The sequence below is a fragment of the Cervus canadensis genome, chromosome 6 (genome assembly GCF_019320065.1).
Source record: "Cervus canadensis isolate Bull #8, Minnesota chromosome 6, ASM1932006v1, whole genome shotgun sequence".
Taxonomy (NCBI): domain Eukaryota; kingdom Metazoa; phylum Chordata; class Mammalia; order Artiodactyla; family Cervidae; genus Cervus; species Cervus canadensis.
This window is the reverse complement of record NC_057391.1, coordinates 42,549,788-42,621,560: the sequence shown is the minus strand read 5'-3', so window position 1 is coordinate 42,621,560 and position 71,773 is coordinate 42,549,788. Positions and strand designations below refer to the sequence as shown.

Here is a 71,773-nt window from a genome sequence, read left to right as displayed (position 1 = left end):
CTGGGGCATGTGGGATCTTAGGTCTCCGAGCAGGGATCATACCTGTGTCTCCTGCATTGGAAGGTGGATTCTTAACCACTGGACCACCAGGGATGTCCCTACCTGTGCTGTTTCTAACTGTCCTCGTTACTCCATTTTACAGATGAGAAAACTGAGGCTCAGAGAGTCCTAATCACTAGGTACCTCAAATCATCCTAGGATTAAAAGTCAGATCTGTTTGACGCCAAAGCTAGCGTCCTTCCTCCTGAACTACTCTATGTCTCGATGCAAATGAGCTCTGAGAAACTTGCTGGAGAAGAAGTGTGCTTGTCTCTTTTGGGGAGCTCATGGATAACGAAAGAAGGTCAAGTGTGGAGGGACCTTAGGTGGGTGGACAGGGCCACAGCTCTGGATAGAGAATCTTTAACAGGTGATGAGGCCTGCTGGTGGGAGCCCTGCCTGATGATCAAGCAGATGGGGTGAGCTGGGTGGGGCCTTGTATTCATGGCTCCTCCATCCTGCGGATTTGACATCCTCAGAAGCCAGGGGTTGCCTTGTCCCCCTCAGATACCCTCCCGGGAAAGTGCCACTAACACAGGTTTTGTGACCCCTGTTACACAAAGATGAGTGACATTTCCCAGGACTCCTGAAACCCCCAACCTGCTTCTCTGCCCCCCTTCCCTGCTGTATTAATTTCCTGGGGCTGCCATAATAAATCATCTCAAACTAGGTGATTAAATCAACAGACATAAATTCTGTCACAGATGTGGAGACCGAAAGTCTGAAATCAAGGTATTGATAGAGTTCATTCTTTCTGGAGGCTCTGAGAGAGGCTGGGTTTCATGCCTCTCACCTAGACTTTGATTCCAGTTTTCCTTGGCATTCCCAGGTTGTAGCTGCGTCACTCCAGGCTCTGCCTTGGCCTTCACACCCCCTTCTCCATGTGAGTCTCTAAGTGTCCTCCTCTTCGGTCGAATCTCCCTCTGCCTCTTCCTTTCTTTCTGCGCTGGGTCTTCACTGCTGCGTGCGGGCTTTCTCGAGTTGGCAGAGAGCAGGGGCCACTCTCTAGTTTTGGTGTGTGGGCTTCTCATTGTGGTGGGCTTCTCTTGTTGCGAAGTGTGGGCTCTAGAGAGTGGGGCCCACTAGTTGTGGTGTGCATGTGGGATCTTCCTGGACCAGGGATCAAACCTGTGTCCCCTGCATTGGCAGGCAGATTCTTAACCATCGGACCACCAGGGAAGTCCTGTTTTATTCTTATAAGGACAACTGTGACTGGATTTAGGGCCCTAACAGGTAATCCAGGGTGATCTCATCTCAAGATCCTTAAGTCCACGACATCCCCAGAGACCCCTTTTCCACATAGGTTACGTTCACAGGTTCTGGGGATTAGGACACAGACATATCTTTTTTTGAGGGGCCACTATTTTACCTACCACATCTGCCACCCCTTGTACCTCCTGGAGCTGCCTGAGACCTCTGAAGTCAGTGCGCTCACTGCAGGCTGGGCCCTGTGCCAATGCGGCCACCTCCCCTCCTCAAGGAGCCCCCTGAGCCTATGGTCAAGTGGGTCTTGGCCCCCCAGAGACCAGCAGTGGGATGGCTTGTAGAAGGAGCTCCCAGAGCCCTGGGGTAGCTACTTTGAACTTCAGAGCAGTAATTCCCACCTGGAACATGCTGTCCTTGTCCTGCATGGCACAGGCAGGAGAGAGGGTGTCCTTGGCCGGGCAGGGCCCGTGGGTCAGCCAGGCTGTCTGTCTCTGGCCAGACTGCAGCTGGCACGGGTCCCTGACCACACAGGGCCCTCTCCTGCCACCTCACCGCTCTGCAGAGACCTGCTCTGCTCTTCTGCCCACATCGCCCCCATCCTTCCCTGAGGATGCCTCCTTTCTCCATGCCCTTTTTCTTGTCTGCTGACTTATCTCTCCTCTCTCAAAGGTGGCACATCTTGTTTCTATTTAATGATATTGACTTTTCTGAGGGATCATATCTGTGTTTTCAGTTAGATGTCAGCTCCCCTGTGGTACCTCGCCCATAGTCTTTGGTAGACACCATTGGCTGCTCATCTGGCATAGGAGAGTGTTTGGGGCTCCTGGACTTGGCCAGGACCTGAGTCTCCTTCAGAGACCCCAGAGCTGTTGGGATGCTCACACATGTGGAACCTGAAAGGGACCTTCGAGAATATCTAGTAATCCAACACGGGTTTTCCAGAAGAACAAATGAAAACCCAGGAATGGGTGATATGTTCCTTTTATTAAAAAAAAAAAATACTATTTTTTACTGTGTTGAGTCTTACCTGGGACAGGATCTTCATTGTGGTGGATGGGCCTCTCCCTTGTTGAGGCCCCCAAGTCCCCAGCTCCTAGTTGTGGTGTGCAGGCTTAGTTACCCCTCAGCTTATGGGAATCTTAGTTCCCCGACCAGGGATTGAACCTGTGTCCCCTGCATTGGAAAGTGGAATCTTAACCACTGGACCACCAGGGAAGTCCTGGTTGATTTGTTCCTAAATTACTGGGTGGCTTTGGATAAATCAGTCACTTCCTGGGTTCTCATTTCTTTGGAAACCAGGGTGTTGGGCTGTTAGATACTCTCAGAGCTCCCTTTCAGGCTGAACGTTGGGTGATTGCAGGAAGGTTCTCCCTGTGCTTGAGGGAGGGTTGGAGAAACCCACGCCTCCCCCTCCACCCCCAGCACCTTCCTGCCATTATCAGACAGGACCTTTCAGAGACCTGTGGGCTGTTGGGACAGTCACCCTGGTGGTTGGATGCTCTGGGCTGGGAGAAGGCCATCTGGGAGCCCTTGGTTAGAGGAAAATAGAGTCAATGAACACTTAACCCGAGTCACTGCAGCCCTGGGGAGGATGAGGCCGCCAAGCCTCCGGCTCAGAATCCTGGCTGGAAGGTGTTTCTTCTTTCTGGCCAAACTGCCAGCCACACCCAGAGAAGGTTGGGATTTGCTAAATGCGATGACTAATTCGTCCTGAGGCAGGAGATCCCTATCCATTCACTGTGGCATCATGATTTATTCATGTGAGGCTAGAACACCTACGGGGACTGGACCTTTGTTTCCTGTGGCTTCCATGTCACATGCAGCCAACTGTATTTTTCCAGAATGGATCATTTCTCAACTCTAGCTTGCTTTCCCAGTCAGTGCCAGGAAGCTTATAACTCTGGTCACTTAAGAGCCCCCTCCTTCCTGGGTCTGCAGTTTTTTGGAAAGAACACTTGGTTTTTGACCGCACTGCGAGGCATGTGGGATCTTAATTCCTTTCTGAAAAGTCGCTCAGTTATGTCCGACTCTTTGCGACCCCATGGACTGTAGGTCCAGGCTCCTCCATCCCTGGAATTTTCTAGGCAAGAGTACTGGAGTGGGTTGCCATTTCCTTCTCCAGGGGATCTTCCCGACCCGGGGATCGAACCTGGGTCTCCCACATTGCGGGCAGACGCTTTACCGTCTGAGCCACCAGGGAATCCCATTAATTAATTCCTCTACCAGGATTCAAACCCGTGCCCCCCTGCAGTGGAAGTGCAGAGTCTTAACCACTGAACCGCCAGGAACGTCCCAGGAAGACATTCTTTTCTGGGCCTCAGTTCCTTTCCTGGCAGTGCAGGTGCTGGGCTAGCTGCTACCTTAAGACCTTCCAGCCCTTAGGTTCTTTACTTTTAAAACCTCACCCCTTCCCCAGCAAACCCTTCTATTTTCTTAAGGGATTTGCTTCTATAGAGCTGTTGCGAGGAAATCAGACACATCTTAGCTGCTGGGAAGACTTTTGCCTGGTTTCACCTTTCTGCCTGTTTACTAAGTCTTAAAGGCACCTAGGGTCCTTTAGGCTGCCAGTTTCTGCCTTTCAAGATCACACTAGATTCAGGGAATTCCCCGGCGGTCCAGTGAAGACTGCCTTCCAGTGCAAGAGCTGCGGGTTCCATCCCTGCTTGGGGAGATAAGGTCCCACATGCCTCCAGGCCAAAAAAGCCAAAACATAAACAAAAGCAATATTGTAACAAGTTCAATAAAGAAGAATAATAAAAAAAAAAAAAACCCACACAGATTCACTTGATGTCTAAAGTCTACAAGGTCTCAGCCCTGAAGCAGAGTGAAGGCAGACTCATCCCACTTCGTTTTCCCTCGGAATGAAGGGAAGGACCTGTCTCACTCCTCAAGACGTTTGCACTGTCACTGTGACTGCTTCCTGCTCTCGGGCTGTGGAACCGAGTCCCTGCTCAAGGACTTGGTTGCCACCTTGTGGATCGTCTAGGGGCGGGGGTGGCAGGGGCCTCAGGGCTGATGGGATCTAAAAATGGTTTTGCTTCCATGCTTTCTTTATGTATGTCATTAGGATGACACTGGAGTTATAGTTTATACCCTGTTTTCACCAATTACATTACACTGTAAACATTGCTCTCTGTCCTTTCCTCGGGGAGTGTATTTGTTGGCCGTGTGACATTACAGATAGAATTTCTAACCATGATCAGGTTAACTTTTATAGTTGCAAAAGCAAACTAGTCAATTAAAAAAAAAATCAAATAGTGCACTGAAACGTTTCCTCCCTCATCCTCCTGAATCTCTCTAGCCCCAGTCCTCAGAAAGGACCATTGTTAAGTTTCCATGTATCCTTCTGGACATTGTCTATGCGTATACAACCATACATATGCACATTCTGGTGTTTTTGTTTTTTTTTAATGTAGATTGGCTCAGACTGTACATGTAGATGGGATCAGAATGCTGTTTTGCAATTTGTTTTTATTCTTGTGCATTTTCACAGATCTGTGTGTGTGTATGTGTGTGTGATGTTCTATTTAACAGTTGCATAGACCATCTATTATGGATGGACCATAATGAATTTAACCAGTGCCATTAAGGTTGTGTGTCTTCCCTGATGGTTTAACAGGTAAAGAACCTGCCTGCAATACAAGAGATGCAGGTTCGATCTCTGGGTCAGGAAGATCCCCAGGAGGAGGGCATGGCAATCCACTCCAGTTATTCTTGCCAGGAAAATTGCATGGACAGAGGAGCCTGGCGGGCTGCGGTTCATGGGTTGCAAAGAGTTAGAGACGACTGAAGTGGCTGAGCACAGTACACCACACAGCTGTGAGGCTGTTGGGGCTTCCCTGCTGGCTCAGTGGTGAAGAATCCACGTGCAGTGCAGGAGATGCGTGTTTGAACCCTGGGCCAGAGAGATCCCCTAGAGAAGGAAATGGCAACCCACTCCAGCATTCTTGCCTAGGAAGTCCCATGGGGGCTCCAGTCTATGGGATCTCAAGAGTAGAACAGGACTTAGTGACTAAACCACCACCACCATCGAGGTTGTAACTTCAATGTTCATCCTTATATATATGTCTTCATACCTCATTTACTCACCTTCTATCTGCCAAGTATGATTCTAGACAGAGGATTTTGTAGTAAAAAAAGAAAAACTCTAGTGCCACACTCATACCAGTATGATCGTTAGGTAAATTCTAGAAAGTGGAATTGTTGGCAGATTGATTTATCACATATACTGAATGCATGTAATGCATGTAAACCATGTGAAATATTTTGTTGAATGTTTGTTAAGTCAGTGGCTGTCTGAAACTTCCTTCCCTCTCCTGTGGCACCTGGCCACATTATCAGTACCCTCTCCCTGGCCTCCCAGGGGTGAAAGGGCCATTTACTGAGACTTCAGGAGGGTCACGACAGCAGTGCTGGGTGGTGACAGTAACATGCGTTGCTGCCACTTTTCTTTCTTGTTTTTTGTAACTGAGGTATAGTCGATTTACAGTATTATATTAGTCTTAGGTTTATAATGTAGTGATTCAATGTTTTTTAGATTATACTCAATTTAAAGTTACTATGAAATATTGACTATATTCACTGTACTATACAATATGTTCTTATGGCTTATTTTTTTATACATAGTAATTTGTACCTCTTAATTCCCTTTTCCTATTTTATTTCTCCATCCTTCCCTCTCCTAAGTGGAAATCACTAGTTGGTTCTCTTGTCTATGTCTGTGAGTCTCTTTCTGTTTTGTTATATTCACCCATTTGTTTTATTTTTTAGATTCCACATGCAAGTGATAACATAAATATTTCTCTTTCTCTGTCTGACTTATTTCACTAAGCATAATACCCTCCAAGTCCATCCATGTTTTTGCAAATGGCAAATTCCTTTTTTTTTTTTGTATTATTGAGGTATAGTTGATTTACAAGGTTATGTTAGTTTCTGGTGTATAGCAAAATGATTCAGTTATATATATGTAAGTATATAATTTTTTTTCAATTTTTTCTCCATTATAGTTTGTTATAGGATATTGAATATATTTCCCTGTGCTATAAGGGTCTTCTTTTTTTTTTTAGGCTCTTCTTGTTCATCTGTTTTATATATAGTAACTTGTTAATCCAGAACTCTTAATTTATCCCTTCCTTCTTCCCCTCTGGTAACCATAATTTGTTCTCTATGTCTAAGTCTGTTCCTGTTTTGTTAATAAGTTCTTTTGTATTATTTTTAAAAATTTCATATATAAGTGATATCATATGATACTTGTATTTCTCTATCTGGCTTCAATCAATATAATTAATTAATATAATACAATTAATATAAATTATGTGATATAATTAATTTAATAAATTATAATTAGTTAAAAATAATCTCTAGGTCCACCTGTGTTGCTGCAAGTGGCATTATTTCATTCTTTTTTTATAGCTGAGTAATATTCCATTGTGTGTGTGTGTGTATATATGTATACATATATATATTCTTTATCTATTCATCTGTCTACAGACATACAGGTTGCTTCCACAAACTGGCTGTTACAAATAGTGTTGCTATGAACTTTGGGATACGTGCATCTTTTTGAATTAGTGTTTTTGTTTTCATTGTATATATACCTAGGAGTAGAATTGCTGGATTGGTACCTCTGCTTTTAGTTTTCTGAGGACCCTCCAGTGGCTGCACCAGTTTATGATCCCATCACTAGTATATGAGCATTATGTTTTCTCCACATCCTCATCAATGTTTGTTATTTATAGACTTTTTGATGCTAGCCATTCTGACAGGTGTGAGATGATAACTCACTGTCGCTTTGATTTTCATTTCTCTGATGATTAGCAATGTTGAGCATTTTTTCATGTGCCTGTTGGCATCTGTATATCTTCTTTTGAAAAATGTCTATTCAGGTCTTTTGCCCATTTTTAATAGGGTTTTTTTATATTGAGTTATATGAGCTGTTTATGTATTTTGGATATTAACTCCTTATCAGTCATCATTTGCAAGTATTTTCTCCCATTCCGTTGGTTGTCTTTTTCATTTTGTTGCTGGTTTCCTTGCTGTGAAAAAGGCTGACACCTTTAAGTTCCTTGTGGGACAGTTTTTGCCATGTGTCCTTCCAACTGTGTAAGGAAGTCAGAGTGGCTGGTTTGTACTTTATGGAAGGAACTGGGGCACAGACAGGTTATTGTTGTTTAGTCACTCAGTCATTTCTGACCTTTTGCGGCCCCATGGACTGCAGCACGCCAGGCTTCCTTGTCCTTCACCATCTCCCGGAACTTGCTCAAACTCATGTCCATTGAGTCGTTGGTGCCATCCAACCATCTCGTCCTCTGCCGACCCCTTATCCTCCTGCCTTCAATCTTTCCCAGCATCAGGGTCTTTTCCAGTTAGTTGGTTCCTCGCATCAGGTGACCAAAACATTGGAGCTTCAGCTTCAGCATCAGTCCTTCCAATGAATATTCAGGGTTGATTTCCTTAGGATTGACTGGTTTGATCTCACTGCTGTCCAAGGGACTTTCAAGAGTCTTGAGTTAAAAACTATGCCCAAAAAAAAAAAAAACTATGCCCATAGGCATTCCTTAAAGATTGAAGGAACTTTCTGGTATAACAAGATAATTCTCTTGTGTGTTTATGCTGTGTGTATCATCAATAGTGTCTGACTCTTTGTGACTCCATGGACTGTAGCCTGCCAGGCTCCTCTGTCCATGGAATTTTTCAGGCAAGAATACTGCATTAGTTTGCAGTTTCCTTCTCCAAGGGATCTTCCCAACCCAGGGATCGAATACGCATCTTCTGTGTCTCCCAAATTGGCAGGCAGATTCTTTACCACTGAGCCACCTGGGAAATCCACAAATTCTTGTACCCAGGCCTCAACTGTGTCATGCTTAGAACCAGCCTCTATACCACTCGGAAAACACATTTGTCATCACTAACCATGCTGTATTTCAGATTTTCAGACCTAAGCACCAGTATGTCTTGAGCTTCAGAGATGTGTCTGTCTCACCGTGGGAGTGGTGGGTCACCCTGATGAAGTGTAAGACATTGCCCTGCCCTAAGAAGATTAATCTAGTTTGAGGGTGGGGAAAACAAACACAGGAAAGAAAAGGGTACAAAGAGATAATTATCCCCTTGTGTACTCAACTTTGGAAGCTGACACATTCAGATCCCTGAGGGTTGGCATGATCAGGGAAGGCTTCTGGGAGGAGTTAGAACTTGAACTTAACCAGAGATAGGATTTGAGTAGGCAGAATGTATCTCCGAATAGGCAAACAGGAGAAGCCCTGAGGTGGGAATGAGTGTGTTGGGCTGATCCTGCTGGGAAGCCAGAGTATCCATACAAGGGCTTTGGGACCTGGCCAAGGTGCTCAGGCTCAATGGGAAGGGAAAACAGGTCTTGAGCAGAAGAGAATGTGATGACTTAAGTGTTTCAGGAAGAGGGGAATGTGTGGGGTGGACTGGGATTGTAGATAGAGGACTGTGAGCACGAATGCTGAGCAGGAGGTTGTGCTAAAAGTTGCTGCCGCTGTTTATGTCACTTCAGTGACGTCTGACTCTGTGTGACCCGATGGACTGCAGCCTACCAGGCTGCTCTGTCCATGGGATTCTTTAGGCAAGAGTACTACAGTGGGTTGCCATGCCCTCCTCCGGGGTATCTTCCCAACCCAGGGATCAAACCCGGCTGTCCTGCATTGCAGGCAGATTCTTTGCTGCTGAGCCACCAGGAAAGCCCAAGGGTAAGGTGCATTCATCTGTAAAAGTCTAGCTCTTACACCAAGGGTGCTAAGGGTATTCATCTGTAAAAGTCTAGCTCTGCAGGGTGGTGGGCCTGAGGAGTCTAGTCCGTTTCATTCAGAACACATACACTGCAGTTCTACTGTGTGTCCATCATGTGCCTGGGGAGACAAAGATGGGTGATTGTGGGCTCTGTTGGAGGATCTCATGGTCTAGTGAGGAAGAGAAATATACAAAGAGAGAATTTCGATAAGACTCGCTGAATGTCTTAGGACAGAGGGGTGCACCAGAGATGGGAACAGAGGAGGGCCTTGTGTCCAGGACACAAAGAACATTTCAAAGGAAAGACCAGTAGTGACTAAATAATTTCTGGCTGACTTGCCTGTGCTTTGACAGAGAGGAAGTCTCACATTTGCAGAGTGAGAAAAGGTTCCTGCCCTTTCTTCCGCATTGACTGTCAAGTTCTTGGTGATCCTGTAGCCCAGTGCATGTGCCATGGGAACTGCTGACCCCTGAGTTCACTCCTGGTTGGATAATCACAGTTCTCGATGAAAGCTTACAGTCTATCTAAGAAAGAAAAGGAGAATTTTATTCAAGTCAAATTGTGGGCTATAATCTAGGAAGAACACTCTAGAAAACTCCAAGAACTCTTCTGCCCATGAGGAATCAAAACACAGTTATGTAAGTTTTGTGAAACAGGGGGCATTACATTAAGTGCCATATTATTGACAGTTGACACAATCCAGATCTATGTGTCATGTGGCCCCTTCTAAGATCAAGAAGGAATGTTATCTTTTAAGGAGTTGTTGCTGGGAGAATGTTGCTTGTCATGGTTGAGTTGATATTTCTGCCTGTGAGGGAGGTTTGGTGATGTATAATGTGGATTCACAATGAGCAGCAGAGGGGGAGAGGGGGCAAAAGGGCAGAGAAAATTTTTTATGTTTAAATTTTCTTTGTCTTGCCATAACATATGAACTTTGTTTCACATGGTGTTCTGCTCTACTGGTTGAGGGTATCCATGTGAGTATTTATTTTCTCTCTCCTGCTTTTCTACTGTTAAATCAACACAGGAAGTTTTAAAAAGGAAATATTCACTTAACTATTCATCATCGCAGCACATTTTTGCATCTGTATTCTCTACTACTTTTTGGCCACACAAGTATGTTTAACCAAAACGAGAATAGTTATCAAACTGTTCATACCATCTGTGCATGTTCCTGTAACATTATTTTATAAACATGTCCCACCTGATGCTCCTATTTATCATCTTGATGTTTATGTCATCTTCCATTGCCTCCGGAACAGCTAATTACCACCCATTTCCTTCGTGGAAGATTTTTAGATTGTTTCCAGATTTTCCTTGTCTACGGAGCTGTACTCTTTCTTTTGAGGTCTCTCCACTGACTACATTCCCAAAGAACCCTGCCCTCCGGTTCAGATAATCTGATTTAAAATTCCAGATCTGTATCTCATTAGCTCTGTGGCTTTAGCTATCTGAGCCTCAACTTTCTGGTCTGTGATAATACTGATCATGCAGGGTGTTGAGATATGACCCAGGGCCAATAAAGGACCTTTCATGAAGGACCTGCACTTTCAGGCACAGCTGATATCACCCAGTAGAAGCGTGTATTTTATGGTTCTCTTTTTATCTCTCTCTATATAGAGAGAATTCTTAGACCGTACAATTCACTTATTTAGTATATGTGCTGCCAAAGTGAACCAACAATTCACTCATTTATAGTGTACAATTCAGTGGCTTTTACTATATTCCCAGAATTGTGCATCGTCACCACCATCAATTTAAGAACATTTCATTACCCTCAAAAACAAACTTCATGCCCATTAACAAATTAATAGTCATTCCCCATTTTTCCGAATCCCTCCGAACACTAGGCAACCACTAATCTACAGATTTTGTCTCTATGTATTTGCCTATTCTGGTCATTTTTTGTAAATGGAATTGTGCAATACGTGCTGTTTTATGACTGGCTTTTTTTTCTTTTCTTTGTTAGTGCAGCTTTTATTTCAGTAGACCAACAAGCTCTTACTAAGTATGTATTTTATATGTTCTTTTCACTGGTTCAGGCATCATATAGACATAATGAAATAGTTCCTATTTGAAACTATTTGAGGGTCTCTTAGTTATATGAGGAAGATAGTTATCCAAAAGCAGCAATAAAATACTATGTGATAAGAACTGCAGCAGAAGTATAACCAAATGGAAGAAGAGCAAAGAGAAAGGAAGAAAACTGAATTTACCAATTTACCTTAGAACTCTGACATTATAAGGAACAAGTTTTATATATATATATACACATATATAAACTCATTGGAAAAGACCCTGATGATGGGAAAAATTGAGTGCAAGAGGAGAAGGGGGCAACAGAGGATGAGATAGTTGGATGGCATCACTGACTCAGTGGACATGAGTTTGAGGAAACTTAGGGAGATAGTGATGGACAGAGAAGCCTGGCATGCTGCAGTTCATGGAGTCATAAAGAGTTGGACACGACTTAGTGACTCAACAACATCAACAGTATGCATTCTGCTGCTGCTGCTGCTAAGTCGCTTCAGTCTTGTCCGACTCTGTGTGACCCCATAGATGGCAGCCCACCAAGCTCCCCCATCCCTGGGATTCCCCAGGTAAGAACACTGGAGTGGGTTGCCATTTTCTTCTCCAGTTCATGAAAGGGAAAAAAATAAGTGAAGCCACTCAGTCGTGTCTGACTCTTAGCAACCCCATGGACTGCAGCCCACCAGGCTCCTCCGTCCATGGGATTTTCCAGGCAAGAGAACTGGAGTGGGTTGCCAGTGCCTTCTCTGAACAATATGCATACATGCATATGTGTGTGTGTGTGTGTGGTGTGTGTGTGTGTGTGTGTGTGTGTGTATAGGCTTCCCTGGTGGCTCAGTGGTAAAGAAGCTGCCTGCCAATGCAGGAATGGCTGGCTTCCTTCACTTAGCATATTTTCAAGGCTCCACATTGTAACATGTATCAACACTTCATTCCTTTGAGTTGCCAAATAATATTCCAATGTATGGATATGGGACCTTTTGTTTATTCATGCATCTGTTGATGGGTATTTAGGTTGTATGGTTCTTGATATGCAGTGCCAACTTTTTGTTGTTCAGTCACTAAGTCGTGTCCGACCCTGCTACCTTGTGGACTGTAGCATGCCAGGCTTCCCTGTCCTTCAGCATCTCCCAGAGTTGGCTCAAACTCATGTTCGTTGACTTGGTTATACCATCCAACCATCTCATCCTCTGTCGCCCCCTTCTTCTCCTGCCTTCCATCTTTTCCAGCATCAGCATCTTTTCCAATGGGTCAGCTCTTTGTTTCAGATGGCCAAAGTATTGGAGCTTCAGCCTCAGCATGCAGTGTTAATTGGCATCTATCAAATACTGTTGCATGCTGCAAACTGTTGATGTGCCAAAAAATTGGTACCTTTTTCATCATAGCAGTCAAACTGTAGAAATTAGGTAACTACTGGGACAGCCATTGGAGAGCTGTCCCCATGAGTTATGAGGAATTCCGGGCCAAGTGAGCACACACCCTCTAGGAAGGTACCTTTGCCGTCTTTCCTAGAGCTTTCTTCAGGGCTGGGAGGTCAGAGGAGGCAACCCCTTCAGAAGGCAGAGAAGGCTTCCTGGAGGAAGGACCCTTCAAGGATAGAATGTCTGACTGCAGCTAGGAGGAGGTGGACATTTTGGGCAGGTGTGAGCAGGTTACTGGTTGCCATGATAGGAGAGTGGAGGCAAGATTTAGGGGGCCTGGAAACTGCAGGGGCCAGATTATAGGCTGAGGGGATCTTATACCTTCCATCATTTGGGGGGGTATATGAGAGGGTTGTGTGCTGACAAGCATGGTGAAGTGAGGATGGCCTGCCGCTGACTCGAAGCTTGCCTCCTTCCCTGTAGCTGGCAGAGGGTTTTCTGAGTGAGGTTCAAGCTTCCCTGCCTGTTCAGTGGCTTCCTGGAGCGGGGCTACCCACAGGTAGCCTGTGGGCGGGAGGGAAGAGCAGTCTCCACTTCCTTCTTGGCTCCCTGTGAGATGGATGTAATCTGGACTTGGCTTTCTCCTCTCCCAGCTGCCATGTAGGCGCCAAGGCTGAGCTGTCTGAAACATGAGGCAGGGTGGAGGGGGGTGAGAACAGGCTGCCTGTCAGGAGTCTTGTCTGGCCCTGGCTCTGTTACTGCGCAGGGCAGCGGCCTCAGTGTGGGCCATTCCCTTTGCTGGCCCCTGCTTTCCCCGTCTGTGAAGGCAGGGTGACGGTGATACGTTCCCTTTACTTCCACCGTCCCATGAGTCCTGCAGAATTTTATTGTGTACTGGGGGGTCTCCAACAGCTTTCCTTGGTGGGCTCCGTCCTGCTTTGCAGGGGGTGGGTCGCGGCTTCTCTGGAGGGTCTTGACATAGCTGCGGGGACTGCACGTCTTTAGGTGCTGGGGGAGTGGGGAATGATGGTGCCAGGGACTGGCAGATACTGTATAGACCAGGATGTAACAGGAGGAGGGAATGTTCTGGTGTCTTTCTGCCACCTGACCAGCCAGCCTGGAGGGCTGTGGCCTCTGATGGCAAGGGCCGATTCTCTGACTCTGGTCTGTTTGGGGTAAATCGGCAAAAGCTACATATGTCAGATTCGGTGGCGGCCCCTCTATGGCAGCAGAGGGGTCAGGGCTGGCCCAGGGAAGCTGGGGCCAAGTGTGGTGGGCAGGGACCACTCAGTGTGGGTTGATCCTGAAGCTGTCATGGGCATGAGGGGGTGCCAGGAGATGGCACGAGCAGAGAGATGCTGGGCAGGCTGGTCCTGCCTGCATGACTGACGTTTACGTGGGATGGATCTGGTTCTACTCCTGCATCCAGTGCTTCACTTCCCTCTTTTGTGGGCAAGATAGTTTCTTTTTTTTTTTTTCTCTTCCTGCCCCCACCTTGGCCATCTGTCTCCCAGTGTTTTCTATTGGCTTTGAGCATGAGAGACTCTGGTCTAAGCCCATTCCCATTTTGGAAGGTTGTTCCCACCTTCTGGGTTGTTCCAGGCTTCCCTTTATCCATCTTCTCCAGCACCTGTGCATCTTTCCTGACCTACACGTGGTATTCCTGCACCAGCAGCTGGGATTTAAGGCAAGGGAAGATTATGTTTCTCTTCTTGTTTCCAATATCTGTGGTGACTGTATTTACTAACTCCCTGATCAAAACACATGGCCTCACACATAGAGCCTGAGTGTAGAACAAAATGTTCACTATTGCTGCTAGGCGGGATGATTTTCCATGAGCTGCCTGGATACCTGCCTTACTGATAGCCTCCTGGCTTCTGCAGCACCACAGGTAGGAAGATCCCTTAGGGGTAGGTATTGGACCTACTCAGAAGATGTGCTTGTCCCATTAAAGGCAAAAGCTTTCACCCTTGTTGTTGTTATTCAGTCACTAAGTCATGTCTGACTCTTTGTGACCCCATGGACTGTGGCATGCCAGGCTTCCCTGTTCTTCACTGTCTCGCAGAGTTTGCTCAAACTCATGTCCTTTGAGTGGGTGATGCCATCCAACCCTCTCCTCCTCTGTTGTCCCCTTCCCCTCTTGCCCTCAATGTTTCCTAACATTAGGGTCTTTTCCAGTGAGTCAGCTCTTCGCATCAGGTCGCCGAAGTATTGGAGCTTCAGTTTCATCATCAGTCCTTCCAGTGACTATTCAGGGTTGATTTCCTTTAGGGTTGACTGGTTGGATCTCCTTGCAGTCCAAGGGACTCTCAAGAGTCTTCTCCAGCACCACAGTTTGAAAGCATCAGTTCTTTGGTGCTCAGCCTTCCTTATGGTCCAACTCTCACATCCATACATGACTACTGGAAAAGCTATAGCTTTGACTCTATGGACCTTTGTCAACAAAGTGATGTCTCTGCTTCTTAATATGCTGTCTAGGTTTGTCATAGCTTTCCTTCCAAGGAGCAAGTGTCTTTGTTTCAAGGCTGCAGTCACCATCCACAGTGATTTTGGAGCCCAAGAAAGTAAAATCTGTCACTGTTTCAACTTTTCCCCCAACTATTTGCTATGAAATGATAGAACTGGATTCTATGATCTTAGATTTTTAAGTGTTGAGTTTTAAGCCGGCTTTTTCATTTGCACTAATCTTAAGTGCTGGCTTTGGGTCAGAGCAAGACAGCAGATAGACCAGCTGAGCAACTGCTTTGGGCTTAGTTTTCTGGCCTGGGGGCGGGGCTTTGCTAGTCACCTTCCTTACTTGTGTAAGTACTGGAGGATTAGGTAAGAGTGTTTTGAAGAGCTCATCTAAAAGGAGCTTTGGGAGGAGACCGACTTAATGTTTCAAATGAGGAAAGAAAGAAGCCGTCTCTAATTTGGGCCCTAAAGCTAGAAATCTGTGCCTGCTGGGAGGGAGGGTGCAAGTCCCAGAGTCATGGGATCCTTGGGTCCTATCTCTGGCTGACTCAGGAAGGGGTTGTGCATGTGCTCAGTGCATGTGTGTGTGTGTGTGTGTGTCCCAGGCCTGTGAGAAAGTCCATTGCCAAACCAGCCAGCAGATTCTAGTGAGGTCTGGCAGATGTGGCATGCATATGTGGCAATAGCAGCTTGTAAAGTCTGTTTCCTGCTGAGGAGATCAAAATCCTCAATACTCTCCTGGTCTAAACAAAGCTGTCCCATCCAGGCAAAGGTATCAGCATGAGGCAGGTCATGTTTGATGATGATGATTTTAAAAAAGAGAAGAACCCCCTATTGAATTAATGAATCTAGGCATTGATCATCAGAAGCTGTTAATATCACTGAGAGGAGGCAGCCAGATAGCCATATTATGTGCTTCCAACCTCCTGATGGAAGCACATAATATCACCTGGGGAGTTTTGCCAGAAACTCAAACTTGAATCTGATTTAGCATCTCCATCCAACTACAGATTTACAGGATATATAGGGGACAAGGAAATGGCAACCCACTCCAGTATTCTTGCCTGGAGAATCCTGTGGACAGAGGAGCCTGGTGGGCTGCTGTCCATGGGGTCACATAGAGTCGGACATGACTGAAGTGACTTAGCATGCATGCATAGGGGACAACAGAGCATGCTAAACAACACCATGGGGATGTAATCAGCAAACCCCAGACTATGGAAGGCTCTAAGTCAAAATATCTCTAGTATAGTCAACAAATGGATTGTGAGAAAGAGAAGTGGGGCAGGGAGGAGCCTATAGATTAAAAGAAGTTTTAATCTTTTAAGGAATATTTTCGGGCTTCCCAGGCGGCACTAGTGGCAAAGAATCCACCTGCAATGCAGGAGATGTAAGAGATGTGGGCTTGATCCCTGGGTTGGGCAGATCCCCTGGAGGAGGAAATGGCGACCCACTCCAGTATTCTTGCCTGGAAAATTCCATGGACAGAGGAGCTGGTGGCCTACAGTCCATGAGGTCAAAAAGAGTCAGACATGACTGAGCGTCTGAGCACAGGGAACATTTTCAATCAATTACAATGTATGGACCTTGTATGGGTTTTGATTTGGTGAAACAAACTATAAACAAGTTGTATGACACAATAGGAGAAATATTGGCACCAACTAGATAGTAATGATATTAAAGAATTATTTTTTAAAGCATAATAAGTACTATGGTTATAGTTGTTTAAAAAGAGTGCTTATCTTTTAGACATACATACTGAAATATTTATAGATGAAATACTATGGTATTTTGGATCTGCTTCAGAAATACCCACTGGAGGGGGTCACTTAGTAGAAGTGTAGATGAAATGAGATGGCTATGCATCAATAATTGTTAAAGTTTAAAAAACATCTAATGAGATTTGACGAAAATTTTTATGGGACTGCTTGACCCCAAGTTGACTTACTGTGTGTCTGTCAGTCTCCATGTCATAGGCACTATTGAAATATTTGTAAACCAGATGAACTCCAGGCCAATGAAACACAAGACAGAATAAAACTATTTTCTGGGTTGGCATAAAGCAATGATAATTAATATCTATAGAGAATCTGCTGAGCATTGGATGCTGTTCTGAGCCCTTTGTAATAAAGCATTTAATCCAAACACAGCTCTGTAAAGTAGATACTATTATTGTGGAATTTTTTAGATTTACAGAAAAGTTGCAGAGATCATACAGAGAGTTTCTGTATACCCCTCACCCAATTTCCCCCAGTATTAACAACATCTTACATATCCACAACACATTTTTCAAAACCAACAAGCCAACATTCAGTTCAGTTCAGTCGCTCAGTCATGGTCGACTCTTTGCGACCCCATGGATTGCAGTACGCCTGGCTTCCCTGTCCGTCACCAGCTCTTGGAGCTTGCTCAAACTCATGTCCATCGAGTCGGTAATGCCATCCAACCATCTCATCCTTTGTTGTTCCCTTCTTCTGCCTTCAATCCAACATTAGTACATTACTATTAGCTGAGCTCCCAACTTTACATGGACTTCACCCATTTTCCCAGTAACGTCCTTTCTTCCATTCCAGGGTCCCACCTAGGACACCACATTGCGTTTAGTTGCTATGTCTCCTTCGTTTCCTCTGGTCTGTGACTGTTTCTCAGTGTTTCTTTGTTTTTCATGGGTTGGAGGAGTACTGATCAGATATTTGCAGAATGCTCCCTATTTTGGGTGCATTTCTCTGGTGTTTTTCTCAGGAGGTAATGGTTTGGGGAGAAGAACACCACAAGTGAAGTGTCTCTCATCACCTGATGGTAAGGGATACCTGATATCAATGTGACTTTCACTGGTGATTTAAAAAAATTTTTTAATTTATTTATTTGGCTGTATCGGGTCTTAGTTGCTGCACACAAGGTCTTTGTTGCTTCATATGGGATCTTTCATTGTGGTGCATGGGCTCTAGTTGTAGCATGCAGGCTTAGTTGCCCACTTAGTTGCCAAAACATGTGGGATCTTAGTTCCTTGACCAGGAACCACATCCCTTCTACTGCAAGATGAATTCTTAACCATAGGACTACCAGGGAAGTCCCTCCACTGCTGATGTTAACCTTGATCACTTGGTGAACATGGTATCAGCCTGGTTTCTCCACTGGAAAGTTACTGTTTTTCCCTTTCCATATTAGAGGTGAGTCATTAAGTCCAGCTCATACTCAAGGGAAGGGGAACGAAGCTCCCCTACTTGGAGGGAAAATAGCCACATACATTATTTGGGGCTCTTCTGCAAGACAGATTGGATAACTTCATTCTAAAGGTGAAGGAACTAAGACACAGTAGCAAACCCACTCACCCAAGGGATGAATCCCGCATGAATCCACAAGCTGTGTCTGCTCAACTTTGTGAATATCCCAGCTCCAAACTCGGCCAGTTTAGCCTAACACCTGACTTGCCTCTAAGAATCTTCTGACTTGGTTCTCACCTTACCTTGACATCCTTTTTTTAAAAATTTTTATTTTATATTGAAGTATAATTGATTTATAATGGTGTGTTAGTTTCAGGTGTATAGCAAAGTGGTTCAGTTATACATGTATATGTATCTACTCTTTTTCAGATTCTTTCCCCCATAGGTTATTACAGAGTATTGAGTAGAGGTCCCTGTGCTATACAAAGGTGCTCGCTGATTACCTCTTTTATATATATTAGTGTGTATCTGTTAATCTTGACTTCCTAATTTATCCCTCCCCCACCTTCCCCCTTTGGTTATCACAAAGAGGGAAGTTTGTTTTCCAAGTTTTTATCACACAAAAAAGTTTGTTTTCCAAGTCTGTGAGTCTGTTTCTGTTTTGTATATAAGTTCATTCATATCATTTTTTTAGATCCCACATATAATTAATATCATTTGATATTTGTCTTTGTCTGACTTCACTTAGTATGGTAATTTCTAGGTTCATCCATGTTGCTGCAAATGGCATTATTTTATTTTTTATGGCTAATATTCCATTGTGTATATGTACCTCATCTCTTTTATTCATTCATCTGCTGAGGGACATTTAGGTTATTTCCACGCCTTGGCTATTATAAATAGTACTGTAGTGAACATTGTAACCCTGACATTCTTTTTTTCACCCTGACATTCTTAACCAGCATGAATCATGTAGTCCCATGGCCTAGATAAATGAAGGGAACATGGACTGTATCTGGCCCAGTGATTTTCAAGCTGTATCCCTGAGAACCCAGGTTCCCCAGAGCCACCACTGGGAAAGGCAGGAGAGAAGTTGAGCCTGTGGCTCCCCCACCCCTAGTGTTTCTATTTTCGTCTCTGTTACACGTTGGGTTTTCCTAGTTAAGAAGTTTGAAGCCTATGGATCTCAGTCATCTCATTTAAAATAGAGGAACTAAGGCCTAGAGAGGATGGCTGATTTGTTCTTGATCACTCAACAGGCTAAACCCAGGTTGTTGAACTCCACCGGGGATCAGTAAGGAAGCAGGGGGATCCTGCTGGAAGCATTGGCTGCCCCAGAAGGACCTTATTTTGCAGTCTCTGAAGTGTGGCTAGGTCTCTGCTGGGGCAATGGCATTGCCTGGGATGCTGCACTATTACTAAACCTTTCCACGAATTCATTCATTTCACACCTTTTGGAGGTGATGCTCTTCTAAGTTTTAACTCACTCAGTCACTGAAGAGGGACGGAATCTGGATGTGTGACCTGGAGGAAGCAGAGAGGAGAGCCAGCAGGATTTGTCTCTACCTTCTGCCCCCAAATCTGGCAGCCTTTCTCCTGAGACGAGTTCCTCCCCGCTTCACTTCACTGCACCCACCCAGCCCTCCTCAGACTCCAAGCCTAGGTCCCATTCCTACTAAGTCCTGCTTTGGTGAGTTGGTAAAGGCCTTGGTCATAACCCTGCCCTACCTCCTCCCCACCCCCAGCAAGACACACATACACACACTCTCACACTCACCCACACATACAACCTCCCTCTGCTGCTAGTGTTACTAACTGATTATTCTCTGAATGACACCTCAGAAGTATGATGTGGTTACGGGGTAGGCGGAGGCCCCCTCAGCACTAACCAGATAGCTGTCTACAGTGTGTGTGTATGAGACTGATGGAGCACATCTCATGCACAGCCCTTGTGTTCGTGTGGCTCTTTGCAGTTTACAATGTGTATTCACTTTCATCATCACCTTTGGGCCTCACATTGGCATGGATTACCCTCATTTAACAGAAGAGGAAGCTGAGTCTGGGAGAGCTTGCGACTTAGCCAAGCATGATAGCTGATTTGAGGGAGCTGGTTCTGATCCTGGGTCATCTGACTTCTGGGATCACACATCCCTGCAGTAGATGAGTGACTCCAGGGGTCCAGGATAGGGCCTCTGGGTGTGCAGGCTTATCTTAAAGGTCTACAGTCACCTGTGACTGTCCTGGGTCGGGAAGATCCCCTGGAGAAGGGATAGGCTGCCCACTCCAGGATTCTTGGGCTTCCCTGGTGGCTCAAATGGTAAAGAATTCCCCTGCAATGTGGGAGACCTGGGTTTGATCCCTGGGTTGGGAAGATCCCTTGGAGGAGGGCATGGCAACCCATTCCAGTATTCTGGCCTGGAGACTCCCCATGGACAGAGGAGCCTGGCGGGCTACAGTCCGCGGGGTCGCATGGAGTCGGACACGAGTGAGTGACTAAGCCCAGCACAGCACCTGTGACTGAGGTAGAAAGGAGCATGACGGGGTCAGCTGATGACCTGTCTTTGGATGGAACAAATAGTAAGTAGAAACCTAGCTTGATTTCCCTCTCGTGGCCAAGTTCCCAGCAGACTCTGGTGATGTTTGAGGATGGGTCAAACTCGACCCTTCTTGACTTTGTAAGTGAACGAGATTCTGACTTTCTATCTCATCATCTCTCTCCAGGCCCCTGAGTCAGTTTTCCACCAGTTTCCCTCCACTCTTGACGAGGTGGTCAACATTTCGAGTAAGGCTCTGGAGCCAGTCCCTTTGGGTTCCAATTCTGGCTTTGCCCTTTCTGGCTGTGTGACTGGAACATTGCTTCTCCTCTGTGTGCTCCAGTCGCCTCATCTGTAAACAGGAGGCAGTATGGTGCCTTCCTTATAGGGTTGGTAAGAGTACTAAGCATGTTAAATACATTTTAGAATTGTGCCTAAAATATAGAAAGAAATACTCATCATTATTTTTGAAAATAGTGAAAAGTCTTAAAAAGCTAAAAATAGAGTTGCTGTATTATCCTGCAATCCCACTCTTGGGCATATATCCAAAGAAAACTCTGATTTCAAAAGATACACGCACCTCAGTGCTCACAGCAGCACTATTTGCAATAGCCAAGATACAGCAGCAGCCTAACTGTCCCTGTCCATTGCCAGATGAATGGATAAATAAGATGTGATACACACACACACACACACACATGGAATACTACTCAGCCATAAAAAACATGCCATTTGCAGCAATATGGATGGACCTAGAGATTATCATAAATGCAGTAAGTCAGAGAAAGACAAATATCATATATTGCTTATATGTGGAAACTTAAAAAATGAATACAAATGAACTTGTTTACAGGACAGAAACAGACTCACAGCCTTAGAAAACAAATTGATGGCTGCCAAAATGGGGGGATGGATAAACTAGGAGTTTAGGATTAAAATATACACACTGCTACATATAAAATAGATAACCATCAAGGACCTACTGTATAGCACAGGGAAGTATACTCAGCATCTTATAACCTATAATGGAAAAGAATCTCAAAAAGAACATTTATATATGAATCATTTTGCTGTACATTTGAAACCAGTACAACATTGTAAATTAACTATACTTCAATCAAAATAGAGTGAAAAGTTTTTTCTAAGTAGACCTGGATATGACTACAAAATAATGAGTGATTGGTTGTTGTTGTTTTTAAACAAACCAGAGAATCTTCTAAGGATCCTGTCAAGTCTGGAAAGAGCTCTGAAACTCCTTCCTGAGAATTGTCTTCTGGACCAGACTGCAAACCGTACGAGACAGTCAGTCACACTGTGGTCTCACTCTATGAAACTTTGGTTAACTCTAATCCTTTGTTACGGAGAAGGCAATGGCACCCCACTCCAGTACTCTTGCCTGGAGAATCCCATGGACGGAGGAGCCTGGTGGGCTACAGTCCATGGGGTCGCAAAGAGTCAGACATGACTGAGCGACTTCACTTTCACTTTTCACTTTCACGCATTGGAGAAGGAAATGGCAACCCACTCCAGTGTTCTTGCCTAGAGAATTCCAGGGACGGGGGAGCCTGGTGGGCTGCAGTCCATGGAGTCGCACAGAGTCGGACAGGACTGAAGTGACCTAGCAGCAGCAGTCCTTTGTTAAATGGAATTTGTGTGTGTGTGACTTCTTCTTTTAATATGTATATTTAAAATGTATCTTATTTTTGGCTGCCCGGGCTCTTCGTTGCTGCGTGCTGGCTCTCTCTGCTGATGGCAGCCAGAGCCAGTCTCTAGTTGCAGTGTGCGGGCTTCTCATTGTGGTGGCGTCTCTAGTTGTGGCACAGGGGCTCTAGGGAACCCGGGCTTCAGTAGTTGCAGTATGCGGGCTTCTCATCGTGGTGGCGTCTCTGGTTGTGGCACAGGGGCTCTAGGGAACCCGGGCTTCAGTAGTTGCAGTGTGCAGGCTTAGCTGCCCCCCAGCATGTGGGATCTTAGTTCCCAGACCAGGGATTGAACCCGTGTCCCCCGCATTGGCAGGTGAATTCTTAACCACTAGAACACCAGGAAAGTCCCTGCATGACCTTTTCAATTGGAAGATTAAAAGAAAACAAGATGACATCAGGAATCTAGCTTGTATTTAGACGTAGGATCCCGGTTTCTCACACCCACAGTTCAGTTTCCAGGCCTGTCCAGTGAGAGAGAAGATCAGATCAGTTCAGTTTAGTTCAGTTGCTCAGTCATGTCTGACTCTGCGACACCATGGACTGCAGCATGCCAGGCCTCCCTGTCCATCACCAACTCCTGGAGTTTACTCAAACTCATGTCCATTGAGTTGGTGATGCCATCCAACCATCTCATCCTCTGTCTTCCCCTTCTCCTCCAGCCTTCAGTCTTTCCCAGCATCAGGGTCTTTTCCAATGAGTCAGTTCTTCACATCAGGTCGCCGAAGTTTGGAGTTTCAGTTTCAACATCAGTCCTTCCAGTGAATATTCAGGACTGATTTCCTTTAGGATGGACTGGTTGGATCTCCTTGCAGTCCAAGAGTCTGCAAGGACTCTCAAGAGTCTTCTCCAACACCGCAGTTCAAAAGCATCAATTCTTTGGTTCTCAGTTTTCTTTATAGTCCAACTCTTACATCCATACATGACTAATGGAAAAACCATAACCTTGACTAGATGGACCTTTGTTGGCAAAGTAATGTCTCTGCTTTTTAATCTGCTGTCTAGGTTGGTCATAACTTTTCTTCCAAGGAGTAAGCATCTTTTAACTTCATGGCTGCGTTCTGCTAAATCTGCTAGTTGATCATCCATTCAAAAATGTTTGCTAACCATTATGTACAGATCACTGTGGTAGAGGCTCTGGAAGACACAATGATAAACCAGAGACCTTTAAGGCCTTTAAAGACCTGTTAATCTTCAAAAGCATATTTGGTTAAAGCATGAATACAGGATATTGTTCATTTTTAGGGAAGATCAATCTGATTCATGTTCCCAACAAGAAGGCCCCGATCAAAAACAAATTTCTGATGAACTCTGTTATTAAACATTTAAAATATCAGATTGCCCTTTTTTCTATGCACTGCGGTTAATCCGTATTGAGCTGCAGCATTTCCACCAGTTGTGGATCCTCAGTGGCACGTTGGAGTGGAGTATATGCCACTTTCTCCCAGGACCCTGAGCTTGGCTCTTCTTCTGTAATGAAAGCGAAAGTGAAGTCCCTCAGTCGTGTCCCTCTCTTTGTGACCCTGTAGACTGTAGCCTACCACAAATCCTCTGTCCATGGGATTTTCCAGGCAAGAGTACTGGAGTGGTTTGTCATTTCCTTCTCCAGAGGATCTTCCCAACCCAGGAATCGAACCCAGGTGTCCCACCTTGTAGGCAGATGCTTTACCATCTGAGCCTCCAGGGAAGTCCTCTGTAATAGGAGTCAGTAATACCCGTCCCCAAAGGCCTCCTGGGGATTTGGTGAGTTTTAAAGAAGAGAACGCACATAAAACCACTTTGTAAATCATAATCCTACTGTTCAAGAGTTACTTACTGTTCACAGAAGGAGTCATTCAACATATTTTTATTCATTTGCATCTGCTCATTATACTGCCTTTCCCAAGGTAGGAAAACAGTCCTATAGGTCCAGATTTCCAGCAAGAAGGACCAGAACCAAAGAGGATTTGAAGGGCATTTGGGGTACCCAGGATTCCATTAAGTAGTGGATTGAGAGTTTATTGTAGTATTTACTAAATCAGCACTTCTCAAACTTTAGTACATGCATGAATCACCTGGGAGTCATGTTCACATACAGATTCTGAATCAGTAGTGCTGGGGTAGGGTCTGAGATTCTGCCCTTTTGCCAGACTCCCAGGTAAAATCAATGCTGCTGGTCCAAGGACCACACTTGGAGGAACAAGGTTCTCGGGGGTACAAGGTTCATAATCAACAGAAGAGAGAAGGTGCAACCCCGGGCCCCAGGAGGTAGATCTCCAGGAAGTCTGTGTTGGGAACTGTGGCTGCAACTCTGTGTCCCCACTTCCTTTCCATCCCCTCCCAGAAGAGGCTGTTATCTTCCTGAGCTGTGCATTTGCTCTGAATGTTGGAGGGAGAAAATGTGCATTGTGAGTACTTGGGAAAAGGAGGAGGAAGGAAGATTATCCCATCATGTATAGTAACTGTTCTTGTAGGTGACACCCTGTGTTTCTCCCTGGTGAGAAGGTGATCTAGAGATAGCACAGTGAACCAGTTCCTGCCTCCAGCATCTGATGGGGCAGCACAGCAGAATCCAGTGTAGACCAGAACTTTTTTTGGGGGGGGATATACCAGTGGAGGTCGCTGAAGAGTGTTGACTTAGGTGTTTCAAAGAAGGAAAGCACTGAGGGGTAAGCAATCAGAGGGTGCTCCCACCACCCTCCCACTTTTTTTTTGCCAGCTTGCTAGCACTGGCAAAGCACTTGCTAGCGCTTTGCCATCATGCTGCCTGCTAGCAGCCTCAAAACTTCCCCTGCAGGGTCTGTCTTGTTCTGCATCTAAGTACCTCAGTTCTCCTCAGCCCAACATTATCCCTTCTTCTTCTATTACATCAAAATTCCCTCTTTTTTTACCCCCAGCGTAGCTGAATTCTGTCAGTTGCTGGGAAAGCAATCTAATCCAACTAGTTCATATTAAGATATTTTGTTGTTGTTTTAGTCACTAAGTCATGTCTGACTCTTTTGCAACCCCATGGACTGTAGCCTACCAGGCTCCTCTGTCCATGGGATTCTCCAGGCAAAAATACTGGAGTGGATTGCCATTTCCTTCTCCAGGGGATCTTCCCAGCCCAGGGATCGAACCTGTGTCTTCTACATTGCAGACAGTCTCTTTACCACTGAGACACCTGGGAAACCCCTGTATTAAGGCATACATGACTGCTAATCCAACTAACTGTGAATTACTTGAGTTTTGATGAGCTATGATACACATGGATTTCTCCCCACTTCTCCCCCTGCAGGTCGACAGAGCCAAAGCCCTAAGGAGACCTGAGGCCTTGTAGAGGTCTCTTTTGCTATAGATGGTGATACCTCAGGAGTCTTCAGTATGAGGACAAAATCTAGGTATACCTGGGACAGATGTGTTTGTTCAGGAGGAAAGCTTTCTCTTCCTCCCCTGCAGGCCACCAGTAAAAGCAGGAGGCTGTGATATAAAGGGAAGTTTGCTGTAGTGGTGTAACTTTCACACTGAGTCCTATGGTGCATTCTTAGGGGCTGTCACGCATGTGTGTGTGTGTGTGTGTGTGTGTGTGTGTGTGTGTGTGTGTGTGTAGTGACCAAGAAGTGCTTTGTGCTGCTCCCCTTTGATCTGTCTTGTATTTTAAACTTCTGTGTGAAATTTATTTGAAAAAAAGTGAACTTAAATCTGAGAAGGCTTATAAGCGATTGCCTCAGGTAAGCAGAGCTGAAATGGGGCAGGGGGCTACTGATTCCACTCTAGGGCTTTCTGTGCAATTTCATCTGTTTATCCATGTTCGTGTGTAGTCCTTTCATTCATATTTTTAAAAATGAATACTGAGAGGAAAACGAGCTTTGCTACTAGAAAAAGTTTGGAACTCCTTGCCAAGTAGAAAGACAGAATGGGTGTTGGGAGGCCTGGGGTCTCTGGCTGCTATGCTGTAAGCTTCTCTGTGACCCTGGGCAAGCTCTGTGTATTTCCTCAACTGTGAAAAGTGTCCTTCCTCTCCCCTGTTTGACCGTGAGATTCTGTGAGTAACAGCTGTTGGCAGCTGTGGGGGCAGGACTGTTCCTCCCAGACCCCGCAGTGCCCTGGAAAGGCCTGGGTCTGACACCCAGCCTATGGGTTGACTTGACCCTCAGCCCCAGCCTGGCAGATGATTTATGGGCTGGAGAGGAAGGGAAATTTTGACCAAATTGCTCTGTGCTTTACTTACCTCAGGGATCCATGGGGAGAGTTCTTACAGAATAAAGAGTGATTGGGCAGGTTTCCAGCAGAGTGGATGGGCAGCGCTCCTGAGCTGAATTTAGTGTATGTACGGATGTGAGAGTTGGATCCTAAAGAAGGGTGAGTGCCAAAGAATTGATGCTTCTGACCTGTGGTGTTGGAGAAGACTCTTGAGAGTCCCTTGGACTGCAAGGAGATCAACCCAGTCAATCCTAAAGGAAATCAACCCTGACTATTCATTGGAAGGACTGATGCTGAAGCTGAGGCACCAATACTTTGGCCACCTGATACAAAGAACTGACTCATCTGAAAAGACCCTGATGTTAGGAAAGATTGAGGGCAGGAGAAGAAGGGGACGACAGAGGCTACGATGGTTGGATGCCATCACTGACTCAATGGACATGAGTGTGAGCGAACTCTGGGAGATGGTGAAGGACAGGGAAGCCTGGCATGCTGCAAGCAGTCCATGAGTTAGCAAAGAATCAGATACAACTTAGCGACCGAACAACAACAAAAGTGCTTACTATGTACTGTTTGAGGGCTTGGGTTTCCTGGGAGTAAAGAGAAGTTCCATAGGACAGCTGTGCCTTTAAAGAGTCCGAGAGAGAAGACACACCGAATGTTTAGTTTAGAAAAAGGTTTGAGGGGGAGTGCCTTCTGCAAATACTTGCTGGTTCTCAAATGAATGAGGAACTGCATCTCGTTCATCTCTGTGTTCCCAGTGCCTGCACGCAAGACTCCAGTAGTCAACTCATACTTACTGAGCACTTCGAGATGCCGAAAGCACAGCAGTGAGCAAGACAGAACCATCCCTGTGTTTCAGGCATTTTCAACCCTGGGGGCAAGTGTGGGGTGGTGGGAGTTCAGGGGAGTAGGTAGAATAACCCAGCGTGGTAAGTGATGGACGTCCGTGATGGCCGATGAGTCGTGCACACAGAGACACCTGTTGTTATGGTCAGGGCAACCTCAGCTGCTCCCGGCTGGGCTTCCTGGCGCTTTCCCTGGGTCCATTCTGGGGGTGGGCCCACCTAGAAGAGACTTAGGGACCTAGGCAGAGACCCTTCTCTGCCTAGGTGTGTGGACCCTTCTCTGTGCATACATGAGCCTCATCATCCAGACCCAGCCTTTGGCAGGAGACTCCGAAGCATGTCTGTCCTAGAGTGAACAGCGGGCTGGCAGGAGGGCTGAGGGACACCGTCCATCTCCTGGCTGTCCTGGGGCGTGCTGTGTTGAGACACTCTGCCCTAAGGGGGCGCTGGGACCTGCCCGCTCTCAAGATTAAAGAGGAATGTGCCTGTCTCACCAGTCCAGGCCCCATGTGGGAACCCTGGATGCTCTGTTGTCTGTGTCTCTGAGCAAGGAGGTGATTTCTGGGATACCGTGGAGCAGGAAGGGGCAGCCTGCGGCCAGGGTGAAAACATCTGCTCTGAATCTTGATACCTATTGTCTGATTTATTCCTCCTTTACCTTTCAGAAACTGTTTACCAAGCACCAAGGATATGCCAGGTTTATTCTGTTTTCACATTTCTCTAATTAAAATTTCTCAACCGTCCTGCAAGTGAGTGTATTATTTTCATTTGACAGGTGAGGAAACTGAAGCCTGGTGAGCTAAAACTAAACTCATTTTTGTCAGTGTTGACCATGTACCAGATGCTGCTCTGGGCATTTGCAGGTAGCCGTGCATTTAATCCGCATCACAGCCTCTGAGGTGGTTGTCATCCCCGTGTGCTGAGGTGGGAGCAGAGGCACAGAAAAGCCAAGAAACCCGCCAAGTTTCCAGAGCCTGCTAGAAACAGAGCTGGCTTAGGATTATCCTGGCGTCCTTCCCAGATCTGAGCCCCCCAGCTCTCAGAGCCCTCCAGCGTGGGCGACGACAAGGATACCCTGCAGCAGCTGGTGAGGCAGGCCTGACTGGTGGGCTTCTAGAGGGAAGCGGCCAAGTTAGATGCCTGGATCTGTTCTAGGTTGCAGTTTGGGTAGAAAAACAGATCATGTTGGAGGTGACACATACCTTCCTGATGACATCTTGACAATTATGCTTGAAATTAGGTGCCAAATCCTGTAATGACTTAGAGGAACTGTGAAGGATTGGCAGCCTCCAGGGCACCTGGTAGCTGCTAACTGGGGTTGGTGATGACAGTGGTTGGAGGAGGGTGGCCTAAGCTGTGACTTGGAGCCGCTTGCCCAACAGAGGCTTCAGCTTCTGTAGGGAAGACGGGGCTGGGTGGAGGAGAGTTTGGACAGAAATCTGCTTCTAAGAGGACTTGGACCTGTTCTCTCTACCTGGTCCCGCTCTCCAGGGTTGTGGGCATAGGGAGGATAGTGAGTGAACTGAGAGTCGCTGGCATGTCCAACTCTTTGTGACCCCATGAACTATACAGTGCATGGAATTCTCCAGGCCAGAATACTGGAGTGGGTAGCCTTTCCCTTCTCCAGGGGATCTTCACAACTCAGGGATCAAACCCAGGTCTCCTGCATTTCAGGCGGATTCTTTACCAGCTGGGCCACAAGGGAAGCCCAAGAATACTTGAGTGGGTAGCCTATCCCTTCTCCAGGGGATCTTCCCGACCCAGGAATCGAACTGGGGTCTCTTGCATTGCAGGCAGAATCTTTACCAACTGAGTTATGATGTGGATCTAAAGTCAAATCCATTTGAGGGCAGGGATGAGGAGATAAGCCCCTGTGAGCATGGGGCCCAAAGGGCATGGGAGTTGGCATCATTTTCTTCCTATGGGAAATGCCTTCTGCTCTGAAGTTGGTCAAATTGGCCATTGGGATGGACTGCGTAAATGGCTGTACGGGTAGTCCTGTCCGGGACAAGCCCCTTTAACAGTCTGGGGCCCCTTTTAGCCAACTGTGAAATAGGCGAGTTCTGCTTCTGCAGGAGTGCTCGACAGCTCCCTATCTCTCTCCATGCCACAGTGATGGCAACAGGACCACTTATAATTAGTTCCTCCTGCCCATGTATGGTAACAACTTGAGGCAACCTACAGCACGAGGCACACAGAATTTGAAAATAAAGGTGGAGATCAAAAGACACACGACCTCCAGAAGATTATGATTTATCAATTCTGTGGCAAAGCTTGGATATCTCATTTCTACCAAGCTCTCCCTGATTCTGTTCCATCCTCAAGTGTGAGAACCACTGGTGCAAAGGAAAGAGGAAGGAAACACACCCAAGATCTGGGTCATTATCGTTGACCATTATCACTGACCACCAAGGCAACAAAAGGGAAATAAGATAGATTATGTCATTTTCATTATCTGAAATGAGGAAGGCTATAGGTTTTCAGGGTAGACAGACATGTTCATGGTACTAATTTCTGAAAGAAAGCCACTGCCTGCTGCATCCTGTTCCAAAGGACGCTAAACAACATAATGGATAATTGGGGGGCAGGGGAGATGCTTTGCATCCCTTAAGGGGGTTTGTTGTGCTGGTCACCCCGGGAGCTGCAGTCTATCCTGGGGATACCAGGCCCACTCTGTAGCAGAACCTGCTCACATTCTGATGCCGTCCTTTCCTGAAATCAGCCAGTAGAAGGGTCATCACCAGGAGGAAGAGTGGGGTGACTCTGAGTAAAGGGCCATGTGTGGGGGATGAGAGATTGTCTCTGTGGTGAGTTTGAAGGTATTGCCTGAATTGAATGCCTGTGTGACCGAAGGGGCACAGGGCACTCCCCTTGAGTGTACCCTTAAGTCACGGCTTAGTAACAGCCAGAGGAGACGTAAGGAAAAAACTGATTAACACTGTCTGACACTACAAAAGGCCTAAAGTTCCTTTTGGCCAATACAATCAGGGCAGATGTTTGAAACATACAAGACAAAGGGTTCAGGTCACAAATATATAAAGAGCTTTTATAAACAATAAGAAAAAGGCAAACACCCCAGTGGAAAAATAAGCGAGGACACATGTATAAGGCAGCTCAGATTACCAACAAGCACAGGGAAAAGATGTTCATTCTTACTAGTAATCAACTACAAGTTAATAATAAATTTAATTCAAGTTAAGATAATCAGATGTCATCCTTCAAATAGGAAAATGGTAAAGCTGAAAAACACAGTGAACAGGTTCAAGGGGTTATTTAGGACTGTTAGGAGTATTATTGAGACAATCTTCCTGGGAGAAAATTTGTCAAGTATCATAAACCTTAAAAATGTAAATAACTTTTGACCAGGGGTTCTACCTGGAACTTACCTTCAGAAAAGATAATCAGGGATGTACACAAAGATTTATATATAGTAGTATCTATAACAGTCTTAATTATAATAAAAATTAGAAGTAACATAAATGTCCAGGGACTTCCCTGGTGGTCCAGTGGTTAAGACATTGGAAGTGGCCTTCCAATGCAGGGGGCACGGGTTCTCTCCCTGGATAGGGAACTAAGATCCCACATGCCATGTGGTGTGCCAAGAAAAGGATACTATAAATATCCAAAATTAAGAATTTGCTTTAAAAATTATGGTTTATTTGTAAGGTGGCGTATTATTTAAAATCAGGGGTGAAACAATTTTCAGTAATGTGAGTAATATTCATGATCTATTGTTAAGCAGAAAAATTTTAAAAAGCAGTTTCCAAAATAGTACATACGGCATCATCCCAGTCCCATTAAAAAAATGAACAAACAAAAAACTCTGTAGTAGGTGCTGAAAAAAATCTAAGAGAGCAGACATCAAAATGATAACAATGGTTATCTCAGGAAGCTTCCTCTTTGTGCTTTTTAAAAATAATGAGCATGCTCCTTTTGTAATAAACAACTATCAAGAATGTGTTCTTTTCCTAGTGAGTCTGCTGGTGAGGTTCAGTGAAAAAAGAAAAAGTCAAAGTCCTCCAAAAAGCCAAGTCCAAGTTAAACTGAGCTTAATTAATTTCAGGCCTTGGGCCTGTGGGCTCCTGTTCATTTGACAACACCATCAAAACATGCTTAGACTTAAAAATAGATTCCAAAATGCAGTCATAGCTCAGCCTGACTTGGCTCTGCTCAACAATTCCTTCCGTTTTGTGCTTTAGGAATTTTTTCTGTGTGCCCCCCAGCCCCCAAATAAAGAGCCAGAGGAAGGAAGTTAGTCTGAGGGACAAGGAGCTGAATGAGCTAAGCTGTGCAGGCAGCTGCCACTGGCCAGCACAGCAGACACCTGTGACTTGATGGAGAGGGGCCATTTGTAGGTCAGGGTTTAGCTCCCTGGAAACTTCCGGTTCCTGATACTTAATCCAAAGTGTGTTCCTTATTGTTGATCCTGAGTTTGGTTTGGTCAGAGTAACTTCTTTTTTTTTTTTTTTTAATATTTATTTATGTGCTTATTTTGGCTGCACCAGGTCCTAGTTGTGGCATGCAGTATCTTTAGTGAACTCTTAGTTGCAGCATGTGGGCTCTAATTCCCTGACCAGGGATCAAACCTGGGTCCCCTGTGTTGGGAGCTTGGAGTTCTAACCACTGGACCATAGAAAAGTCCCAGAGTAATCCTTAAAAGAATAGATAATAATTTTGAGAATTATCTCTTTAGTGTTTTCTATTTCTCCTTTTTTTCCCTCACTCTTTCCTTGCAGTTTGGAATTGCTTTGGGATCATCAAAGAGCATGCTTCCATGCTATTGAGTAGACTTCTCAAATCATGTTCCCTGGAACCCTTGGGGTTCCAGAAAGCCCCTTTTGGCATCATGTGGTTGGGCTCTGAGCAGGCAGCCTGTGAGTTGTTGTTTAATCGCTAAGTTGTGTCTCTTTGCAACCTCTTGCACTGCAGCACTCTAGGCTTTCCTGTCCTTCACTGTCTCCCAGAGTTTGTTCAGATTCATGTCTATTGAGTCGGTGATGCTATCTAACCACCTCATCCTCTGCCACCCTCTTCTCCTTTGGCCTTCAATCTTTCCCAGCATAAGGGCCTTTTCCAGTGGGTCGGTTCTTTGCATTAGGTAGCCAAAGTATTGGAGCTTCAGCTTTAGCATCAGTCCTCCCCATGAATATTCAGAATTGATTTCCTTTAGGATTGACTGGTTTGATCTTCTTGCAGTCCAAGGGACTCTCAGGAGTCTTCTCCACCACAATTCAAAGGCATCACTTCTTCGATGCTCAGCCTTCTTTATGGCCCATCTCTTAGCATCTCTACCCAAAAAGAAGCCCTGCTTTTTGTATGTTTTACATAGTGAGCTTCTTTGCACAATTTGTTGGAGAGAGGGCTCCACACCTCAAATAAATTTTAAAACCATCATCATGAGACTAGAAAGTTAGGGGCAACATGGTCAGGGAAGGGAAACGGGCTCACAGACAGTGGTTTGGCTCACATGCTGGGAGCAAAGGCCGTTGAGCAGTTCTGGGCACTCTTGTGTTTACAGGTCTTCTGCTGATGTTTCTGTCTGCTGCAGCTCCACGTGCCACGTGGCTGGGCTGCTGATCCCACGGGTCTCTCGCTCCTTGCTTGCACACCTAGTTCCTGACATGCTGCCCCCCTGGTTTTTGGTAAACTTTTGCTCCTTCTTCTCATCTCTTTGGCCTGGAATCTTGACTTGCCATGTGTTCCCCCTTCTGGCAACCTTATATTTCTTCACCCTTTTTTTTGGCTTCCTGAATATCTGATCCCTTGTTTACCCTAACCTCAGATGACTATATCCTGAAGTGTTTTCTGCCTTCCTGGATCCTGGCACCACCCAGGGACCCTGCCTTTCAGCTGCCCCAGTTTTCCCCCACGCTATCTTATTAAGCTGGCATCTGAGGATGGGGTTCACGGGTGCTAAAGCAGGCTCAAGGCTGGGACTGGAAAATGGAGACCATGATCCAGATGTGTCAATCCACTGGATGGAAGGAGTAATTCACATTCACAGAGAGAGATCGTTTCCTTAGTGCTTTCACATATTTGTCTCATTTCTTTCTCATTATAACATGGTGAGATTGGGATATTCTTTTTGGGGGTGTATAAATATAAATTTGCTAAATGAGAGAGGAGACTAACTTCTTGCTATAGAATTTCAATTAACTGATGTAAATCTTTCACCCTTAAAAATACCACAACTCCACACTACTGTATATAAAATAGACAACCAACAGGCACCCACTGTATAGCACAGGGAACTCTACTCAGCGGTCTGCAATGACCTAAATGAGAAAAGAATCTTAAAAAGAGTGGTGATGGTTTAGTCTCTAAGTCATGTCCGACTCTTGTGACCCCATGACTGTAGCCTTCCTGGCTCCTCTGTCCATGGGGATTCTCCAGGCAAGAATACTGGAAGTGGGTTGCCATTTCCTTCTCTAGGGGATCTTCCTGACCCAGGAATCAAACCCAGGTCTCCTACATTGCAGGCAGATTCACAAAGAGTGGATACATGCATATATATATAACTGATTCACTCTGCTGTATAGCAAAAACTAATGCAACATTGTTAATCAACTATAGTTCAATAATATATACATATATGTATGTATGTATATTATAAAAGAAAGAATACTACAACTCCCTCATCTTAAGTGTGGGCAGCACACAGTGACTTCATTCCAAAGAGTAGAGTGTCAGAGAGCAGGGGTAACTTTACAGTGGAGAGAACCTGCAAATAAGACCTCAGCCAGGTGGTCAAGGTTAACACAACGGTAATAAGTTATATTGATAGTGTGTGTCTTAGTATGACATGAGCATAGTCCTTCACCTCTGTGGTCTCCTTTCAAAATCCCTTAAGGTTTTAAGATCCCCAAATCCTAATTATGAGGAAACTCAATCAAACTGAGAAACTTCCTACAGAATGCCTTACTCAAAATTTGAAGGCATCAAAAACAAGGAAAGTCAAAGAAGCTGTCACAGCCAAGAGAAGCCTAAGGGGACAATGATGACTAAATGTAATAGCCTCAGTGGGATCCAGATTGTTTTCCTTTGTGTGAATTCCTAGGCACCGAGCCACCTTTTCATATCTCTTTGGGGCCTGCAGAATTCATTCCTCTGGAGTTCTGTTTTCTCAATTAAAATTTGTGTATAATCCAAAATCTCAATGCAAAAGCTCACTTTGCATTTGATAATATTTATTTCAACTATTACTTATCTTGGTGTCACAGAGCGCTGTCAGACCTCCATGGTCCCAGTGGGGGAAGGTTTCTCACTCAGGTCAAGGCATCGGATAACTCCAAATCACAGACTGTCCACGTGCTGCTAGTTTCCTCTCTTCAGGAGGGCCAAGGATGCCCTTGGCTAAGACCCCATCCTGGGGCTACATCTGCCCCAGAATCCACAGCTGGCCCCCATGCACATGTTTAGGGCTTGGCAGGGACACTGCAGCCTGGGCAGAGACTGCAGATGAAAGGTGAGATTGGAATATCCTTGTGTCTGGGTTACACACAAGGAAACTGAGGGTCAGAGTCACATGATTTACTAAGAGTAATAGAGCTAGAAATAGAACCTCAGTCTACTGACTGTAAATCCTGGAGTTAAGTCTATGAGACCAGAAACAGATTTTTTGCTAAGGTGATGGGAGGAATATCTTTGTTCATGGGCGTGGCTGAGTGGAGACAGATGTGTTGAAAAGGATGGTGTGTTTGTGTGCGTTGTGTGTGTATAGGGTGGTGGAGGGGGGGCAGGGTAAGAGGCCAGGTCAGTCAAGTTTGGCCAGGCAGAGGAGTGGGGAGGGGGCTGGTGACACCATCCCCAGACAGGCTCTTGCCCTGGGATCAGGGGGTGGGTCCTATGGGATTGGGCCGATCTGGTTCCTGTGGACTGTAGATTTGAGCTCCTCCTGCTCACGCCTTTGACACATGCTGGCTGAAGGTTCCATTCTCCCTCTTCCCGGGCTGCACCTGGGGTGGCCTTGACTGGAAACTTCTAAGCACTGTCCTGCCCTGTGGTACTACACACCTGCAGGGTAATTCCAGAGTAGTTGTGGCTCATTGTTCTCCAGTGTGGGAAGAGGAACTGCAGTGATTGCTTGGGGGGAAGCAGGAGGAGGAACCTGGGCCCCACAACCCTCTGACCTGGAGCACTTCCCACTTGATGCCTCCCACCTCCCGTGACATCTCTCCCTGCTCTCTATTCTGTGCAGCTCTGCCTCATCTCCACCTTGATCAACTGGGGACTTTGGGGCGAGTTATTAGATTCTTGGACATTTTGGACTCTCTGAGAGAGAAAATGAGTTAGACCCACTCTATCAATAAACCTTAAAAATGCCTTTGGCAGTCATCCCTGGGGAGTTGTAAGAACAAGTCTAGTTGGCCATAGCCAACCTTGTGGGAGTGGGTGGACAGTGGGAGTGATCTGTCTTAATTCTGGCTCTGAGAGGTGCATTGTCTTCTGAGAATTCAAAACCAGTGATAAAAATTGAATAAAACTTATTCTACTTTTTTTTTTTTTAATGATTTTCTTTTCAAAAGTAATTGATTTATTTTTGACAGTGGGAATGGTCTGTCTCAATTCTGGCCATGAGAGGTGCATTGTCTTTTGAGAATTCAAAACCAATGATAAAAATTGAATAAAACTTATTCTACTTTAAAAAATGATTTTCTTTTCAAAAGTAATTGATTTATTTTTGGCTTTGTTGCTGCACGAGGGCTTTATTTAGTTGTGGCAAGCAGGGGCAACTCTCTGGCTGTGGTGAATGGGCTTCTTACTGCAGTGGCTTCTCTTGTTGCAGAGCATGGCTCTAGAGTCGGGCTTCAGTAGTTACAGCTCATGAGCTCAGTAGTTGTGGTGCAAGGGCTTAGTTGTACTGCAGCATGTGGGATCTTCCTGGACCAGGGATCAAACTGGTGTCCCCTGCATTGGCAGGTGGATTCTAAACCACTGCACCACCAGGGAAGTCCCCAGTTTACTTTTTTAAAAAAAATCTGTTTATTTACTTGACTGTATTGAGTGTTAGTTGAGGTACGTGGTGTCTTTGTTGAGTCACGCGGGATCTTTCATTGCAGCGCATAGGTTCTCAAGAGGGCTCCATGGGGCTCTACGAGAGCTCAATGGCATGTGGGATCTTAATTCCCTGAGCAGGGATCAAACCTAAGTCCCCTTCATTGCAAGGTAGATTCTTAACCACTGGACCACCCAGGAAGTCTCCCCAAATCAGTCTACTATTTATTATCACCATGCATTGGCAATTGTTAGTAATATCAATGATAAAATTCTCCTCTCTTCTGGGGTGGGACCCTTCCTTTCTGCTTGGTGCATCACTGCTGGCTAGTTACCTGGAGAGTCTCACTGAAGCTGGAGTTGGTTGACATGACTTTATGTCCTAGTCCCTCTATCAGGATCTGCTACCTGGTCCAACTTGCAAGTTACTTAACCTTCCTAAGCCTCTGTTTTCTGATCTGTAAAATGGAGCTAAGAATGATGTTAGCAAACATTTAAGAGAGGATAAAAGTGAAATTAGCATGAAGAGAGAGAAGCTGGATGTAAATATTGTGATGTCCACATTGCTATACAAAATCTATCCCAGGTGTGAGATTTGGCTCACACCCAGATTACTCTTGGGCGGTAAAGAATTCAGGAGCAGTTGAGCCAGGCTCTTCCCTGAAACTTAGGAGTTGGTTTTGAAAAATATTTTTTATTTATTTTATTTTGGCTCTACTTGGTCTTTCTTGAGGTGCATGGGCTTCTCTAGTTCTGGCACAGGCTTAGCTGCCCCATGGCATGTGGGATCTTAGTTCTCCAACCAGGGATCAGACTTACATCCCTCAGTTTTTTGAAAAATAATTTAGTTTATTTGTTTATATTTATTTTTGGCTGTTCTGGGTCTTTGTTGCTGTGTGGGCTACTCTCTAGTTGTAATGTACAGGCTTCTTATTGTGGTGGCTTCTTTTGTTGCGGAGCACTGGCTCTTGGGCGAACAGGCTTCAGTAGTTGCAGTACATGAGCTCAGTAGTTGCAGTTTTTGAGCTCTAGAGCATAGGCTCAATAATTGTGGCTCACAGGCTTAGTTGCTCTGCGGCATGTAGGATCTTCCTGGATCAGGGATCAAACCTGTGTCTCCTGCATTACAGGTGGATTCTTTACCACTGAGCCACCAGCGAAGCCCCTGGAAGGCAGATTCTTAACCACTGCACCACCAGGAAAGTCCCAAACCATTTTTGAGTTCTGAGAAGCAGTTCCAGGTTTACTCCTCATCATCTGATTCCTGGACAGACAACAGGAGACCCTAATGGGGTGCCCCCCCACCCTCCCCAGGCCCTGCCAAGTCCTGTCTGTGACACTAATCTTCACACAGCCTCATTTGTCCTCCAGGGACACTGAATAAGTGAGGAGCTGGGTCCTCTGAGAAGAGGAGCATGTTCCTGATGTAATTGCAGGAGAGCTGCTGGCAGGAGCAGGGAAACTAGTTTCTATGTCTTGTGGATTTACTGTCCTTCACGAGACCCTCCTAACGTGACTTTTGCAAGTCAGCCTCAGGCACAGTGTTCCACCCACCCCTGCCTCCTGCCTTTCTACTGGTTGGATGGTTTAGTCCTTTCTGGGGAGTTACCTCATGATTTTCCCTGTGAGGTGGACAGGCTGGGTTTTCTCATCCTCATTTGACAAGGGAGGACCTTGAGGCCGAGGGAGGTGAACAGGCTCCCGAGGCTCGTGACCAGTTAGCAGGTGGGATCTGACCAGAACCCAAGACCCCAGACAGCAGCCCAGAGATGGAATTTGGAGAGTGAAGGGAAAATTTCGTTTCTGTTCAGAGTTGTCGTGGACTCTCGGGAACTTTCTTTCTTTTTAGCTGTGCCACATGGCTTGTGGGAACCTGGGGATTGAACCCAGGTCATGGCAGTGACAACACCAAGTCCTAACCACTGGACTGTCAGGGAATTCCCCTCAGAAGCTTTCTGACAGGTGGCAGGTGAAGGAAAATGGACCGAAAAGGCAGCTCCTTATCCAAGCCCATGAAGCTTTGGGGGCGGGTCGGGGTCAGAAGTTGGACCTCCTGACTACCCGCCCTTTGCTGCATTAGAGTTAGGAACTGACTGTTGCAGGGACAGACACATGCGTGCTTTGCGTATGTGCATCAGTGTTTCAGTATTCCCATGATTTTTAAATCTGTACTGACAGTTACTTCCCTTACTATTGGCGGCTCCCCTCTGCTCCCTCCTAGGCTGATAGCCTGGGTGGCTCTGTCTTAACCTAGAGGGGCTTTCCCTGTCTAGGGAAAGTAGCATAGCTGAGCAACTTCTGCGCCCCTGGGCCTGAATTTCTGGCTTCAGAGCCTTCCTGATGGACAGAAAAAGGCCCATAACTATCACTGCTTCCACCTGCCCGTGGGTCTGCAGGTGCCTTCTGATGGGCATGACAGAGCCATCTCAGGTCTGGCTTTTGTGCCTCTACTGTGGGTACAGAGACCAGGCGGTGTCCCACAGCAAATTTCCATTCCTGTTACTCCCCAGAGCCCAGGGTCATCTTCTGTCTTGATTTGCAAATCAATCAAAACCTGTCCTGATGAAAGAGACAACACTCCCCATCTCCCTTTTCTCTCCTCTCTCCCTCCTTCTCATGGTCAGATGAAAGATCTAAGGGAGAGGGTAATATATCAATACTGAGAAGGACAAGGAATAATATGAGTTACAGTGGTGTACTTTTTTTCATATGGAAAAATGGAGATAATCAGAGGACTGTTGTAAGCTGGTGTTTCTCAGCCCTGGCTACACATTGGGGTCACCCAAAAAGTTGATTTATTTATGTTCAGCTGCACTGGGTCTTTGTTGCTTTGTGCAGGCTTTCTCTAGTTGTGGCAAGTAGAGGGCTGCTCTTCATTGCAGTGTTTTGGCTTTTTATTGTGGTGGTGTTTCTTGTTGCAGAGCACAGTCTCTAGGTGCGTGGGTTTCAGTAGTTACAACTCGAAGGCTCTAGAGTACAGGCTAAGTAAGTGTGATGCATGGGCTTAGTTGTTCTGCTACATATGGGATCTTCCTGGACCAGGAATCGAACCTGTGTCCCCTGATTTGGAAGGTCGATTCTTATCCACTGCGCCACCAGGAAAGTCCCAGAATGTTTTTAACAAATATCCTGATTGCCAGTCTGAGGAAATCAGAACCTCTGGAGGTGGGATCCAGGCAGCCGTAACTTTAAGATTTCCCCAGTGATTCTGGTGTGCCACCAGGGTTGAGAACCACTGCTCTAAGGATGAATAGAGCTGGTGAATTGTTTAAAATGAAGATAAACCCCAAATTGACTGTGCACTGGGATCATCGGAGAGTAGGTTGGGGTGGGGACCTGTGTTAAAATTGCACTGATGCCCTGGCCACACATTGAAGTCCATGTAAATCAGCGACTTACTTCTGCCTTCACATGAGCAACAAACTAATAGCAGTAACACTAGTCATCGTTTATTAGATTTATCTGCAGGCCAAAATGAAGTGTTTTTTTTTTTAATTTTAAAAAATATTTATTTATTTACTTGACTGTGCTGGGTCTTAGTGGCAGCATGTGGGATCTTTTAGTTGTGGCCTGTGGAATCTAGTTCCCTGACCAAGGATCGAACCTGAGCCTCCTGCATTGGGAGCGTGGAGTCTAAGCCACTGGAGCGTCAGGGAAGTCCCCCCTGACGTGACCTATTTCCAGTCCTCACAGTTCCTTGGCAGAGAATCACAGTTCCCATTTTACGGATGAGGAAACTGATGCACAGAGAAGGTGGCCACCAGCCCCAGGTGACAGTGTATGTCTCCTGAGACCGGGCCTGTCTGACCTGGAAGCCTGCTCCTCCTGCCCAGGGCTGGCCTAGTGGAGCACATACTCCACACGTTCCAGCACCTGCCCGAGGAGAGAGGAGACCAGCGAGTGGCCCCTGCTCCCTTTGAGGCTCCCCGGGCAGGCTGAGCGGAGGACCCTTGTCTCGCAAAGAGACGCAAGATGAGTGGCATTGGCTGGTATTTGGCTCTGTGTTAGTCACCTGCTCTCAGAATACCTCCTTTTGGCGGGAGGAGGACGCCTGCTCCTGTTAGGCCTGACCCCCAGTCACCTCTCGTTGCCTCAGCTGCTCTCACAGAGAGAACACTCAAAAGCAAACACTCATTTGCTTTTTGAGAGTTAGAGGAATTTTTCAGGCATGTGATACAGAAAAATGCCTCCGTTTCCCCCTAAGGAGAAGGGAAAGCTTTTTTGTCAAGGTGATCTGAAATATTTAGCTCTGCTTTATAAAAATCCTCTGCCTCCACCTCTGTGCTCCATAAGCTTAAACAAATAGTTTAAAGTCCTTACACTTTGGCTTTCCCATCCCTCAGGGCTGCTGATGCCAGACTCCTTGAGGTGTCAGGGAGGAGAGGAGCGTGGCCGTCCTGACTTGGAGACGCACAGCTGCCTGGGACTCGAGGCTTTGTTCAGTGTTTGCTGGCACCCGCTAAGAGGCCTGATGTCCCAAGGCCCAGAGTTGCTCTCAGGTACCAGAGATCTCGCTGCACGTGTTCCCTCTGACTTTGGGAGGCCTGATTTAACCCCACCTGCATCAGGCCCTCATGTGTAGACAGTCCACAATCGGTATATGGGGCATAAATAGCTGAAACTTTAGAGTTAGCAGACAGTGTGAAATATACATGGCTCCACAAAGCCTTCCCAGCCCAGCCACCGGGGCCCTCTCCCTCCCCAGAGTTCCATCTATACCTGATGTCTGAGTCTTTGGTCCCTGCCCCTTGCTGTGCAGGCAGAGCCTGGCACAGAGTACATGCTCAGGTAGCCCTGGGTAAAGGGGGATGAGGGGATGGAGGGATGTGTGAACAGGTGTGTGGTGACATCTCTACGATGGTTGCCACAGAATGGCATCTCTTATTCCTCACTTGCTCTACTTGAGGGTCTGTTTTTTTGATCACTTGGGTTCATTTTGAAGGCTGTCTCACTGAGGATTATTCTAGTAACGGAGTGATTCAGATGTGCTACTAGTTTCTGAGGCTGAGGCAAACACAGTAAGTCCCCTACATACGAACCTTCAAGTTGCAAACTTTCAAAGATGCAAACGTGTGTCCCATCAGTGTCAGGTGTGAGTGAAACTGCAGTTTGCCCTCCATCTCCTATTGCTGACGATCCTTCAGCTCCACCATCTCCCACCTCCTCTCTCTCCTCCAGTCAGGAACTCTTCTTGCTTGTTCCCTCGATGCCAGCCCCTGTGTACCAGCGGTTGTACTGCACTGCTGCACTTTTCTAGGGACTATACTGTAAGACTAAAACTGTTTTCTTTATTTGTTATGTTTTTTACGTATTATTTGTGTGAAAGTTATTATAAACCTATTACAGTACAGTACTATATAGCTGACTGTGTTAGTCAGATACCTAGGCTAACTTTGTTGGACTTATAGACAAAATGGGTTTACAACACACTTTTGAAATGGAACTCATTCTTATGTAGGGGACTTACTGTATCCAGAGCACTTCTTTGTGTGTAACTCTTACCCCAGCGCCCCTAAGAGAGTATATCCAAAGTGGTGGTTATGGTTTTTGTCTCAAGCAGTAGGTATTGTGGGTGTCAGGAAAACCTGGGACACTGGTGGAAGGGGAGTGGGAGGATCCCCAGGAAGGTGGCCATTAGGTAGTCTCCAAAGACTGAGAGTGGCCCCCAGTTATTGCCTTAACATCACCCCCAGTGATGGTGAAGGCCGCTGCCCTTCCCTCTGTGTGTGTGTGTAGGGGGCTGCCTTTAGAGCATTCAGGGAGGCTGGCCTGGGGCTACCTGCCACTTTGGCAGGTTTCTGCATACAGGTGGTCTAGTATTCCCATCTTTTTAAGAATTTTCCAGTTTGTTGTGATCCACATAGTCAAAGACTTAGGTGTAGTCAATGAAGCAGAAGTAGATGTTTTTCTGGAATTCTCTTGGTTTTTCTATGATCCAGCGGATACTGACAATTTAATCTCTGGTTCCTCTGCCTTTTCTAAATCCAGCTTGTACATCTGGAAGTTCTTGGTTCACGTACTGCTAAAGCCTAGCTTGAAGGATTTTGAGCATTACCTTGCTAGCATGTGAAATGAGCACAACTGTACGGTAGTTTGAACATTCTTTGGTGTTTCCTTTCTTTGAGATCAGAATGAAAACGGACCTTCTCCAGTCATGTGGCCACTGCTGAGTTTTTCCAAGTTTGCACCATTTCATGGATGCTGTCTAGGTCCCTGGAGTGAAGGATTCAGGCTCGGCCCTGAAGGACACTAAGCATAGTCTTGACTCCTTCAACCGTCTTAGCAGTTTGTGAACACTGGGCAGGGTCCTCAGCTCTTTGGCCTGGCTTTGCCATTAACTCTGTGATGACCTTGGGTGAGTCACTTGATGTCTCCTGTGCCTCAGTTTTCTAATATTTTACAATTCTCTGGTGCTATCTGGGCTCCCCTGGTAATTCAGCTGGTAAAGAATCCACCTGCAATGCAGGAGACCCTGGTTTGATTCCTGGGTTGGGAAGATCCACTGGAGAAGGAATAGGCTACCCACTCCAGTATTCTTGGGCATGCCTGGTGGCTCAGCTGGTAAAGAATCCGCCTGCAATGCAGGAAACCTGGATTTGATCCCTGGGTTGATAAGATCCCCTGGAGAAGAGAATGGCTACCCATTCCAGTATTCTGGCCTGGAAAATTCCATGGACTATCTGTCTTCTAATCATGAGAAACACCCACCGAGGTTACTAACAATGTTAGGCTGCCTCCACCCCATCCCCACTTCCACCGGGATCCCCTCAGCCCCGCTGGCATAGCCTCTGGCCTTGTCTTTAAGTGCTTTAGCCTGGTGTTTGCTCTGTCTTCTTATTCTCCAAGCCACTACCCGGCTTGTGTCAGGTAATTGAAGTTTGATTTGTTGGGAAGGGTTGGAAACCAAGGTGCGAACATGAGACTAGAGAGGTGGTTTGTCTCCTTACAGTTCTAAATAGATGAGTTTGTCCTTGCTTCCAGATAAGGGAGGCCCAAACAGATGATTGTTACTATTAGTAAATTGACTGTGCTGACCATTTTTACTATTCATTCATTCCCTACCTTGCGGCTTGTAGGATCTTAGTTCCTTGACCAGGGATCAAATCTGTACCCCCTGTGGTGGAAGTTCAGAGTCTTAACCACTGGACCACCAGGGAAGTCCTGCTTTTCCTTTAAAATCTTTCCATTAAGTAGTATAAACCTCTGGACCTTGTGGTTTCATCTGGTGAATCCAAGACAGAGGTTCTAGCTGAAGCTGTGTCATCTGGATCAAACCAGTAGCCTTTCAGGGCCTCAGTGTTCCCATCTGTACACTGGGAATGACAACACTGCCATTCCTTCCTAGTACAAAGTAAAGGATTCATAGGAACAGAAGGGGAGCCCAGAACTTGTTCTGTCTCCGTCTCCGGATGATGGCCAGGTGGGGATCCTGGCTGATGACGTGACTTGTCCTGCCCTGGAAGAAGGAGTTGCTGTGGCCGGGGGGTGGCGGCCAGGTCACTTCTCCCAGGACTGCAGTGATGTCCTCATTGTGTGTGTCTGTGTCCCCGCAGCGGCCAGTTCGCCATCGTGAAGAAGTGCCGGGAGAAGAGCACGGGGCTGGAGTACGCGGCCAAGTTCATCAAGAAGCGGCAGAGCCGGGCCAGCCGGCGGGGCGTGTGCCTGGAGGAGATCCAGCGGGAGGTGAGCATCCTGCGGCGGGTGCTGCACCCCAACGTCATCACGCTGCACGACGTCTTCGAGAACCGCACCGACGTGGTGCTCATCCTCGAGCTGTGAGTGGGAGCCTGGGACCCTGCGGGCCGCAGGCGTGGGGAGGGGGGCCCTCCAGCCACAGGCCCCAGAGGGAGCAGCAACCAGCCGGCCAGAAGCTCGACCCGGAGGAGATGAAGTCAGTAGGGGACGGTTACCCTCAGTTACCCGCTCCTCCTCCGGAACCCAGGCAGCAGAGACTGAGGGCCAGGGTCTAGGTCTGGCTTTCACTGGACCCTGGGGATCAAAGGGAAGAAGTGGCCAGCGCTGGGGTCCTTTCCTGGCTGGTGAGCACGTTAGAGGGTGGACGGGGCGGGGGAGGGGGGGGGGCGGGGTGTGTGGTAGAGCAGGAGGGCCATGAAAGAGAGTCTGTTTTTCAAAGAAGAGAAGAAGAAGCACCCTCCCAGCTCTGTGAAGCCCTTCCCCAGCCCTTTCCCTGAAAACCCCGGGGGCCTTTGTACTGTGTCTGATGCCTTTGTTATTATTGTGCATGCGTGCATAGTCGCTCAGTTGTGTCAGACTCTTTGCAACCCCATGAACTGTAGCCCGCCAGGCTCCTCTGTCCATGGGATTTTCCAGGCAAGAATACTGGTTATTGTAGCGACAATTATTTAGAGAGCTCTGCTGTAAGCCGAGGTGTGCTAGTTATCCTGTTCAATTTTCAAAGAAGCTGTGTTGAGGGAAGTGTTCTACTTACCCCGAGAGGACTTTGTATTCACTTTGCCGAGAATGTCTCTTATCTCATTTAATCCTCATAACAATCCTATCACACGGAGACTCTTATTATCTCCATGTTACAGACAAGAACACTGAAGTCCAGGTCACTTATTAGATCCTACAGCCAGGAAGTAGTGGCACCAGGGCTGGGGCCACACTGCTTGTGTGTGTGAGGTGGGATGGCCTTGGGCTGGGCCTACTGGGGAAACCTTCATTCCAAGTCTGGAAGACTTTGGATGGGTGATATACCAAGACTCCGGGGTTTGGTCGGGCACCTGATGTCCCTCCTGGAAACAATTCCATGGACTGGGGGTGTGGGGCTCTGGCGGACCATAGAGTTTGAGCTGGACAGTGGCACAAGTGGCGATGGCTGTGTCCAGTCAAGCAGCGAGACCCCGTGTTGGGAGTGTTCTGAGCCTCATAGGCGTGAGGCATCTGCCAGTGAGCAGAGGAGTAGTGGCATTTGTCTCAGCAGCCCCTGACTTTGTGACCTGGGGCAAGTCACCTCACCCCTCTGAGCTTCAGCTCTCATCTGTAAAGCTGGCAGCCATCCTTAACCCACCTGCAGGTTGGGTGGGCCACCTGACTTTGGAGACCATTCTAATTTGAGAACATACTCTGGTGTTGCCAGGCTATAGATTTATGTAGCAGATGGGTATTTGCATACTCTTGCATTGGATTCTTAAATTATCCAACTCAACATTCCAGTGCATAGAATCACCCATGCTTTGCCCTCCTCTAACTTCCAAAGTCCTCCATGTTTCTCCCAGGGGCCTCTCAGCCAGTTGGACTAGTCATTGTGTTGTAGCCACGTGTTCTGGGAAACAAACTCACTCAGAAGGACAGTGCAGATAGTGGAGTGCAGTTTATTACACCGGCAGGCCCAAGGCAGAGTCTCCTCTTAGTCAAGGACCCCGACCAGTTTTTGTGAAAACCTTATATACCCTAAGTGTACTTGCTCAAACCTACCTCCCCAACTTCCTTGAAATTAGTCTTGACAAGGTAAAAGAGAGAAACAATCAAAGTTAACCCATGATTCATGTGTCACAAGACTAGATAAACAGTGGACATTTATCAATAGGACTGTGGTCATATCCCGATAAACATAATGGAATTTACGACTTTGTTCTGTTACAGAGATAATTAGCATATTCTTTTAGGCAATGGAGAGTCTAAGTACAAGTCCTGAGGCTCTTTTATCCAGGGGTCTGGTTTCCCATTGGTATGCCACTTCTATAGACACTGGGCACAAAGTTCAGAGACCATTGGGAGAGTGACCATGTGTGTAGCCTAATGTTCACAGCCTGGCCTAAGATGGAGTCCAGCTCTGTCTGTTTCCTCCTTCAATTGTACACGCCTGCCTGGCTCAGACAAGCCTGGGGGGTTCCTACAGGTGCAGCCAGCGATGTGGATGGCCCGAGGTGTGACGTGTCCCAAGGCTAAGGGTCAGCAGATGGCATGCTGGTTCCCAGCAGAGAGTGACAAGCCCACCTTTGCTGGGAAAGCCAGGCCATTTCTTTAAGTCTATTGCCCCCCAAAAACCTTATAGCAACTAAAAAAGAAATTATATTCAGAAGCCAACCACCCAAACACAGCCATTTATGTTTCCCTGTGGTTCCTCTCAGTCTTTATCTATTTGTGTGCAATCTTTGTCCTTGTACAGTTTCCTGCTCTACTCCCCCTCCCGCACTAAGTTCATATAATGTCATGAAAAGCTTTTTTCCTCTTCACTGATTATATCATGTTTTCATTGAATTATATACATATATCTCCTTGTTGTAGGACATTTGATTTTTCAGTTTCTAACCATTAGATTTTATTGCCATAAAGCAACTTCTTCCCATATTTTCCCATTTTCTTCTGAATTAATTTTTTTTAGATAAATTCTCAGGAATGGAGTGACCAAGCTGACATTTTCACCAAGGACAGTCTTGGTTAACGAGTACCACCTGCAACATGGGAATATCCCATCTCGCTGCAGCCTTGCCAACCCTGGGGAATTTGTTTTAAAGCAGGATCCGTTATTTATTGTCTTTCTCTCTATATATATTTAATATATATTATATATATATATATATATATATATATATAGTGTACATATATATATATTGTGTGTATATATATTTTTTGGGGTGAGGGAGCCATGCTGTACTTCATATTGGATCTTGGTTCCCAGACCAGGGATCCAACCCATGCGCCCTGTGGTGGAAGTGTGGCGTCCTAACCACTGGACAGCTAGGGAATCCCCAAGTCCTTTATAGTTACAATGATGTTTGGGGATTGTTTGCTGTTTTGGTCACTTTAATTGGCATTTCTGTGTTTTCTGGGGAAGTTGTCTGTTACTGTCTCTTTGTAGAAGCCTAGGAGTTGGGATCTAGGATGTTCTTGAGTTGTCGCTGTTTCTCCAAGCAGGTCATGGTCATTTCTCCAACCATGGCTAGCAAGCAATCACGTGCCCTCTTCTTGTGAGCCATCACCGCCTATAACATCCCTTGTCATACTAGGACTCCTGTGGTCTGCTTGAGCTGCTCTGTTCGTGAAGTTCTGTCTGTTCATAGTTTCTCTACCTCCTCCTTAACTCTCAAGCTGTCTCACTGTCTCAGGGTGCCAATCTGTGGTGCTAGGGATTGCTAAGACAGTGTCTCAGCCTTGTGTGAGCAGGGTCTGAGAGAAGGACCTTCCAGGAGAGAAGGGCTTTTCATGGGCTTTAAAAATATATTTACTTATTTATTTGGCTGCATCAGGTCTTTGTTGCGGCACTTGGGATCTTCATTGTGGCATGCGGGATCTCTCATTGCGTTGCATGGACTCTCTGGATGTGGCTCACAGGCTTTAATTGCTCCACCGCATGTGAAATCTTAGTTCCCTGACCAGGGATCGAACCTGCATTGCAAGGCGGATTCTTTAACACTGGACCACCAGGGAAGTCCCTTTCCATGTGCTTCTGTGTGTGACCTTGTTCACCACTGTTGAGCTGCTCAGGAACCTTCGGCCTTCTGGTCCTCACTGTGCCCTACCAGGTTCATGGGTTTGCCTGATACTTAAACATGGGTGTCAGAGCCCATCTGTTGATGTTTGCAGATTTTGTGGATACAGTTACCTCTCAGCACTGTTGTCTGGTGCAGGGCTTCCTCCTGCTTCCTGCTGAAATGGCCAGTGCTCAGAGGGCATCCCAGCCCTGATTTAAGTCCCCTTCAGCTGTTATTACCCCGTCCATGATGGCCAGTGCTGCAGCCACCTCTCCTAGGACTGATGAAAGCAGGGGTGGAAAGGATTTAGCTATCAGTATAAATTAGCTTCCCCTGAAGGAGGACATGGCAACCCACTTCAGTATTCTTGGCTGGAGAATCCCATGGACAGAGGAGCCTGGCGGGCTACAGTCCATGGGGTCACAAAGAGTTGGACACAACTGAGTGACTTAGCATAGTACAGCACATAAGTTGACTTCTGTAGGGTGTAAAGAATATTTTCAAACTCTGAAGAAATTAACTCATGTCACATGTGGAGCTGGCTTTGAAAAATGTAGGTCTGCTCTGGAAGGTTTGGGCAGCCCTCCCGTCCCAGGCTCCTGACCCCTCTGGGGCCCCCTTGACTCCAGGCTGGTGGAAAGTGATACCTCAGTGGGTGCACTGAGTCCTGGGGACTGGGAGCAGAGCAGAGTCCAGGCTGTTAGGTTTTCTTTTCCTCTCTAAGTTAAATTGTTTAGGGATGTGAGAGAAGAGAAGCTTGGGTGGAGCGGGGTGACTCCAGGGCCGAGGCCTTGGAGCTGAGAAACTCTGGGGAGAAACTACATTGTGAGGGTAGCAGTTGGGTTGAAACAAAACCCAGGCTTCTTTGTTTTTGTTTTTCCCAATTATTTTTATTAGTTGGAGGCTAATTACTTCGCAACATTGCAGTGGGTTTTGTCATACATTGACATGTATCAGCCATGGAGTTACATGTACTCCCCATCCCGATCCCCCCTCCCCCCTCCCTCCCCACCCGATTCCCCAGGGTCCTCCCAGTGCACCTGGCCCGAGCACCTGTCTCATGCATCCCACCTGGGCTGGTGGTCTGTTTCACCATAGATAATATACATGCTGTTCTTTCAAAACATCCCACCCTCGCCTTCTCCCACAGAGTCCAAAAGTCCATTCTGTATATCTGTGTCTCTTTTTCTGTTTTTCATATAGGGTTATCATTACCATCTTTCTAAATTCCATATATATGTGTTAGTATGCTGTAGTGATCTTTATCTTTCTGGCTTACTTCACTCTGTGTAATGGGCTCCAGTTTTATCCATCTCATTAGAACTGATTCAAATGAATTCTTTTTAATGGCTGAGTAATATTCCATGGTGTATATGTACCACAGCTTCCTTATCCATTCGTCTGCTGATGGGCATCTAGGTTGCTTCCATGTCCTGGCTATTATAAATAGTGCTGCGATAAACATTGGGGTGCACGTGTCTCTTTCAGATCTGGTTTCCTCAGTGTGGATGCCCAAGAGTGGTATTGCTGGGTCATACGGCAGTTCTATTTCCAGTTTTTTAAGAAATCTCCACACTGTTTTCCATAGTGGCTGTACTAGTTTGCATTCCCACCAACAGTGTAAGAGGGTTCCCTTTTCTCCACACCCTCTCCAGCATTTATTGCTTGTAGACTTTTGGATAGCAGCCATCCTGACTGGCGTGTAATGGTACCTCATTGTGGTTTTGATTTGCATTTCTCTGATAATGAGTGATGTTGAGCATCTTTTCATGTGTTTGTTAGCCATCTGTATGTCTTCTTTGGAGAAATGTCTGTTTAGTTCTTTGGCCCATTTTTTGATTGGGTCATTTATTTTTCTGGAATTGAGCTTCAGGAGTTGCTTGTATATTTTTGAGATTAATCCTTTGTCTGTTTCTTCATTTGCTATTATTTTCTCCCAATCTGAGGGCTGTCTTTTCACCTTACTTATAGTTTCCTTTGTTGTGCAAAAGCTTTTAAGTTTCATTAGGTCCCATTTGTTTATTTTTGCTTTTATTTCCAATATTCTGGGAGGTGGGTCATAGAGGATCCTGCTGTGATTCATGTCGGAGAGTGTTTTGCCTATGTTCTCCTCTAGGAGTTTTATAGTTTCTGGTCTTACATTTAGATCTTTAATCCATTTTGAGTTTATTTTTGTGTATGGTGTTAGAAAGTGTTCTAGTTTCATTCTTTTACAAGTGGTTGACCAGTTTTCCCAGCACCACTTGTTGAAGAGGTTGTCTTTTTTCCATTGTATATCCTTGCCTCCTTTGTCAAAGATAAGGTGTCCATAGGTTCGTGGATTTATCTCTGGGCTTTCTATTCTGTTCCATTGGTCTATATTTCTGTCTTTGTGCCAGTACCACACTGTCTTGATGACTGTGGCTTTGTAGTAGAGTCTGAAGTCAGGCAGGTTGATTCCTCCAGTTCCATTCTTCTTTCTCAAGATTACTTTGGCTATTCGAGGTTTTTTGTATTTCCATACAAATTGTGAAATTATTTGTTCTAGTTCTGTGAAAAATAGCGTTGGTAGCTTGATAGGGATTGCATTGAATCTATAGATTGCTTTGGGTAGAATAGCCATTTTGACAATATTGATTCTTCCAATCTATGAACACGGTATGTTTCTCCATCTGTTTGTGTCCTCTTTGATTTCTTTCATCAGTAAAACCCAGGCTTCTTGATACCCTTGAGAAGACATGCCTGAGAGCTGATGCACGTGTTCCCAGCCTCGGTGTCAGGGCTGGGACCGTCACCCCAGCAGGCTCATCAGCCTCCCACTTTCCAACTCTCCAGGGGCAATTCTCAGGGCCACCATAGCTGTTCCTCTCTTCATCCAAAGGAGAGCATGTCTGTCCGGGTCTCTTGACCGGATCACACTTTCAGGTAGAGCAGCTGATTACTGAACCCCCACCCCAAGTCCTCACCCAGCCAGGGCCTTACATCAGTAACTTTGGGTGACAGGACACATCTCCATTATCATGATATTCTTTTACCTTTATGCATCATTCAGTTTAAGGTAGGAAGGGCAGTATATGCCCGAGGTCACAGCCTCCCACAACCCAGCAAGGCTGCAAGTATGAGAACAAAGGTTGGGCTGGGTCCTGTGTGTTCCCAGGGGACACTGTGGATTGGAAAATTTGCCAAGGACTCCAACAGGTCTCTTGCAAATGCCAAGGTTTCACTTCTCTATGATATAGAATATTCTGTGCCATGTTAGTGTTTTCTTTTAAGTTTTATTTCATTTTATTTTTTGGCCACACCTTGAAGCTTGTGGGAATGGAACCCATGCCCCTGCATTGGCAACGCAGAGTCTTAACCACTGGACTGCCAGTGAAGTCTTGCTGTGTTGCTATTTTAAATGTCTTCTTTCCTTTGTTCTTTTATTCATCCACCTTCTCTTGAATGTCTTTCTTGCACACAGTGCTGTGAGAGCAAAAGGTAATGTAGCCGGGGAGAGAGCCAGCCAGACGCTGGCAGCCCAGGGTGAGAGGGCACTCATGCAGCTGGACGGGGATGTCAGGGGACAGCCCAGGGCATGGGGTGACTTTGAGTTTTCCTTTTCTCAACAACAGTGATTTTATAACAAGATGCTTAAGCTAAGATTTAGTTTCAATTTTTCAAGTTGTATTACTTTGTAGGTGTTGCTGTGTATTCCCTATTGTATCATGGCATGTCCAGTTGTTCTGTTTCTCATGATGCTAAGATTGATGAGTGGATCCATGTATGGATATTTTTAAAGAAAGGAAAAAAGATTTTGAGGCTCTTTAATTAGGATGGACTAGGTGACAGGGCGTGAATGATTCCCAAAATGGACAGAAGCCATTAAAAGATCATCTGAGGTCTCTTAAGGTATAGTGGTTGAGAGTCATTCTGCTTGGGTTTGAATCTTGATTCTCCCACTTACTGACTGTTTGACCTTGGACAAGTGACTTAACCTCTCTGAGCCTGTCTCTTCAACTGTGAGATAGCAAAATAATAATCCTTTAGCTCACAGGGTGTTGTGATGATTAAATGAGATAATGTGCAAAAAAGTATACATAATGCTCCAAGTATTCAATGACTATCAATTACCATTATTATGTTGCTATTATTACAAAAATACAGGTCCTGAGGCCTTGCTGCTAGAGAATCTAATTTGGTAGGGTCTGTGGTAGGACCTGAAAATGTGCATGTTCAACAAGTTTTCCAGGTGATCCTGAGTTCCTGGATCCCCTGGCCCTGATCCCTTCCTGAGATCTTTTCCTTGGGTGAGCATTGACTATGTCCCAGTTCCTGAGATGTGCCGGCTAGATACTTCAGCATGTGTCAGAGGCCAAACACACCCAGTAGGACTGCCAGATTTAGCAAATAAAAATCTCCCATTTTGTCTGGCAACCCTAAATCCCGAATTCAGGTAAAACTGTAAACTAGTCTTTACAAGGGAGATTCTTTTTGCTCTGTTGGTTTCTCTTCCTGCCACATCAACTATAACATACTGGAAAGTGGAGTGTGAGGACAAAAGCAGAATTTTAGAGTTTTGAAAGATGAATATAAAGGATGGATCTCAATGGTTAAGGTAGGGATATGCCTTTGAAGAGGTCATGCCTTCTATAAAGTCACAGAAAGGGGCTTTGTGAACAATCATGGTCAGTCTGCCCATTTTGCAGGTGAGGAAACTGAGGCCTGCCTAGAGGAGGCAGGGCAGGGAGTTGTCCAAAGCCAGTAGCAGGGCTGGACTGGAAACTAAGTCTCCATTTTCTGGCCCAGCATATGTTCCTCTTTGTTATCCCACATAGCACTTTTTTCTGTCCTCGGTCACCTCAGTCATATGGCGGGAGAGCACCCAGGGTAACCAGGGACCTGAGCCTCGAGTGTTAGCAGAGGCCTTTTTGCTGTCACCTGAGGGTTCCACCTCTTGTGATCCAAAGGGAACACAGCAAATAGAAGTAGTAGCAAAGTCAGTCTCTGTGCTGGCTGGACTGAGCCCGAGAGGTGGATGAGGGGCTTCTGCCCTGCAGAGTGCCTGGGGGCAGGGGCGGGGGCAGGGGCTTGGGCTTCTGGCACATGGAACTGACTGGGCCCGGGCCCTCCCTACCAGTGTCTTGCAGAGTGTCCGGAGGAGAGCTCTTCGACTTCCTGGCCCAGAAGGAATCCCTGAGTGAGGAGGAGGCCACCAGCTTCATTAAGCAGATCCTGGAAGGGGTGAACTACCTTCATGCCAAGAAAATCGCTCACTTTGATCTCAAGGTCAGTGACGGGGGGAAGGGAAAAGAGTCAGTTCAGGAAGAATGGACCCAGTCTCTCCAAATGTCATTGCCAGCAGGGGTCAGCACTCACTTGACCTTCCTCCCTCATCTTACAGTTGAAGACTCTGAGCTCCTGGAAAAGAAATGATGGCCCAGGAGTGTCCCTGTCCTGAGTTTCATTCCACAGATCAGGTTTCATTCATGTAGGGGCTGATGGCAAGAAGCTTCTGAATCAGACTACAGGTACCTTATCTCTTTCAGGGGGCACTTGGGGTGTAATTTTTAAATAAGTGAGCCAAGGACAGGAAATGTGAAACAAAACCCATTTCACAAGACTGAATTTTTCAGTAACCAAGAGCTCATTCCCGAGCCACAGAGCTAGATGCCTTCAGATGAGTACTGCTGAGGTTGCCTGGCGTTCTGAACCCAGCACAGCGACCAGCATCCCTTGACCAGAGGTTGGAAATCTTAGAGCCCAGTGACCACTGGCTGCATTCCCCCACCCTACCCCTTCCTGTAGCCATGAAACTGCTTCCAGAGGCCCCTGATCATTGGTGGTCACTGGCGTTCAGGGTTGAGAAAGTCCATGGTGACCACATAGAACTTCACAAAGCAAGAGTGTGGTCAGAGTCAAAGGATTGGTTCCCATAGTAGCTGAGCTCAGGTTCATAGACTGTTGAGCCTTTACAGACAGGTGAAGCATAAAGATCCTCCAACCTGTGATCAGGGGGACCCACTTACCAGGGAGGAGACCCACTCATTTTGCTGTGCAGAAATTCCTGTGGTGTCTCAACCACTATGCTGAGTGCCTGGGTGTTGCTACAGGTACAAAAGCAACTCAGGACTTCTCTGAGCTTAGCTCCTCTTTTCCAGGAACTTCTGCAGGAATCAGAAAAGAGAGATCAATAACTCTAAGTGCTGTGATAGGGGGAAGTACATGGGAGCTGGGCATCTAAATAAGAAAGCATCTAAATCAGACTGTGGTGTCTAAGAGGACTTCTTGGAAGAGGTGGTATTTGAGTTGAATTTTGAAGGATATCAGGCATCATCAGAGGGGAAGGGCCTTCTAAGGAAGAGAGGTCAGCAGATACATGGTCCTGAAATAGCATTCAGGGTAGTTCAGGCAAAGGTTGAATGTGCTGAATGGAGAACCTGGGGGAGAGCAGGAGGCAGACTCAGGGTATGGGAGCTAAGCCAAGGAATTTGAACTTTACTCTTAGAGATACGGGACCAGGTGAGCAGGGAGGTGAAGAGAGCAGATGTGTATTTCAGAAAGATCCCTCTGAATGGGAGCACAGATAGAATGGGGACAGTAATCTGGGTGAGATGTGGCAAGTGCCAAATTAATTTGAGGAGGGATGGATTCAAGATCTTTTACGGTTGCTCTGAAGATTGATTAGGTACCTAGTTAGATGTGGGAGATGAGGGGGAAGGGAAGGCAGAGTCCAGGAAGACGCCCAAGCACTGGCTTGGGGTCCGGCGCAGAGAGGGTTTGGCGTGCCTAGGGTCTCACTGGCTGCACCAGGGCATGGGCTCACATCCCACACATGGATTCCAGCCCAGTTCCTTCTCTGCCCTGTGGGGTGACCTGCTGTGAGCCTCCCCTCCTTAGTCTAATTGTCGCAGTATCTTGAATTCCTCCAACAGAAGCCATCTTGCAGAGTCTCGCTCGGGTGTCACAAAGTACAAATCAGGGTCATCAAGGAGTCTGTGGCCTGGGCTGGCCTTTGGACCTCAGGATGATAATACACCAAGCAGGAAATGGGCTACCTGGATTCACCTGTGACTTCTTCCTGATAATGCTGTGGATAGTTGACTTATTTTCTGTGTCTTTTCTGGCTCCAGGAGGTCCAGATTGGGTTCTTGAACACAAATGATAATACTTAGCTGTCAGAGTTGTAGAAATGAGACAGAAGCAGGATTAAGTGCTGGATACTAGATAGATGCTCTGTAATAGTAGCTGGTACTGTTATTTCCCTTCCCGTAACAGAGGAAAAGAAAACACGGCTCTTGTTTTGGGCCCTGCTAGAGTAGGAAAACAGAGCCTGCTGCTGCTGCTGCTGCTGCTGCTGCTAAGTCTCTTCAGTCGTGTCCGACTCTGTGTGACCCCATGGACTGCAGCCTACCAGGCTCCTCCGTCCATGGGGTTTTCCAGGCAAGAGTACTGGAGTGGGGTGCCACTGCCTTCTCCGACAAAGCCTGCTAGTGCAGTTCAAAGTTGCCCAGCAGAGAGCTGAGCGTGGTTGTTAGGTGGGGTTGCTGGTGGGGGATTCTTGTCTGGCTCCTGGGCTCAATCTGGACATTTTCCACAACCTGGAGACAGTCTGGGTTTTTCCTGGATGCTAGGGTGAAGATGCTGGTAACCCCGACCCTGCCTCGTATCCTTAGCATTGTGTGGACTCTGAGCCTTCTGACTCCCCTCCCATGGGTCCCTTGGCCCAGGCCCAGCTGGGCAACTTCAGAAGTGATGAGTAGCTGGAACTCAGTGGGATTACCTCATGATTGACTAGACTTCCCGGAGCCAGAATGTGAGTACGTGTTCCCCTTGGCTGGAACTTCCTGCCGCTGGGGGGACTCGTGTAGGAGTTCCAGCTGGTGGCTTAGAGGGGACTTCCTGATTCCATGTTGTTTCTCACCATATACGATTCATTTTATATGAACACATTTCTCTTGCTGATTTTCCTTCTCCATGAGGGTTCTTGGCCTTCCCCTCCTCTTGTATTCTGTTACTTCTTGCCAAGTGAGTCAGGCTAGCTTGGCCGCCCCGTGAATTCAGTCACCATGTTATCTCCACGCCCTTACTCATGAGCTATTCTCCATGCTCACCTTCCAGCTGGAAGGAACAGGTGATGGAGGAGGGTCAGCTCTCTGGCTGGCCTTTGGAATAGGAATGACCTCTCCTTCCATGTCAGCCATTGTGTTAGTGCCAGGGAGGATGAGACTCTATTCCTGCTTATGATATACTCCCAGTCTTGTGGCAGAGAGCTGATGAATGAAAAGATTGATGTACAGTAAACAGTCTTGGTGAAAAGAGATCATGGCATGTTATTGCCTGCATATCTGTGATGCATCCTTGTCACCCATAGGACAAATGAACCTATCAAATGAGCCCCGGTTCTGGCCTCATTCCCCTTTCCCCACTCCAAAACACGAGCCCCAGGCACCAAGATGACAGATAAATGCCCTGTCTCCGCTCCCCTGCACTGTTCATGCTGTGCACATCCAGGAAGCTACTAGTCTTCCTTTTCTCTGCCTGCGGACTTCCTGCTCATCCTCCAGGTCCAACAGTAATGCCATTTCCTCTGCGAAGCCTTTCCCACGCCTTGCCACCTCCCAGAGCGTAACGAAGAGCTAGCCTGCTTCCTTGCTTCTCTTTCCCCTTGTACAGACTTCTGCTGGGAGCATTTATTCCTGTGCATGACTTTCTGCTCTTGTCTCTAGTGCAGTGCCTGACACGTGAGTTACTCAGTGTTGGATGAATGAGTGAATGAAGGAATGAATGCTTTAATAAGACAGATGCACACATGGATAGCACCTGGAAAAGGCAGAAGAGGTTGTGGGCAGTTTTCAATTCCATGACATGACATATATTGAGGGACTGTTGTATTATTCTTTAAGGGCAGGGTGACAAACATCAATAAGATATGGCACCTGCCTTACAAGAACCCACCCTCTACGGGGACATGGCCACAGTGAGACTGGTGGCGAGGCCATCTCGAATAAAAGCTAACCACAATTCTCACCAAGAGACACTCACTTCCAAGGGGTAAGCTCTCTGCCTACGCAGAATGAACACCACCTTGACGTGTGTTATAAACCCACCGTGGACAGGCCTGCTGGCCTGAGTAGGTAGAGGGGTGCAGGTGGATGATGTTGCCCTGGACGTGACACTGGGCTGACTGCCCTCATCCTTGGTAGCCCCCAAGGTACCATCTGGAGGATGGATACCAGAAAATGTGGCTCAACACCACCCAGGAACCTCACCTTGGTATGTGACCCCATACCAATAAAGGCCTTGCAGAGGGCGTTTCTGTGTGGTTTTCTGTGTATTTTGGATTTGGGAGCTTCCCCTCTGAGTATGGGTGTGTCTCCCCCATTCTTCCCCATAGCCAACCTCAGAATTCAGAAATGGCTGGTGGTTCTCAGATCTGATGTGTATTTTAAGCAATGAGAACACACCATGAGAACTGAATGAAATTGTATATGAACCAGGAACCCAGAGCTGTGAAGGGACTTTTTGATTTACATAAACAGTATTAGGAGGAGTGAATTCCTGAGCAACATACCCCAACAATCTAAATTCCTCTATGCCCTGATCATCCTTTGAGCTGTCTTTATGTTCATGATGTGTTGGTTCTGTTCATCAAGCTTTCATAAGAATGATACTATGCGTGTGTGCGTGCGAAGTTACTTTGGTCACGTCCCACTCTTTGCAACCCCATGGACTATAGCCCACCACGCTCCTCTGTCCTTGGGATTCTCCAGCAAGAATACTGGAGTGGGTGCTGTTTCCTTCTCCAGGGACTCCTCCCAACTCAGGGCCCAAACCCATGTCTCTTAAGTCTCCTACATTGGCAGGAGGGTTCTTTACCACTAGTGCCACCTGGGAAGCTAGTGATACTAGCTTAGTAGAACTTATTTATTAGAATTTCACCAATGTGCTTTTATTTTTATTTATTGATTTTGGCCATGTTGTATGGCTTGCGGGATCTTAGTTCCCTGACCAGAGATTGAACCTGGGCCCCTATAGTGAAAGCGGCAAGTCCTAACCACTGGACCACTGGGGAATTCCCACTAATAATGCTTTAAATGTGCATGATACTTTCTAGAGGACAGCACGCTTACACATCTCTCCTCTCATTTGATTCTCGTGGCTACCCACTGAGGTAAAAGGTGTTTTTACTTTTTATACATAAAGCACTTGAGATTAAAAGAGGTTAAATTACTTGTCCAAGACCACACAGGTATTAAATGACAGGGCTAGTACTTGAACTTCTGGAGAAGAGAATGGCAACCCACTCCAGTATTCTTGCCTGGAGGATTCCATGGACAGAGGAGCATGGTGGGCTACAGTCTATGGGCTTGCAGAGTCGGGGACATGACTGAGTGATTAACACATAGTACTTGAACTTAGCCAGTGAGGAGGCACTAACAAAGCTGAGTGTCACCAGCTTTTGTTTCACCAGATTCTAACAGGGCAAATTTTGTACTTGCCTGCATCATGCCTTTTACACGTAGTTAATCCAAAGGTCTATGCTGTGCCATAAGTTTATCTTTTGCACAGTTAAGTTTTCATCTGTTTACATTGGTTTTTCTTTCTAATAGATTATTCCTCATACTTAAAAAATCAATCTGTGCTCTATTAATTGCTATAAAATGTGCATGCATTTGAAAGTAGATCTTATAAGAGTAAAATGATTTCCATACTAAAACCTTGGAGCATAAAACAGAGGTGAGACTTGGCAGTTTTTTAAACAATTTGTTGTATTTATTTATTTTTGACTGTGCTGGGTCTTTGTTGCTATGCATGGGCTTTCTCTAGCTGCAGCGAGCAGGGTCTACTCTCTAGTTGTGGTGCATGAGCTGCTTCTCATTGCAGTGGCTTCTCTTGTTGTGGAGCACAGGCTCTCGGCACGTGGACTTCAGTAGTTGCAACTTGTGGGCTCATTAGTTGTGGTGCATAGTTACTCTGCAGCCTGTGGGGTCTTGCCAGACCAGGGATCAAATCTGTGTCCCCCGCTTTGGCAGGCAGATGCTCAACCACTGGACCACCAGGGAAGTCCAAGACTTGACGGTTTTGACTGTCAAGGTAGATTAGGGTGAGATTGAAAAGGTTTAGGGCAGACCAAGAAGTTGGTATAGGCAGTCACAGCCGTGGAAGACTTTCCTGTCAATTTTTTTTTATTATTATTATGAAAACATTTCAAAGCATTTGAAGAAACTAAGAATACAACGGGCACCATTATGTCTTCCTCCTCTATTCAACATTTGGCCACATTTGCTTTACCTCTTTCTTTAAAACAGAAAAATATATTTTTATATTTGTATTTATATAAAAGCATCATTGGGCTTTCCTGGTGGCTCAGTGGGTAAAGAATCCACCTGCAATGTGGGAGACCCAGGTTTGATCCCTGGGTTGGGAAGATCCCCTGGAGAAGGAAATGGCAACCCACTCCAGTATTCTTGCCTGGAGAATCCCCATGGACAGAGGAGCCTGGCAGACTACAGTCCATGGGGTCATAAAGAGTCAGACATGACTGAAAGACTAAGCACAGAGCAAAAGCATTATATATACATATATGTGTGTCTAAAATATCTTTAATAAAAATTTAAAAATAAATAGTAAAATATATGTAATTTAAAAAATTATGGTATAATCTGAAAGAAAATTCTAGCTATATTGACCCTTTACCCTAAATACTTCAATAAGCATCTCTCAAGATTAAATTCAGTCTCTTACCAACCCATAATGCCGTTATCACACTTAAAAAAATTAACAGTAATTTGTGGAAGACCTTTAATTGGTAGAGAAACATTATTCTATTTCTGATTTAGAAAGCAAATTCTCCTGGCAGAGGAGAGAGAGTAAATAGGAGAGAGTGAGCCAGTTGGAGGTAATGATAAGAATGTGGGAAAGAGGTGAACCAAAGATCTTCAGTAAGCCTCTTTTAAATGAAACTGATGGTTGTTTATGCTCTTATAAAAAGTAATAAGTCATAGAAAATACAGAAACATACAAAGAAGTTACCTACAGACTCCCTACTCCAAAATAATCACTATTAACTTTTTGGTGTATCTTCCCCAGCTTTTTATGAACAGTGTGTGTGTGTATGTGCGTGAGAACTGTACAACCTTTACAATCTTCTCTCCTGCTTTTTTCACTCTATATTCAACTCAAGCAGCACACGTTTGCTCTGTAATGATTTATTTTGCTATTGAGGCTTCTATGTAAGTCTCTCCTGATTTCCTTAACCACTGGGTGTGTTCCAAGTGTGGACCTTGTTTCCTGGTCCTCATACCCAAAGCGTGGTTTGTGTCCCAGCCTCAGCGTGTGCCCCCATGAGCTCTTCATCTCATGAAGCCCCAGGTATCAGCCTGGGAGCCTGGACCCTTAGGAATGCATGTTGGCTGCTTCATCAACTACTATGAGGCCACCCTAGAGTGATCTGAGGAGAAGTGAAGTGAGGACACTGAGCTCCGAAATGATTGAGGAAGGAAACAAAATGTGGCAAAAAATCAACTATGGAGAGCCATTATTGAAAGAGTTGAAATTTGATGGTAAATGGGGAGCATTAAACCAACCAACTGCTTCTTATAAGATACAGCAAGAGGCCACATGGGAAGCAGAAAGAGAAGGGGATTGTGGGTAGAGCCTGCATTTGAGTCTCAGTGCTGCTAGGGGATATTGGGCAGGTCATGGACTGACCTTTCCTGGCCTTGAAAGTGGAGATAATATTGCCCCTCACTTCCTCACCTGGGAGAGGAGTGAGGGGCCAGGGAGAAGTCAGTATTTCTGAAAGGGTCCTGCAAACTCCAAGACTCATTACAAGTGATGGCTGTGAATTTTAACTAGCCTCCCTATGAGGCCATGTTTCTCCCTATTCCTCTCTTTCCTCCAAAGGGATTCATAAAAGGAGGTGGGCATAGAGACACCCAAGAGGGGAATGAATAAGGTGGTGTGTTCCAGCCAGTAGGCTGAGCAGATTCCCAGGGCGGGCAGGACACTGGGTGTGAAGTTGGTCTGACTTGGAGTAAATACCATGATCCTTGTTTTACAGATGAGGACACTAAGAGAAAAATGCAGTGCCCTCCTCCTCTTTGGTCCTTATTACCTCTGTCATCACTGTTAGTTGCTCAGAGACCCCTGCTACTGCCGGGTGCCCATCGTCCTCCTCTCTGGGTCCCTGCCCAGGCCTGATCTCCACTGAAGTATCATGTGTTCAAATAGTACCTTTTAGGTTCCATTCACATCTCCACCATCAGCCCTCCCTCTGAGCTGATCTCACTAGGAGTGAAAGAATCTGATTCTGGAAGTGGTGAAGGGTGGTGCAGACAGCAGCTATCTTGGCGCTAAAATCCCTGAGTGAAAACCTAGCAGCACCACTTGGTAGTCGTGTGGCCTTGAAGCAGTTACTTAACTTCTCTGATCCTCGGTTTCCTCACCTGGGAAACTGGTGAGGAATTTAGTAATTTAGGAATGAGTAAAATTTAGGAATTAGTAAAACAGTAATTTAGTCTATTCAGATTCTGTGCAGTGGTTTTCTGGTAATAGCTGGACTCCAGTAAACAAATACATGTACACACACACTAGATTACTATAAATTCTACTGATATAAAGGTTTATAATATAATTTACAAGTATAAAATATATAACACTTTATTTTGTTAACTTCACAAAATAAATTGATTCTCACAGAACACTTAGTTAGTTGTATCTGTAGCCAACCTATGGATGCAGTAGACAGATGAGTGTAGTTTCCAACAGGATTGTTGGTTGGTATTTTTGTTTATGTTAGTAAGTAAAGTGAAAGTGAAGCAATGAATACTGCTTGTGCATTGGAACTTCACAACTTCAGTGATGTGAGTGGCTTCTTTTCTGAATTGGATAATAATTTCTGAATATTGAAAAATATTTCCTCAGTTTTCTCTGGTAGCACAAAATAATAGCTAGAGACACAGCACACATAAGTTTAATCTCTGTTATTAAGTGATCTTTAGCACTTCCTAAGTCTAGAATCAAGAATTCAAGTCCTGATTTGTATTGTCTGCCAGTTTCTGTGGTGTAAATATACCTGCTGTGGCCAATTTCAAGGTACCAATATTGCTGACACTGACTAGAACTGGGAAGAGGGGTGCAGTAACATACCATGATGTTAACATGCCATGATCTCTATTCAGAGAGAAAAGGCATTAAATAACTTCAAGAACATAAAAGATAAAAAAATATAGTAGAAATTAGAAGCAATAAGTTGTAAGTGTTTTAAATATAATTTAATTAAACATATTTCCATAATTTAATTTTTAATATTAAAACAATATTCTTACGTGGCTCAGTTTAACACCTGGCTCACAGATTCCTGCAATTTAGCAGCAGTCTCTCATGAGCCAGTAGGCACCAGCTTTAGCCTACCCTAAGCTCTCTGAGACCCTGGAGGTGAAAGCATTTTGTAAACAGGACAGTGCTATATGCAGGCTGATTGTTGTGGTAACGGCAGTGGTGTAACAGTAATGGTGCAGCCAGCATTTATTAAGGGCTGTAGTAAACATGCAGGCTCATCTCTGAGTGCTCTGCTTGTGTTTATCTACTCCTTTAATCCACATGACAGACCCTATGAGAAAGGTTCCATGGTCATGGCCATTGTATAGAAAGGGGAGGTTCCTCAAGGGCTCTTAGGGTCTCCTGAGAACCCAGTACCATGTTAATATTTCTGTTTTGTGGATGAGGGGTCAAGTGGTGAGTCAATTGCCAAGGTCACACAGCTAGCCTGGGGCAGAAGTGGAGTTCAAACCCAATTCTGTCTAAGAGAGGCCTTCTCTAGTGTTGGTTCCCCAAACATTGAGCACCCTGATTTTGACTTCTTTGCAGAACTTGCTTTAGAAAACCAATTCTGGAGCCTCACTCCCAGTGAGTTGATTTAATTGGTTTGGTCTTTTTTAACACAGTCTCCAGTAGATTCCAGTGGGTAACTAGCTCAGATGGGGCCCCCAAAGCACAGCTTGGGGCTCAGAATGTCTGAATTGAGACCCAGGTTCTTCCCTGGCTAGATGGAGGCACTGGGCATTCATAGCTGGGTGGCCTTGAGGATCTAATAAGGTGATGTGTGGGAAGAACTCATGGCAAATGCTAGTTGTCATGTGGCACAGACCACAGAACCAGAGGTCAAATTGCCAACACCCGCTGGATCATTGAAAAAGCAAAGGAATTCCAAAAAACATCTACTTGTGTTTCATTGACTGTGCTAAAGCCTTTGTGTGGATCACAACAAGCTGTGGAAAATTCTTAAAGAGAAGGAAATGCCAGACCACCTTATCTGCCTCCTGAGAAACCTGTATTCAGGACAAGAAGCAATAGTTAGAACCAGACATGGAACCAAGGACTGGTTCCAAATTGGGAAAGGAGTACATCAAGTCTGTATATTGTCACCCTGCTTATTTAACTTATATGCAGAGTACATCATGTGAAATACTAGGTTGGATGAAGCACAAGCCAGAATCAAGATTGCTGGGAGAAATATCAATAACCTCAGATATGCAGATGATACCACCCTAATGGCAGAAAGTGAAGAGAAAGGAAAGAGCCTCTTGATGAAGGTGAAAGAGGAGAGTGAAAAAACTGGCTTAAAACTCAACATTCAAAAAACTAAGATCATGGCATCTGGTCCCATCACTTCATGGCAAATAGATGGAGAAAAAGTGGAAACAGTGACAGATTTCATTTTCTTGGGCTCCAAAGTCACTGCGGACGATGACTGCAGCCATGAAATGAAAAGACACTTGCACCTTGGAAGAAAAGCTATGACAAACCTAGACAGCATATTGAAAAGCAGGACATCACTTTGCTGACAAAGCTCTGTATAGTCAAAGTTATGGTTTTTCCAATAGTCATGTACAGATGTGAGAGTTGGACCATAAATAAGGCTGAGGACTGAAGAATTGATGCTTTCAAACTGTGGTGCTGGAGAAGACTCTTGAGAGTCCCTTGAACAGCAAGGAGATCAAGCCAGTCAATCCTAAAGGAAATCAACCCTGAATGTTCACTGGAAGGACAAATGATGAAGCTGAGCTCCAATTCTTTGACCACGTGATGCGAAGAGCTGACTTTGGAAAAGACCCTGATGCTGGGAAAGGCTGGGGGCAAGAGGAGAAGCGGGCGACAGAGGATGAGATGGTTGGATGGCATCACCAACTCAAAGGACATGAGTGAGCAAACTCCAGGAGATAGTGAAAGACAGGGAAGCCTGGTGTGCCGCAGTCTGTGGGGTCACAAAGAGTAAGACACGACTTAGTGACTGAACAACAACAGCAACAGGCCACTTTATGTGTCTTGTTTGATCCTGTTAGTAACCCTCTTGAGGTAGGTTTTCAGTTAATCCTAATTCACAAGTGAGAAGTCTGAGGCTGATAGAGCTTCAGTAACTTGCCCAGTGTTAGACTGCTGGTAAATGGCAAAACTGGCATTCAAAGCCATGTTCTAAGTCTCTGTCTATGTTGATTCCCTAAAAACAGGTTGTGCAAGAGATGTGCATGTGACTGCACTGGTTCATTCATACCTGCATCCCATCGGCCATTCCTGAGCACCTACTACATGGCAGCCACTCTTGGGTAGAGCAATGGAAAAGAGAGACGAAGCCCCCGTCCTCCCTGTGGGGCCACGGATACTGGCGAGGGGAAATATAAGAGGCAATTGTAGTGCAGTTGGTTCTCTGCCAGAGGCATGTCCACATACCATGCAGGCCCTTGGGTCTAGTTGTTGGGTCTGCAACAACTAGCTGTGTATGTTGATGGGGGTGGGAGGGTGGGGGTTGTCACAGGAGAGGTTCCAGCAGGGAAGTGGTGGAGCTGGGTGAAGAGCAGAGGGGAAGAAACTTGTCAGAAAGGCATTCTTGCAGAGTGAATTGCAGGTTGGGGTAAGGGTGATGAAAATCAGCCGGGATGTAGCACAGTGTATGCAGGCCAGAGGTGGGAGGGCCTTGAATGCCAGATGAAGACAGACTCGGGCCTGGGGCGCACTGGAGCCTGGTGGGGAGGGGCTATCTGTGGTCTCATCTGCAGTGTGCCATGGAGTGATGGGACTGGATGCCATGATCTTAGTTTTTTGAATGTTGAATTTTAAGGCAGGATTTTTGCTCTCCTGTTTCACCTTCATCAAGAGGCTCTTTAGTTCCTCTTCACTTTCTGCCGTTAGGCTGGTGTCATCTGCTTATCTGAGGTTATTGATATTTCTCCCAGCAATCTTGATTCCAGCTTATGCTTTATCCAGCCTGGCATTTCACAAATTTCCCTAAATTACCAAAGTAAATGAGTATATGGGGTCTCCCAGGTATGTCAGTGGTAAAGAATGCGCCTGCCGATGCAGGAGATGTGGGTTTGATCCTTGGGTCAGGAAGAACTCCTGGAGAAGGAAATGGCAACCCACTCCAGCCTTCTTGCCTGGGAAGTCCCTTGGACAGAGGGTCCTGGTGGGCTATGACTCTACAGTCTATGGCGTCGTAAAAGTCAAACATAACTTAGTGACTAAACAGCAACACCAACAAATGAATATAGATTGATTTTGTATCACCTCCTTTGTTGTTCACAATAAGACTTACTGTTAATGACATTGATGGGATTTATATGGTGTTTTGTATTTTAAAGAAAACTGATCAAGATGGTCTCTAAGGTCTCTTATAGCCATAATAGGTTATGATTTTTCCCCATCATGAAAAACATTTGTCTCAGTAGTGAATAAGTATATGAGAATTAGATCAGGTGCTCCAATGTTCCCTGAAGAGTAGACAAATCTTTATCATATAGCATGATTTAGTTACCACAATATTTGCAATAATTTTGTGGGTTTGTCTTAAAAACTCTGGTTCTTGGAGGTTAGATCATTTGAGCAAGTGAGTGCAGCGGGACCCAGAGGGATAGCTTAACCAGTGGTGTACTTGAAAATAAATTTATCAAGATAATAGTAAATGAGAAAATGATGATACTGAGAACTATATATCGTGAACCCATTTTTATAAAATATGCAATAAAAATAAATTTCCAGCCTTGGTGGGTATGTGTGTTGTGAAAAATTACATGGGTATAGAGAAAAATATGGAAGAAAGTACACAAGATTAAAGTGACTTTCTTTTGGGGTGGGGCAGGGAGTAAGTTTAGATACCAATTTGGGAGGAAAAGGCAGAGTACAGGGGAGATATTTTGGAGCAAAACATATATGAGATCTCATCTGTTTAAAATCGTAGGTTTGTGTTTATAAAAAAATAATGAGAATACCCCCTGTAGACTTTCCTCATGTGACCAAAAAAAAGAAAAAATCCTTGTAACTTAAGCCTTCATTTTAGCAAAGAGTGTGAAGATGTGTCCCAAGTCTTTGATGTTGGAAACAGGATTGGACTTTCATCTCTAGGCTCTGGAGTTCATTGTATATTCCACCTCACTCATCTAAATGTTTTGCTTTCAATGTATTTTTTTCCTAGTTGGAAATCTACATTTCTGAAGGAACCCACTCAACAGAGGAAGAGAGTAAGTGAATTTTGAACCATTATTAGAAAACAGCTTTATATAGTACTTTATCTTGGATATTAGGTTCTTCCACCAGCCAAGCATCTACTGGGTCATTTGCAAGAGTACAAAATCAGCTACTAGCTTTTCCTTGAGAAGAAAGTAATTTTTTCAGTGGAATGCTGGGTGAACTAGAATTAAGCCCTGTGGATATTGACTGGTTTAGTCCAGGGGCCACACATCTGTAAAGAATGTGCAGCTCTGGCAACCTTGACGTACAGACTCTGAGGAGAGCTTGCCTCTTTTCTTTGGTGGCAGGAGAGCGAGCTGTATGTTTGAAGCTGAATTCAAAGGTCCAGAGAATAAAGCGTTAGGGAATGTCGGGGTAGGGGTTGTCTTTGTGAGTTTGGATTAATGTATTATATTGAATTTTTTTTTTTTGGCCATGTTCTGTGGCATGTGGGATCTTAGTTCCCTGACCAGGGGTCGAACTACAGCGCCCCCTGCAGTGCAAGCATGGAGTCTTCCTGGGTGAATGTATTAAAATGGGAGTAAAGAACACCCCCCCCCCCTTTTTTTTTTGAGAAGCTTTTTTATATAAAGACTCTCTGGCCTACAGAGAGGAACAAGGTGGCAATCACTTAAAAACAGCAGAGATGGAATTCAGGAAAAGCAAAACTGAAATTACAGGAAATTTTTTCTCTTTAAGTCTTCCTTTCAAAACTTACAAATATTTAGCCAACATCTGCATTAAGTTTTCAAGGAGTTGAATTCTGTTTTAACAAACTAATAAAAATATTGTCTGCTGCTGTATATTGACAGAGTTATGCTAACTTGTGTGTGTGTGTTTTGTAGTCAACAAGCAGATAAATGACAAAGAGCGAGTGGCGGCTGCCATGGAGAACCCCAGCTTACGGGAAATCGTGGAACAGTGTGTCCTGGAACCTGACTGATAGCTGTTTTAGAGCCACTGAAGTATAATCATTTGATATATTTGTTTAAAGTCTTTGTAAAATGTAAAAAATTCATGTTTAATACATAGGTGATTTGTACCTCAGAGCATTTTGTTAAATGATGATTTCCAAGCAAGATTGAATTATAAGGTAGTACCTAGTTTGTTCAATGTCTAACATTCTCAGGATTTGTAACCCTTAAATAATCAGACAAAGATATTTTCTAGTTACTGTGTGTAAGATGAGATGCTATTTTTCTGATGCCCATTCTGATGCTTTTCATGTCAAAATATTTACTGTGCCCAAGTGTACTCAATTTAAACCATTACTCTGTAAAATAAATAAAACAGATGATTCTTGTACACACATTAGAATGTTTTTATTTAATTGTAAATTTCAGTGTAAACACTCAAAGATACTTCCAAACCTTTATTTTCTGATTATTATGTAGAATCAGAGATAGGAGAGCTAAGGCTTCCCTGGTGGTCTCGTGGTTAAGAATTCCTCTGCCAACACAGGGACACAGGTTCGATCCCTGGTCTGAGAAGATTCCACATGCCATGGACCAACTAAGCCAGTGTTCTGCAACTACTGAAGCCCACACTCTTAGAGCTAGTGCTCCATAACAGGAGAAGCCAGGGCAATGAGAAGCCTGCACCCTGCAGTGAAGAGTAGCCCCTGCTCGCGGCCACTCGAGAAAGCCCATGTGCAGCGATAAAGACCCAGCACAGCCATGAATGAATGAATGAATGAATGAGTCAGTTAATATTTTAAACATCTATTTCAAAAAAAAAAAGAACCAAAAAGGGCCCTTAAGATCAGGCCTGGGCCCTGCTTTCCTTCAAGAAGAATTCTGGATACATTTATAAATAAGAAACAAATGGGAAGAGGGCCAGAACTGCTGGAGGTTTCAAGCCTGAAGCAAGCTCAAGTTAGCAAAGAGCTGATGCCATTTTTTTTTTAAATAACATTATTTGGCTTTTGTTTTTTAAGACTTTTTTTTCTTAATGTGGACATGTTTAAAGTCTTTATTGAATTTGTTGCAGTATTGCTTCTGTGTTATGTTCTGGCTCTTCGGTTACAAAGCATGTGGGACCTTAGCCCGCTGACCAGTGAGCGAACCTGCACCCCCTGTGTTGGAAGCTGCTGCTGTTAAGTCGCTTCAGTCGTGTCTGACTCTGTGCGACCCCATGGACTGCAGCCTCCCAGGCTCCTCCATGCATGGGATTTTCCAGGCAAGAGTACTGGAGTGGGGTGCCATTGCTTTCTCCATGTATTGGAAGACAAAGTCTTAACCCATGGACCACCAGGGAAGTCCCAAGTTTGTAGTTTTGACTATTAGATGTGACTAGATACTTCAGTGCCATGAGATTGCATGGTTAAAAGTGATAGGATGGCATACTGAGACAGAAGTCATATGTCTGTCCCAGTCTTCACCATGGGCAGAGAAAGATCAGGCCTTGTCAACAAAGTTTCAAAGGATTGTTGTTGTTTAGTCTCCAAGTTGTGTCCAACTCTTTTGCAACCCCATGGACTGTAGCTCACCAGGCTCCTCTGTCCATGGGATTTTCCAGGCAAGCATACTGGAGTGGGTTACCACTTCCTCCTCCAGAAGATCTTCCCGACCCAGGGATTGAAGCCTTGTCTCCTGCATCAGTGGGCAGAATCTTTACCACTGAGCCTCCAGGGAAGACGTCAAAGGATTAATGGGGGTGGGGGACAAAAATAAAACCAGTTCTGACACAACATCCTTTACAGAAATCCTGTTGAAACAATCTTGGCTTCTGCTGAGGCTCTGCACTGTGGGACGGTCACAGCAGAGCTTTATCCCCACGATGTTGAGATGATTAAAAGTTGCTGCTGTCAGAGAAACCACTGACATTGTGGCATCAGTGCACCAGATTTCTGGAAATTTCACTGTCGATTCTTGATCTTTTGCTGTGAAAGTTCTCACTGGCTCCTCTCTTTCTTCCAGATCTTTAAAAATCTGTCACCCAGCATACATAAATATTAGTAATATTGCTGATTTTTAGGCATTATTGTAATCACTTCTTTCTAAATTACAAAGCCAGAGACTTCCCTGTTGGTCCAGTGATTAAGACTCTGCACTTCCACTGCAAGGGGTGCAGGTTCAATTCCTGGTCAGGGAACTAGCTCCCACATGCCTCAGGGTATGGTCAAATAAATAAATAAATTACAAATCCACCAGGAAAGGTCCTTAGGACCAACGCTAAGTTTCCAGTTTCATGGTATTCTGGGATCCAAGGCAAGAGCTAACAGTACCTAGTGTATACCCTGTCCCATATTCTGCCACCGCTTGCATACATGTGCACACAAACATGCTTCTTGACCAGCTGTCAGCTTCTGAAAGAAGTGACAAGCTTCTGAGTGGGCTCTGGGGCTCACGGACCAGAGTCAAATACATATTGATACCCAAGTACTGACCAAGTACTTGATGGTCTGGGAACCCCAGGAAGCCTTTTCTAGGGCTTCCAGAGTAGGGCTCTTTCTGTCTTCTTCTAATGAGACCCTGATACATAAAACTCTCATTGTCAGTTTCAGGTGGCTGGGGCTGATTGAAATCAGACGTCCCTAGTGTATGCTCTCACCAATTCATGCGCTTACTCAGGGGTGCTCTCATCCGCAGATATTTAGTGAGCACTTTTTAAGTTTCAGGCACTGTCCTAAATGCTAAGGATTCAGAGATGGATCAGCCACTGTCTGTCCTCCTAGAGTTCGTACTATTGACTCCTGCCTTTGATCCCTCTCCCTTGCAGGCAGTGAGTGATGCCAACTGTCTTGTCTAGTGTCTGACCTTGTCCTAGCTAGGTAGGTATGGAGGCTGGTCAACCAGAACCAAAGACAAGATCATCCCCCTAAGGAACTGCCTGACAAGGAAACCACTGATGATACAGCCAGAAGTGAGTCTCTGCTGCAGGCACCCCCATCCTGCTGCCCTGCTGCACTTCAAAGTGAGCTGTAACTCTCTGCTACTGTCAGAATGTGATCTTTTTTATCTGTGCTATTTTGCGTGACTCACTCCAACTACAGTGTCCGAGATGGGGTCTCTAGTGGTCCCAAGTCCCATGTCTAAGCCCTGGCTGCCAGGGAGGTGAGAGAATGGAGCATATGACCTGTATGAGGAGTCTGGCTATCTCCAGCAAGACTTGCATGGTAGGAATTGCCCAACTACATCAAGAAGATTAATTCAGTCCAATAACTAATGTCCACTTCAGTTCAGTTGCTCAGTCATGTCCAACTCTTTGCGACCCCATGAACTGCAGCACACCAGGCCTCCCTATCCATCACCAACTGCTGGAGTCTACCCAAACCCATTCCATTGAGTTGGTGATGCCATCCAACCATCCCATCCTCTGTCGTCCCCTTCTCCTCCTGCCCTCAAACCTTCCCAGCATGAGGGTCTTTGCAAATGAGTCAGCTCTTTGCATCAGGTAGCCAAAGTATTGGAGTTTCAAGTTCAACATCAGTCCTTCCAGTGAACACCCAGGACTAATCTGTTGGCTCTCCTTGCAGTCCAAGAGACTCTCAAGAGTCGTCTCCAACACCACAGTTCAAAAGCATCAATTATTCGGCACTCAGCTTTCTTTATAGTTCAACTCTCACATCCATACATGACCACTGGAAAAACCATAGCCTTGACTAGACGGACCTTTGTTCACAAAGTAATGTCTCTGCTTTTTAATATGTTGTCTATGTTGGTCATAACTTTCCTTCCAAGGAGTAAGCGTCTTTTAACTTCATGGCTGCAGTCACCATCTGCAGTGATTTTGGAGCCCAGAAAAATAAAGTCAGCCACTGTTTCCATTGTTTCCCCATCTATTTGCCATGAAGTGATGGGACCAGATGCCATGATCTTAGTTTTCTGAATGTTGAGCTTTAAGCCGAGTTTTTCACTCTCCTGTTTCACTTTCATCAAGAGGCTCTTTAGTTCTTCTTCACTTTCTGCCATAAGGGTGGTGTCATCTGCACATCTGAGGTTATTGATATTTCTCCCAGCAATCTTGATTCCAGCTTGTGCTTCTTCCAGCCCAGCATTTTTCATGATGTACTCTGCATATAACTTAAAAAAGCAGGGTGACAACATACAGCCTTTATGTAGTCCTTTTCCTATTTGGAACCATGTTGTTGGAACATGTTGGAACATGTTGTTCCATGTCCAATTCTAAGTGTTGCTTCCTGACCAGCAAACAGGTTTCTCAAAGGGGCAGGTCAGGTAGTCTGGTATTTCCATCTCCTTCAGAATTTTCCACAGTTTATTGTGATCCATACAAAGGCTTTGGCATAGTCATTAAAGCAGAAATAGATGTTTTTCTGAAACTCTCTTGCTTTTTCAATGATCCAGCAGATGTTGGCAATTTGATCTCTGGTTCCTCTGCCTTTTCTAAAACCAGCTTGAACATCTGGTGGTGTACCCGGATCGCGGAATCCCACCAAACACCACAGGAGCCGCGGGTTGATGCAAAAGCAGTGAGGAACTTTATTACAAGCTCGAGCAGGGACTCTCTTCACACAATGGCGAAGGAGTCCCCCCGTGAAAGAGGCGAATCATTTTTATACTGTATAGCAGGGGAAGCGGGAAGGGAAGCTTAAGGGGATTGGTTAATTCTTCAACTAAGGGTGTCTTGTTAGCTACTGATTGGTGGGTTAGAGTAAGGGGGGAG

General features: G+C 45.6%; 1 protein-coding gene across 1 annotated transcript; it reads left to right on the top strand.

Annotated features, from left to right (window-relative positions):
• The first annotated feature begins 40,217 nt into the window (after positions 1–40,217).
• On the top strand, positions 40,218–67,459 carry LOC122444290 (death-associated protein kinase 2-like). Its single transcript, XM_043473017.1, has 6 exons — positions 40,218–40,234; positions 40,727–40,744; positions 43,799–44,020; positions 52,792–52,930; positions 66,114–66,159; positions 66,994–67,459. Exons 1-6 carry the CDS (start codon positions 40,218–40,220, stop codon positions 67,089–67,091), a joined length of 540 nt encoding a protein of 179 aa, XP_043328952.1. The 3' UTR covers positions 67,092–67,459.
• The last annotated feature ends 4,314 nt before the right edge of the window (positions 67,460–71,773 follow it).

Bases quoted from the DNA above. Each gene is read 5' to 3' on its own strand.
- LOC122444290 (XM_043473017.1), top strand. The intron at 44,021-52,791 runs GTGAGTGGGAGC...AGTGTCTTGCAG, and splicing joins GTGGTGCTCATCCTCGAGCT to AGTGTCCGGAGGAGAGCTCT. The intron at 66,160-66,993 runs GTAAGTGAATTT...TGTGTTTTGTAG, and splicing joins CCACTCAACAGAGGAAGAGA to TCAACAAGCAGATAAATGAC.